The sequence below is a fragment of the Aquarana catesbeiana genome, linkage group LG01 (genome assembly GCF_042186555.1).
Source record: "Aquarana catesbeiana isolate 2022-GZ linkage group LG01, ASM4218655v1, whole genome shotgun sequence".
Taxonomy (NCBI): Eukaryota; Metazoa; Chordata; class Amphibia; order Anura; family Ranidae; genus Aquarana; species Aquarana catesbeiana.
Window position 1 is genome coordinate 132,431,436 of NC_133324.1, and position 72,089 is coordinate 132,503,524.

The following is a 72,089-nucleotide window of genomic DNA, read 5'->3' on the forward strand; positions in this document are numbered from 1 at the left end:
CGCGTCCCCCAAAAATAAAACCATGTCGTCAGCATACAGGGCTACTCTCTCCTCCAGCATGCCTATCCTAAGCCCCTTAATATGAGGCGATGTACGGAGAGCCTCTGCAACTGGCTCTATAGCTAGAGCAAATAGAGCCGGAGAAAGAGGGCAGCCCTGTCTAGTTCCCCGAAACAGTTGAAATGGAGTTGAGAGTCTGGAGCCCAAACGAATCGATGAGATGGGACACCTATAGATCACCTGCAACCATGATATAAACCGTAGTGGAAAACCCATTCGACGTAGAGTCTCCCACAAAAAGGGCCACTCCACAGTGTCGAATGCCTTTTCTATATCTAGTAGGGCAATAGCTCTGGTACCGGAGTTATTGTGTTGGGCATGAATATTGGTAAAGAGTCTCCTAAGATTAACGTCGGTTGACCTTTTAGGCATAAATCCTGTTTGATCAGAGTCAATAACCGAAGGTAATAATGGATATAGACGGGTAGCCAGCAGTTTGGTTAAGATTTTCAGGTCATTATTCAATAGGGCTATTGGCCTATATGAGGCACATAGCTCTGGGTCCTTAAGGTCCTTATGGATCAAAGTAAGATAGGCCTGGTGCATTGAAAGGGGCAGATCACCCTTGGATAGGCAGAGGGTGTATAATTGGGCCAGGATGGGTGCCAAAAATGCTGCATGTGCCCTATAAAATTCTATAGGAAGACCATCCGGCCCTGGCGCCTTGCCCAAAGGGAAGGACCGTATAATTTTTAAAACCTCTAAGGCCGAAATAGGGCGTACCAACGATTCTCGTTCCTCATTCGACAGCCAGCCAAGTGCTAGTGGATCTAAAAGGTTTTGCAACATCTCTGGCTGGAAGTCGGGGGGAAGAGCAGAGGTATAAAGAGTTTGGTAAAAGGCTTTAAACATTTGTAAGATTTCTACCTGAGAGGTCACCTTATCCCCAGTTGAAGACCGCAGGCCCGAAACCACTGTGGATGGATATTCATGCTGTGCCAACATGGCCAGGAAACGACCATTCTTGTCCCCCTGTTCAAATAGTCGCTGTCTACCTTTATGCATATCCAATCTTGTAACTTCCGTTAAATGTAAATTTAGTGAACTGCGGGCGGCATTTAATGCGTCAAAATGAGCTTCTGTAGGATCTGTACTATAGATTAATGTTTGATCCTCTACCATCTGTTGTAACCTGTAAGATCCCGGCCCTGCTGTTTCTTGACACTAGCGATAATAGAGATATATTGCCCTCTTGTATAGGCCTTGAAGGTGTCCCAGACCGTCTGTGGGGTCGAGGAGCCTTCATTAAGTTCCCAAAACTCAACTAGTCTGGGTGGGATAGTGTCAGCCACCTCAGGGTGGGAAATCCACTGTGCCCCCAGCCTCCACAGGGCCGCATCTCGGCGTGCAGGCGAGCGAAGCTCGATTACCAGTGGGCTATGATCGGACAACCCACTGGGTAGGTATTTAGCCCCTATTACATCCGTCAACAGGATTGAATTAGAGAAGGCTAGGTCAATCCGTGAGGCAGTCCTATGTGAGGCCGAAAAGCATGAGTATGCCCTAATAGCCGGGTGTTTCCATCTCCATATCTCCTGTAGCCCCATTGCCTGTGCCCATATAGATAGTTCAGAGCTATAGTTTTTTGATGGGACTGGTCTGTCCAAATCTGGGGAGATAGTAGAGTTGAAATCCCCCATCACCAGCAATTTCGCTGGATAAAAAGGAGCTGCTTTTTCCAAAACCTTATATAATAAATCATGTGTAAAAGGTGGAGGAATATAAACATTTATGATTATATATCGCTGAGACCAGTGTGAAAACACCACCATTGCAAACTTGCCCTGGGGGTCCGTGCACACGTCCTCAATAACACAGGGGAATTTCTTGTGTATTAGGATTGAGACCCCTCTAGCATAAGAGGAGTAAGTCGCATGGATGGCCCTCTGAATCCAGGGTTTTTTTAGAGTTAAAACCTTGCTGCCTGTGAGGTGGGTTTCCTGTAGGAGAATAAAATGTGGAGAGTGGGTTTTTAGATATCTCATCAACAGTGCCCGTTTAAATTTAGAATTAAGACCTCTCACATTCCATGAAAGGACCGAAAAGGTTTCAGCTAAGGAAGTGGCCATATAGGTTTAGGAAGCCATGGCCAAGTAAAATGACTAGGGGAACACCATTTGGGGTAACTCACAAGCAGCAAGATTTTTACAATATACCATGTACCAGCAATGTTAATTTTTAAGGCAATTTTTGAAACAAGCTTATACAAACCATGACAAAGACCAACATAAAACAACAAAAAAATATATATACCCAAGCACGAAGTGCTTATCCGACTAAGTCCCATCTCCTCTCAAAAAACAAAAAAAGGAGGAGGAGAGTTGGGATTAGTTTTCTCCCAAAAAAAAAAAAAAAAAAAAAAAAAAAAAAAAAAAAAAAAAAGAACACACACGCAAGCTGCAACTGTATTGCAACTATATTGCAGATATACCCCTAAAAGGGGATATCGTACTACTACTACTATTTGTTCAGGCACCCTATGGCCGAACAAATATATAAAAAAGGAAAAAAGGAAAAACCTATCCAATACCTATCCAAAAAAAAAAAAAAAAAAAAAAAAAAGGGGACGGGATGGGGAGAAAAGGGCAGGAGGGGGAAGGAAAAAAAAAAAAAAAAAAAAAGAAGAGAAAAAAAGGAGACAAGAAAGGAAGCAACAGAGAGTAATTGAGGTGGGGTTGGGTTCTAATTTTCTAACTCTTGGCTCTTAGTGTAAGAGATATAGTCCAAGTCCAAGTCCAAGTCCAAAGGGCTGAGCATTCCAACTCCAAATAAAGTACATTTATCTAAGCATTCATTAGGAGACCACAGAATAGCAAGAAAATTTTAGACACTATAGGGGTGCACTATAATGGACTATAGTAGACTATAGTAGACTATAGTAGTAAGGATGGTACAAAAAAAAACAAAAAAAACACATGCGTCACCCACGGCCATCTAACCAGGATATAGCGGCCTCCGGATTGGTGAAAAAGAATGTTCGGTCCCCGTCTGCAACTCGAAGCTTGCTGGGATATAATAAGCTAAATTTAAGACCTTTATCCCTTAGGCGTCTTCTGACCTCTGTAAAGGCCCGGCGTCGCTGCTGGACTTCAGGGGAGTAATCAGGAAACAACATGATTTTTGCATTATTAAACCGCAGTTCTTGTTTATCTCTAGCTGCAGCTAATATCTTATCTCTGTCTCTGAAATTCAAAAGTCTCAATAAAAGAGGCCTGGGAGGATTACCAGGGGCTGGAGGGGTTGGTGGAATCCTATGCGCCCTCTCTACCACGAATGTAGGGGGCATAGCAGGTAAGTCCAACAATGATATAAGAAAGGATTCCACAAACTCAGCTGGTTTATTACCTTCTGTTTTTTCCGGTAGGCCTACGATCCTTAGATTGTTTCTCCTCATGCGATTTTCTGTGTCTATCGACTTATCTTGTAGGGCTTTTACCTGCAGCTGCAAAGCGCGAAGGTTCCTGGAGTCTGCACTGGTAACGTCCTCCAGTTGTGAGATCCGACTCTCAGCCTCTACGAAGCGGGATCTAAATTTGTCCATATCATGCCGAATTAAGCTGATATCTGAAGCCAAATGGTCTATTTTAACCATCACCTTTTCATTTCCAGCTTTAATTGCTGCCAGCAGCTCAGCATGGGAGGCCGCGTGAGAGGCTACAGGTGGAGACGGATCAGGGAGCGTCTGCGTGCTAACTGACATGTTTGGTATGGGAAGCCTCGGAGGTAATATCGCGGCGGCGGCAGCAGGCACAACAACAGCAGCAGGCTTAGCAGGCTTAACAGAGCCAAGAGCAGCAGCAGCAGAGGCAGCAGAGGCGGCAGGGGTGGTGGTGGAGACCGCAGGCACTGTGGAGGACCGGAGCCTACCCGGAGATATGGTGGGACCTCGCGGTGCACCGAAAGCCTTTTTCTTTCCCAGGGTGCCTGTATACGAACGGATCTGGTGAGAATCGGAACTGAGAGTCGCTGGAAGTCAGAGAGTCAGCCCGGCCAGTGCCAGAGAAATTTCAGGATGAATGGTTGGAGCGGAGCTCAGCCCGCACACGTCCTCTCACTCACTCACTCTCTCTCACATCCCCACAGTCGACGCCCACCATCCCCCCACCTAAGTACCACCCCACGGGTGGTACTTAGGTGGTCAGGCTCTCAATCAGCGCCGATGCAGAGCACTGAGAGATCACTCTGGGAGGCCAACTCCCGAGTCCCGGATCGTCCTGTACATCTTCCCCCCTGCCCGGCCAATAAGTTTGCTTCTTCTCTTGGCCAATTGCGCTCCTCCCGCTTCCTGATTGGCTGGGAGGAGAAGCAGGAAGACAATAGCGAATACTAATTCACTATTGTCACACAACTGGGTGGGCTCTGCGCCCCGAGCCCACCCTTTTTGAAGCCAATTAGAGCCTCAGCTCCAATCATGCAGTTACATGAAAAACACATGTACATGCATTTTTGGTGGGGTTTTATGTTTAACAACCAGTCTCCTCCTACAGAAAAAAAAAGCATGACACACAAAATTGGATCAAAATGTGCATAAAACTGGGCAAAAACATGCTACAAAAACGCACTAAAAAAATCACATGATTTAGCAGAAGTGGTAGTGTGAACCTAGGCTTAAGCCAGCCGTACATGGATTGAAATCTGGTCAGTTCAGCAGGAACCAGCCAAATTTCGATCCATGCATGGGCAGGCTGATTGTACCCAAGTCAATCGATCATACAGCCAGCAATTTTCACACACCGCTACTGCCAGCTAGCAGTAACCAGGGCCGGCACTCCCGCTAGGTGAACTTGGCAGCTGCCTAGGGGGCGCAGCCATGGCCACTGACTTCCCCTCTAGCCTGGCCAGGAAAAACGAGGGGCTGAAGAATGTCCGGCGGGCACAACTGAGGAGGTGGAGGAGGACAGTGGGAAGCCAGACGAGGTGGGCACAGCTGAGGAGGCGGAGGAGGACAGTGGGGAGCCGGACGAGGTGGGCACAGCTGATGAAGAGGACAGTGGGGAGCTGGATGAGGTGGACACAGCTGAGGAGACGGAGGAGGACAGTGGGGAGTCGGATGAGGTGGGTACAGCTGAGGAGGCGGAGGAGGACAGTGGGGAGCCAGACGAAGGAGGCACAGCTGAGGAGGCAGGCACCGTACTATCCTGCCTGGTGAGTCTGCTCTGTCTGACCCTGTTCCCTGTTTTAGTCACCCACGCCCTGGGCAAGACTTGCACCAACCCCCCCACCCGCCGGGCCGGGGGGGTGTATGTCAGTCTTGCCTAGGGCACGAAATAGTCAAGCACCAGCCCTGGCAGTAACCATTGTATTCTGCCGACTGGAAATGTTGCCCACGTCCCCCATCAGTCAGTGTTGATGGGGGAATCAAGTGGTTTTCTTTCCTTCAACCCATGAGTCCGGAACTTTGCCAACACCCACAGCTAGTTCAGATGTGCTTATTTCTGGAAGAGTCATGGTCCCACAATTATACTTTTTTTTTTTGTAGAGTTACTCTTTTCTGAAATTATTTTGGGATTATGTTATGTGTCCAGTACATATGCAGTAGTGCTGAATCTTATTTTAATATTTCGGTGACTGTATTTTGAGCACAGTGTAAAGCCAGGGAATTAGCTGTTCTACAGTAATGTAAGCTTTTTTCCAGTTTGTCACTTATCATCCAGTAAAAAAATATGGAAGCGTTTTATCAAGCTCAGACATTCATCCCAACGTCTTTGGCCTTTGGTTTCAGCTTGGTGACTATTGCTTATCCTCAACCTAAAAATACACAGTCCAGTAATATGAAATTCTCTTTAGAGATTAGTATCTGAGAAAGTTGATGAAAAATTACATGAAAAATTGCTAGAAAAGTTATTTCCGTAATTGATTTGAGCAGAGTATGTGTTCTGCTATAAATAGTCAGAATAGTTTGTTCTGTGGAAAGTGATGAGGTTTTATTTATCACACTGCAGCATGCCTATTTCACAATGATTGATGTCCTTTACTGAACATGAGTCATGAGCTATAGTACTATTTTATCACCTTTTACAATGTAAACATAAATTTAAAAGCATCATCAGATATTTCTATATAAATGCCTTAAACTCTCAGGCACTGATGCAAGAATAAGCAAATTGCAGTTTCTATTGTAAACCATTTTTAGGGATGCTGTATTTTGATGATGCCAGATTAAAATTGCTATTTATTTTGTAATTAAAAATCAACACAAGTACATTATAGACTGTGACCTATGGTTTATCTGCTCTTATGCCGCGTACACACGGGCGGACTTTTCGACCGGACTGGTCCGACAAACTTTCCAGCGGACTTTCGACGGACTTTTGACGGACTTCCGATGGACTTTCTAACGAAAGGACTTGCCTACACATGATCACACCAAAGTCCGATGGATTCGTATGTGATGACGTACACCGGACTAAAAAGTAGCCAATAGCTGCCCTAGCGTCGGTTTTTGTCCGTCGGACTAGCATACAGACAAGCGGATTTCTGGGTCCGGCGGAGTTACTACGTAAAGATTTGAAGCTTGATCCAAATCTAAAGTCTGTCAGATTTGCGACTGGAAAAGTCAGCTGAAGGTCCGGTGAAGCCCACAGACGATCGGATTGTCTGCCAGATTTGGTCCGTCGGCGTCCGTCAGACCAGTCCGGTCGAAAAGCCCAACCGTGTGTATGCCCCATTACAGGGCCACCTTCAGCATATAGATGTGTATCAAGAAGAGTCATGGGTCACTTTGTACATTCCAGTCTCCCTACACTGCTCCACTATGGCAACCAAAGGGCTATTTTCCTAAGACATTCAAAATATTAAGTAACATCTTAGAGGTGCTGAGCAGAGATGAGAGTCAGCGCTAGAGATGGATGCTAGATTACCAATGTCACCACAGCTCATGCCATTTGGTAATCACATGTTTCATGTGACATTGGAAGATTGCCCATTATCCAAATATCCCATCTTACCTGTGATCCAGCTTACCCACCTCCTGCAGGAGTAGGTGTTCTCTCTCAATTTTAACCCCGCCACTCCCCCAACTATTTAAAATCCCAGCTCAAAGATACAAGCTGCAGAAAGGAGGTATTGTGTCTTTTGCTAGATACACTATATTACCAAAAGGATTGGGACACTTGCATTTACACGCACATGAACTTTAATGGCATCCCAGTCTTAGTCCGTAGGGTTCAATATTGAGTTGGCCCACACTTTGAAGCTTTAACTCGCTCATCCATGTCTTTAAGGACCTTGCTTTGTGCACTGGTTAAAATCAATTGATAGAGGGGGGATTATGGTGTGGCGTTGTTGTTCAGGAGTTGGGCTTGGCTACTTAGTTCCAGTGAGGGGAACTCTTAAGGCGTCAGCATACCAAGACATTTTGGACAATTTCATGCAACCAACTTTGTGGGAACAGTTTGGGGATGGCCCCTTCCTGGTACAACATGACTGCACACCAGTGCACAAAGCAAGGTCCATAAAGACATGGATGAGTGAGTCTGGGGTGGAGGAACTTGATTGGCCTGCACAGAGTCCTGACCTTGACCCGATAGAACACCTTTGGGGTAAATTAGAGCGGAGACTGCAAGCCAGGCCTTCTCATCCATATTGGTGCCTGACCTCACAAATACACTTCTGGAAGAATGGTCAAACATTCACATAGACACACTCCTAAACCTTGTGGACAGCCTTCTCAGAAGAATTGAAGCTGTTATAGCTGCAAAGGGTAGGCCAACTCAATATTGAACCCTACGGACTATGACTGGGATGCCATTAAAGTTCATGTGCATGTAAAGGCAGGCATGCCAATACTTTTGGTAATATAGTGTATTTTGGCTTCTGTCAGGTAGGCAGTTTAAATAGTTGAAAAGAGTAATTTGTCAGATAGAATCTGGAGCAGCTGTGCAGTGTTCTTTGATTGGATGAAGTGGAGAGTATGACATCGCTGCCCCACCTCTCCAGCTTATCCAATCAGAGAACACTTTGCATTCATTCAGAAAATGCAAAGCATTCTCTGAATAGTGCCTGTGCTGAGCGGCCAACCTCCTTTATTCAGAATGCTTCAGGTCAGCTGCTCAGCACAGGACCCGGAAACAAGTGGACATCACTGGAATAGCGGTATCTACTTCAATGATTTCCAGTTTCCAGGGGGGTCAGCCAGGATTGGTATATACTGTACATAGTTATGTGTAAATATGTAAAAAATATACCATACCTGCAACTGATTTTTAAACTTTGAATATTAAAGATAGAAATTAATTGGTTGCCATGCACAGCTGCTCCAGATTCTGTCTGATAAATTACTCTCTACATGTACTGCTTACCTCCGCATGGGACCCAGTAACAAGTGGAGATCACTGGAGTATCATACTTCAGTGATTTCCAGCTTCCAGGGGCATCAGCCACTTATGATATGTACATACAACTGTAGTTACATTGGTCCAAGCTGGACCATTATAACTATGTACTACCTGTTCTGTGCACTGGTTTTCCACAGAGCAGAGAACACACAGAGCCGTGGCTTGGTCCTGCCTGCTCTCTCTCCTCATTGGCTCACTGGCTGTGATTGACAGCAGCAGGAGCCAATAGGGAGGGAGAATCCCTGGAGAGCAAAGGCTCTTGTGCACATCGCTGAATCACATCAGACTCAGGTGAGTATAAGGGAAGGGGCTGGGGGGGGCTGCTGCACACAGAAGGTTTTTTACCTTCATGCATAGAATGCATGGTAAAAAACCTTGAGCCTTTAGAACCACTTTAAGGGCAGATAACAATACTTCACTATTTCTTTCCTTCAAAACTGTCTCAGGCTTTGTACTACTGCACTGCTATTTTGCAGAGGAGCTGACAATCTATTACATCTCTGAAATCATTGACTATAACTATGTAGAAGAATAAAAAACAGAAACTCATTTGCTGATTATAGGGCATAGAAAACATTTATCAGAAGGGAGCATCCTGTGCTGCATGTACTCTGAAAGCTAGAATGTGGAACGCTCCTTTAAGAACACAGTAGTGTCCATCGGTAATGAACCATTATTCATTCTAAATGGTGTCTATCTTCATTTTTTGTAAACAACTTGAAACCTGGGGCCATTTAAGGATACATAGTCTAAAATGTTCTCTCCATAGTTCAGTTAATCCACATAGTGAAATAAGAGAAGAGTACCAAATCCAGAATTTGATCTCTGATAAGGAAAAACAGTACAGAGCTTTTGTTTTATATACATACATTTGTTTCCTGTGTAAAGCAGATGAGAGTTTGCATACCTCCCAACATTTTGAGATGGGAATGAGGAACACCTACCAGCAAATGTATGTAGGCATGGAACACGCCTCCTGTCACACCCCCTTAAAGGAGAATTAACCCAAGAAAAAGGCTTATTAAATCCACAAGGGCTTTTTTTCCCCTTTATATTGGCTTTTAAAATGTACAAATGCAGCAATTTAGAATTTGTAAGAAAGGTTTAGTACTGGGAAACACTTTTTAAAAGATAAAAAGTGCATTTTATATACAGTTATATGGATCAGACCAAAATGAGGGACAAATGAGGAGGAAAGAGGGACAGAGGGACATTGCTCCAAATCAGGGACAGTCCCTCGAAATCAGGGACAGTTGGGAGCTATGGAATTCGTGTCAGAGAAAAAAGGGAACATTAACGTACATAATATCAATTTATGTGCACTGTGCATGTTACAAATTATATCACAGCAGATGTTCAGCCTTCATATGTGAGCTGGGAGAACGGACTGCCTTTGGAGTGAACTGCATTGTATGCAATCCTGGTTTGTTTTCCCAAGCAAGGGATGCTGTGTTTCTACCCTTGAGGAACATTACCTCCAAAGCAGAAAATCCAAAAAACAGATTTCAGGTAGTTTTCGACAATTACACATTTTTATGAGTTACCGTACTTTTAAAACCAGGCTCTACAGTAAAGCAAAAGAGAAGAACACAGCCTTTCTGTAAGTTGGACACACACTCTACAATTTGTTTGTACTATCTCCTTTATATTATGCAAAAACGATGTATTTTATCCTTAATTTTTGCCCAACAATGTGTAGGGATGTGCTGCCCTCTACTGTCAGCTGCTAGTATCATACTGTAATGTAAAATTATGTACGTCACTTCCTGAGGGTTGTTGGGAAAAGATCCTGCAAAGAGGTAGTGAAGAAAGATGGTTATTGTTATATGCTGACTGCAGTAGTTCTAAGCATCCAATTACTTTGTTTAGATTACTGGTTAATTCTAGGGATGGGCAAGTGGTTCGGGCCGAGCATGAGTTCGCCCCCCAAACATCGCCCGTTCAGGTTTTCACTGAACACCCAAATTTATGGTGCGCTCGGAGGGATTTTCGCCCCCGCCGAGTGCACAGTCATTAGGTTGTTAAGGGCAGCTTGGTCTCGGTGCTGGGGGCACACAATATTGATATAAAATATGCTGCATATTTATGGCACCACTTCCGTGATGCTGTGTATATGTATAATACTGCCGGGAACAGGTTAATTGTATATAAATATATAAACACACAAACACATGATTGGGGTTGATATTCACTTAGTTTAACATCAAGCTAACATGATTGACTGAATATTCAAAGTGAACACAGCTTCAATTACTGGTAATTCACTTATTCTAAGAGCATATTCTTCCAAGCTAGTAAATCAGCCTCAATATTTCAGTCTATGAAATTGCCCAATATATATAAAATATACGGGTAAATTTAAACATAATGCACATGTAATCATGCAGATTTCTAGTACTCATTAAGAATACAATAATGAAGTGATTGATGTATGCATAAATCCCATTATTCACACCTCTGGTTGCTTCTATTATGCCATTAAATTTGTCTTTTTTTTGTAGCAATCACACATCTCTGAAAGTGAATGGTGCTATTTTTACAATCTAGGTTAAATTAAATGAATGAATACACATATGTTTTATTTGCAGTGGAATTTTAAGTAAACTGGTCCAACCCGAATAGAAAATATGTATTTTTCAATGGAAGAAGTTTAGCACACGGCGGGCAAAGAGCCTATTAATTTAAATGGCTGCTGTACCCATGAGAAATGCTGGTAAAAAAAAAGTTTCTGCCCTTTTTAAAAAAAAATCATGCTGAACTGATTGTGGAACTATGTGATTTGGTGCGCGTGAAAACATGCTGTGTTTTCCAATGTGTGGGGGTGCCATTAAGAATTATTGGCACCCCTGAGCATCTGCTAAAGAGCAGTGTGCATTGCCTGCGGGTCCGGAAGTAGAGTTGCCACCTCATCCCTTTAAACCCAAACACATATTGATTACACAGGTTCTGTGGCTGATTAAGGTGGTAATTAAACTCACTTGGTGCCTTATCTGCACTAAATTAGTCTCATGCCGCATACACACAGTCGGAATTTCTGACAACAAATGTTCGATGTGAGCTTGTTGTCGGAAAATCCGACCGCGTGTAGGCTCCATCGGACATTTGCTGTCGGAATTTCCAACAACAAATGTTTGAGAGCTGGTTCTCAAATTTTCCGACAACAAAAGGAAAATTCCAAGCGTGTGTACAAAATTCCACACATGCTCGGAATCAAGCAGAAGAGCTGCACTGGCTATTAAACTTAATTTTTCTCGGCTTGTTGTACGTCTTGTATGTCACCACGTTCTTGACGTTCGGAATTTCCGACATTTGTGTGACCGTGTGTATGCAAGACAAGTTTGAGCCAACATCCGTCGGAAAAAAATCCACGGTTTTGTTGTCGGAATGTCCGATCGTGTGTACGCGGCAACAGAACCAGTGTAATTCATATGTATTCGGGTTTAAAGGGATAAGGTGGCAACCCTATCTGGAACATATACGGTTTTGTGAGCACTTCTAACCTGCACAAGTGTAAACCTAGACAACGCAACTACTGGATTGTTCTGCCCCATTCAGTGGTGACCCACCCTTAACTGGACAACCCACCAACACACCTGTAGTGTTACAAAAATTATTTATTCAGGCCAAGACAAGGGCTGTAAAAAGAAGTTTATTTAAAACAGTCACAGCAATAGCTCAATATCCAGCACAGGAACAAACTACAAAAAGACAGGATCTATGACTTTTGTTCCCACTTCGCGCTTACACATGAGATTACTGAGCCTTGAAGTGTAGCAGCAGAAACGGGACAAAATGATGAGATTTAGCCCAAATGAAAGACATTGGATCTCAGAGAGAGCAGAGAAGATATAGGTTAAAGCAAAGGGTGTTTGGTAGGATACATAGGACTCTTTTACACAGTGGGCATTTTAAAGACTGCAAACAGATCTAGAAGGATTAATATATACTTTAGTTGGAGCTATTTGTGTGAAGTAATGAGACAGTAACATACTGTATAACTGTAGCTTAGCGTAACTTCATGATCTGAATCCTAGTGACACATACAGTATCTCACAAAAGTGAGTACACCAACTTTGTGGGAACAGTTTTGGGATGGCCCCTTCCTGTTCAAATATGACTGCACACCAGTGCACAAAACAAGGTCCATAAAGACATGGATGAGCGAGTTTAGGGTGGAGGAACTTGACTGGCCTGTTCTGACCTCAACCCAATAGAACATCTCTGACATGAATTCGAGTGGAGATTTGAGCCTGGTCTTCTGGAAGAATGGTCAAACATTCCCATAGACACACTCCTAAACCTTGTGGACGGCCTTCCCAGAAGAAGCTGTTATAGCTGTAAAGGGTGGACCAACTCAATATTGAACCCTATGGACTAAGACCGAGATGCCATTAAAGTTAATATGCGTGTAAAGGCAGGCGTCAGCTTGTTCTGTTGAAAAACAACACACTTACTGGCAGGATCGCCAGGTGAAAATAAAAGAAAGAAAACCTAAAGAAGAAAATGCATGCAGCCTCCACATCTCAGAATTGTTAAGCTGCAATATAATAAATGTTTGCATTCAGGTTTAATACAGCTTTTAGACTGAAATCATGACCCTAGTATACACCTGCTGTGACTTTAGATCACTTAAGAGAATATTTCTCTATCACAATGGCATCCTCTTAATACAGACGATAAGTACATTTGTACGTATCCAAAGGTCCCCACTTGGTTCTCTAATGCTTCCCAAAGTTTTTACAAAACTCTACTTTGCCTATTTTTCTTAATTCCGCTTTAAGGGAAAATTTTCTGTTACTGTTTCTCAGGTAATTAACAATTTCCCAAACAATAATTTATTGAGAAAAGATGACAGAGGTAATTAATGGAACATCTACATTATTTCCTGATGCTGTAATCATTCTCCCACAGGGAGCACTTTAATGGCACTGATATAATTGCAAATGACAATGTGCAAGAAGGCATTAATAATGATAATAGTAATTAATTACACAGGAAAAAAGCTTGTTCCTGCCAAACGAATATAGTAAGTGAATAAACTCTCAGGTAGATAAAAATATACAGATTTAGACTGACAGCAATGCAGAAATCCACATTCCTGGGCTTGTTTAGTAAGGTCATAGAAAAAATGATGAGGTGCAAAGTTCTGTATCCTCCAACAATGAATCAGAATTTTCCTTGAACATTTACAGTGATGGATGATTGCTAAGTGGTTGCTGTAGTATACATTGTACATATTGTTGCAGCTGTGTACATTATTTTATACTTAAACCAGAAGAAATACAGTGCTCTTGCTCTTAGATGTTACATTTTGTCCTTGTAGTACAAGTTTGTCAATTGAAGTGGAACTCTAGGCAGATATTAGATATTTTATTTTAAAGTAATCGCTTGCCTACCAGGGCAATTTGATACATTTTTCACATACATATTAAAATCTGCATTTTTGCTAAAAAAAATATTTAGAACCCCAAAACATTATATATTTTGTGAAGGCACAGGCCCTGGGGAATAAACTGGTGTCTGTTGCAATTTTTTATCACACGATATTTGCGCAGCTGTTTATCAAAAGCAAATTTTCAGGAAGAAATACGGTTAAATTAACTTTAGCGCACACAAATACAATATAATTGATAATATATAAAATGTGATGTTGTGTCGAGTAAATAGATACCAAACATGCCAAGATTTAAAACTGTGCATGCCTGTGAAGTGGCGACTAAATTACCTAAAATTTTCTATAGACGATGCTATAAAACCTTTCCAGTTTATCAGTTTATAACTGAACTTGAGCTATGGGGCTAGAATTATTGTTTCCTCACTCTGACGTTCACGAAGATACCTCACATATGTGGTGCAATCACCATTTACATATGCATGCAAGACCTACATTTACGTTTGCGTTAGCATGTGAGCACGGGGGAAAGGGGATGTTTTATTTAATTTTTCTTTAAAAATTTTTTTCATTTAATTATTTAATTTAAAATTGCATAGACAAGAGGTGAACAAGCCCCTTGTGGTAGCTTAGGGCAGTGACAGACAGGTATTCTTTATGGAGTCATCAGTAGTCTATTATACCCCTGATGTCTCCCCTGCCCTCCAAGGCATCTAATCAAGCACAAATCTGTTTGATCAGCTGCTTCCCTGGCTGTAATGACCAAGAAAAGACAGAAAGTGAAGACATTCTTCTCAATTCTGGCTTCATTTGTCACAGAGGAATATGTTCCTCCATCCCCTCTGTGGGCAGCTGACCCAACTGCTTAACACGGTCCTGGGATCCCCGGTGGAAGGCTGCGGGATGTGCGGGGAAGGCTCTGCATCGCTGCAAAAATGATCGGGTATATCACTTTTACAGGAAAGCCGCTGCCGCAGCAGCCATGCTCCTGGTATAACTGTTTGCTTCCCTGGATATGTATGCTGGGCAGCAAGTGATTAAATAGAAACAGTGTTAAGTACCTCCATTTGACTTGGAATAAATCTCTTGGGCAAGGAGAAGCAGCACGAGGAGTCACTAGGTGGGGATGTGGAGAAAATGTGTAAGTGAAAGTGAAACTGCAGCAAAAAGATCAGATCCACTCCCCTGCTAGGCAGGACTGTACTGTGTGACAAACCTCAGAACTACAGTGCCTTGAAAAAACTATTCATACCCCTTGAAATTTTCCACATTTTGTTATGATCCAACCAAAAACGTAAATGTATTTTATTGGGATTTTATGTGATGAACTAACACAAAGTGGCACATAGCTGTGAAGTAAAAGGAAAATTATAAATGGTTTTCCAAATTATTTACAAATAAATATGTGGAAAGTGTGACGTGCATTTGTATTCAGCCCCCTTTACTCTTTTACATAGTTACATAGTTGGTAAGGTTGAATAAAGACACCAGTCCATCCAGTTCAACCAATGTGGGTGTGGGTATTTATGTCAATATCAGTTCCCATCCCTGTATATTGTGTTCACTAAGATGCCCATCTAAGTCTATATCATGTTGTGAAGTTATTGCCTTGCTTAGTTTTGCATCATCAGAAAACACTGAGATTGAGCTATTCATGCAGATCTTTTATATCATTTACAAATACATTAAACAGACAGTGCTGCTCTCTGCATCATTGAACACCACCCATTGTTGCAAAGAGGATAGGAAGACAAGGACTATGCATATCACATGACTGGAGGACACTGGAGGATTCACTTTGTGCTTGGTCTCTGCTATGTTCAATGAAGGCATTTTACATGCTTTAGCTATGGTCTGTTTCATAGCTGTCAGGTATAAATACCTGAACACTTCTGAGGGTAGCGAAAGGGGGTCCCCACCCCCTCCCGCTGCCGCTGCCTTTCCCGGGCTCTCCCGTCCAATATCGGAGCCCGGGAGCAATGTGCCCAGCACCGACGGCTGCACTACACAGGCGTAGAGGAACTGACGTTGTTCCCCCTCTCTGTGACCCCAAAAACTGGAAGTGATGAGGATTTTGTCACTTTCAGTTTTGGCTCTTTGTTTACCTGGCAGTTACATAGTTGTGGTTTGTTGTCATAGTTGTGTATGTAGTGGTCGTTCAGGCGCTTATCTAATAGTTTTTTGAAACTATCGATGCTCCCTGCTGAAACCACTGCCTGTGGAAGGGAATTACACATGCTAACCAATCTTTCAGTAAAGAACCCTCTACACAGTTTAAGGTTAAACCGCTTTTCTTCTAGTTATAGTGAATGGTCGCATGTCCTATTAAATTCCCTTTTGCAGAAAAGTTTTATCCCTATTGTGGGGTCACCAGTACAATATTTGTACATTGAAATCATATCCCCTCTCAAATGTCTCCTCTCCAGAGAGAATAAGTTCAGTGCTCATAACCTTTCCTCATTAATAAGGTCCTCCAGTCCCTTTATTAGTTTTGTTGCCCTTCTCTGTACTCGCTCCATTTCCAGTACATCCTTCCTGAGGACTGGTGCCCAGAACTGGACAGCATACTCTAGGTGCGGCTGGACCAGAGTCTTGTAGAGCGGGAGAATTATTGTTTTATCTCTGGAGTTGATCCCCTTTTTAATCCATGCCAACTCCCAGGTCCTTTTCCATCCTAGATTCCCCCAGAGGTTCTCCCCCTAGTGAGTAGATTGCATTCATATGTTTGCCACCCAAATAAACTATTTTAAAATTTTCTACATTAAACCTCATTTGCCATGTAGTTGCCCACCCCATTCATTTGTCCAGATCTTCTTGCAAGGTTTCCACATCCTGCGGAGAAGTTATTGTCCTGCTTAGCTCAGTATTGTCCGCAAATACAGAGATTGGGCTGTTTATCCCATCCTCCAGGTCGTTTATGAATACATTAAATAGGATTGGTCCCAGTACAGAACCCTGGGGGACCCCACTACTCACGGTTCTCATTACTAAAATCATGTATATAGTCCCATCCCCTCCAAGAGCTTGCATACTATTGATGTTAGGCTAACTGGTCTGTAATTCCCAGGAATGTATTTTGGGCCCCTTTTTAAATATTGGTGCTACATTGGCTTTTCTCCAATCATCTGGTACCATTCCAGTCAGTTAGCTCAGTATCGTCCGCAAATACAGAGATTGGGCTGTTTATCCCATCCTCCAGGTTATTTATGAATACATTAAGTAGGATTGGTCACCTGGACAGAACCCTGGGGGACCCCACTTTCCACTCTGGACCATTCTGAGTACTCCCCACTTATCACCACCCTCTGAACTTGCCCTTGTAGCCAGTTTTCAATCCATGTACTCACCCTATGGTTCATGCCAATGGACCTTACTTTGTACAGTAAACGTTTATGGGGAACTGTATCAAATGTTTTTGCAAAATTAAGATACACCACGTTTACGGGTCTTCCTTTATCTAGATGGCAGCTCACTTCCTCATAGAAGGTTAATAGATTGGTTTGGTAAGAACAATTCTTCATGAATCCATGCTGATTACTGCTAATGATACCATTGTCATTACTAAAATCTTGTATATAGTCCCTTATTATCCCCTCCAAGAGCTTGCATACAATTGATGTTAGGCTAACTGGTCTGTATTTCCCAGGGATGTATCTTGGCCCTTTTTAAAATATTGGTGCTACACTTGCCTTTCTCCAATCAGCTGGTACCATTCCAGTCAGTAGACTGTTCGTAAAAATTAGGAACAATGGTCTGGCAATTACTTGACTGAGTTCCTTAAAGTGATTGTAAAGCTTCATGTTTTTTTTTTTAAATAACAAACATATCATACTTACCTCCACTGTGCAGTTCGTTTTGCACAATGTGACCCCGATCATCCTCTTCTGGGGTCCGTCGATGGCTCCTCCTCACATCAGATAACCCCCTAGGAGAAGCATTCTCCTGGGGGTTTACCTTGTGGGTGCACTCTCGAGTCCAACATTTGCGTCCATAGACACCCGTGTCATTGGATTTGATTGACAGATGCAGGAGCCAATGGCTGCACTGCTATCAATCTATCCAATCAAGAGCTGGGACCCCGTGCAGAGAGGGAGAGCGCATCTCCACTGAGGGGATGAAGGGGCTTAGGTAAGTAAAACGGGGGGCTGGGGGGGCGGTCACTGCCAGAAGTTTTTTCACCTCAATGCATAGGATGCATTAAGGTGAAAAAACACAAGGGTTTACAACCCCTTTAAGGACCCTCGAGTGCAAGCCGTCCCGGTGACTTATTAATGTTAAGTTTTTCAAGTCTAATTTTGTCCTCTGTTAGCGATGAGGGTGCTTTCTGTGACGTGTCTTGAGGATAAACAATGCAGTTTTGGTTACTGAAGCCCCCCGATTCCCTCGTGAAGACTGAGAAGAAGAATACATTCAAGAATGTTTGTTCTTGGTTAAACCCAAGAACAAACATTTAAAGTGGTTCTAAAGTCTAAAAGTTTTTTTCACTATCTTTCCTAGCCCCTTCATCCATAAACACTTACCTTGCTCCTGTTACCTCTCCGGTGCTGTCCCAGCTGCAGCACCGCTCATTTCAATTTCTGCTTTCACAGGAGACACTATAGGTAGCAGGAGCCAAAAGCTCCTGCTGCTGTCAGTCAAACTCCTGTGTGGATGAAGCGAGGGCATGGCTTACAGACATTGTGTGGATGCACACCGCCCTACTCAGGAGCCTGCATGCACAGATAGTGCTTTCTGTGCAATATTATTGCACAGAGCAGGTAAGTGTGACCTCTTTTTTTAATAAGAAAAAAATGGACATTAGTGTCACTTTAACATATTGTATTTTAATAGACCTTAGATGTGGTGGCTGCATAGTTTTCAAGCATTGTTTCTTTTATTTTCATCTGGTGATTCTTTTTTCTGTTTTGGTTACTGAAGCCCCCAATTTCCTCGTGAAGACTGAGGAGAAGAATAAATTCAATACCTTCGCCATCTCTCCATCCTTAGTAACCAGATTCCCTTCATCATTCTTTATGGGACCAATATGATCTGACCTCCCTTTCTTGCTATTTATGTACTTAAAGTGGAGTTCCATCCTAAAATGGAACTTCCACTTTTTGGATTCCTCCCCCCCTCCGGTGTCACATTTGGCACCTTTCAGAGGGGAGGAAGGAGCAGATACCTGTGTAATAAGGTATTTGCTCCCACTTCCTGGCATAGCTCACCACAGCGCTTGTGGTGATCTATGCCACTTCCGGCACCTACCCCGTCCTCCCCCGCTGAATTCTGGGAGACACACAGGTCCCAGAACACAGCAGGGACCTGAGAGGACGCGCAGCGCGACTCGCGCATGCGCAGTAGGGAACCAGGAAGTGAAACCGCACGGCTTCACTTCCTTATTCCCTTACCGAGGATGGCGGCGGCAGCAGCCGAAAACCGAAGGATGGATCGGCTTCGGCTGCCGACATCACAGGCTCCCTGGACAGGTAAGTGTCCATATATTAAAAGTCAGCAGCTGCAATATTTGTAGCTGCTGGCTTTTAATATTTTTTTTTTCAGCGGACCTCCTCCTTAAAAAATTTCTTGAGATTTTTTTTACTCTCCTCCGCTTTGTGCCTTTGGTATTCTATCTTAGCCGCCCTGATTGCAGCCTTACATTTCTTGTTGCATTCTTTGTAGTTGGAATGCTGATGATGATCCCTCAGTCTTGTATTTTTTTTAAGGACTTCTCCTTTGCTTTTATATGCATTTGTACCTTGGAGTTAAGCCACCCAGGACTTTTATAGCTCCCTTAGTAATGTCATCTCTCACATTCACTTGCACATAATTTTTGATAAACAGGCATACTCCTCCCCCTTTTTTACCCTCTCTATCCCTGCGATATAGTGAATACCCTTGAATGGTTGCCAGCCAATCGAACCAGAGCTGTCGAACCAAATATCTGTAATACCTGCAAAATCTAAATCCTCCTTGTACAACAGTAGTTCTAGTTCTCCCATCTTGTCCGCCAGACTCCTGGCATTGGTGAACATGCCACTTAGTTTAGACCAGTCGCATACTATCTCCTTATTGGGTACTCTGGGGTTGCAAATAGGACTTGTTACTGTACATGTACTTACCTCGGGTTTAGGTGCTTAGTGGCCAGGAAAGCAGCCGATTAGACCGATCTGTGTCTGATCGACTGCATTAGAGGCCAGAGGAGAGTTATAAGGTCTTATAGACCCCAGCTCTCTCCATAAAGAGAACCTGTCATGGACCATGCTGTAGCAAGGGTTGTTGCTCATCCCTTGTGATAGATATAAAGTATACCAAAAAAAATTAAAGGGACTGTTTAAAAAAAGTTTTAGATAAAATAAATAATAATTTTTAGAAATTCAAGCGCCCCCTGTCCTACCGTGCTTACACGCAAATGTGAATGCATACCTAAGTCCCACATGCATATATAAACGGTATTCGCACCACACTTGTGTGCTATCATCACGAATGTCAAAGCAAGAGCAATAATACTAGTGCCAGACCTCCTGTGTATCTCCAGACTGATAACCTGTAAAGGCCTTTAAAGCATCGCATATGGAGGATTTTAAAGAGGAACTGCAGTCTGCTCACATAATTTGTAATAAAAACATCTTTCCCATTCTGAAGCTTCCCTCCAACCACTTTGCATATTATTTTATATATACTGTGATTCTGTACTTGCCAAATATGCTGCAGAAATCTCCCTCTACTAAGTCTGGTTGCAACCATTTTAACTTTGGGCAGCTGAGGCTGCTGCTTGTTCACTTCCTGGAATTTCACAGACACACAGAGGCACACCTCCAGCTCGGCAGCTCTCATTGGCCCTCTTATGACTCACCCCCCTCTCTTCTTGGAAAACTCTCACGAGAGTGAGAGAGAGAGAGCTGTGCGTGATGTCATAAGCCTAGGCTAATGACCAGACAAGAAACAGGAAGTGGGCTATATAAAGTAGAGGTATTTACTGGCAGAAAAAAAAATGTTTTATTATCCAAAGTTAAAACAACAAGGGCAGAAGATTTAATAGATGGAAAGATGAAAAATGATTGAAGTTCCGCTTTAAGTACCGTAGCTTGGCACAATTCCATGGGCGTACGCAATTTTGAAGCATGGCATGCATATTTATTTATTTGGCCTAATATCATCTATTATATTTTAACAACAATTGGGTATTATATTGTGTTTGTGTCCAATAAAATTAATTAAATTAACTGTACAAATACCGCGTGTCATAAAAAATTGCAACAACCATCATTTTACTCTCTCGGCGGGCCTCAGATAAAAAAAAATATAGAATGTTTGGGGGTTCTAAGTAATTTTCTAGCAAAACAAAGAAGTAGGGAATTGGTTAAAAATTAAAATAAAAACAAGACTTAGGTTTTAGGGACACATATAAACAATACATTCCGTTTTTTATTCAGTGTGTCGGCCCTTACATTATTAGATTGGCAGTAGATCCAAAGGAGATTGTGCAATCAGCTTGTATATGGTCGGCCTATAGACTAGAAAGCTTCACTATATATACATTTTTTACTTTTGAGTTTAGGTACCCTTGAAGTTACAGAAAATGTAATAATTCTTATTGTTTGTCCCTCATTTTGGTCTGATGTGCTAAATCCCTGTAATGTCTGGGGAGGGGGGAGTGGAGTGTTAGATCTACTAGCAGATTTAGATACACTAACAAATTAAAACCAACCTCCATCTCACACTGCAGTTACATAAGCAGTTACAGTAATATTTTAGTTTTCTTTTGGGATAAAGGTTTTACCTACACAGATAAAAGCTGATCATTGTAAGCACTCCTGTCAAAGGTAAATGGCTTGTCTCATACCTGTAACTTCTACATCTGCAGGACAGCTTGTTCTGTTGAGAAACAACAGAATTACTGGCAGGATCACTAGGTGAAAATAAAGGAAGGAAAGCCAGTTGCACACGGGTGTAATAATTTACTGATGCTTACTCAGGAACTTGTTGACAGAAAGTCTGTAAGTAAAAAAACTGTGTATAAAGACCTGAGTAATGTTGCGTATAGGCGAGTAAAGGTGCGTAAGCGTATAGATGAATAAAATTCTTCTTCATTGCCAGTATTGTAATATACACATTTATAGTCGCGTAAAAATGCTTATAGACGAGCAAATATGCGAATGCGAGAAAATTACTGCACTCAAATGTAAAGTGTTCTATTTTTGTTTTACTGCTATGTACTCAACACTGTATTAGGCCCCTTTCATACTGGTGGAGTCCGACAGCAGATCCGCCTACTCAGCAAGGCATCTCTCCACTGATGTCCACTGAGCGGGTGGATGACAGATCCATGTCCACTCTACATCAGGATTGAACACAACATACTGTCCTCTATGGGCTGCCACATGGAAACGAACCGCCTGTCCGTTTCCATCTGACTGTCATCTTATCCGATCCGCCGGACAGATGGCGAAATGGATCGCCCATCCGTCTGTTTTTAGTGGACAGGATTGGATTGGATGTTGGATGCTCCATAGAAAGCAATGGATGGCCTGATCCGGTCCACCTAAAAAACTGACAGGCGGATCTGATTGGTCCATCAGTGTGAAAAGTGCCTTACTGATCTTGACTCAGCTGTGTGCATGGTTCCATAGACGTGTCTGCATCCCAACGTTTTTTACTCCAGTATGCAAGAGGCCTATAAAAGAAAACTAATGCAACCATTACATCTAAGAATTGATATGCTGCAATATAATAAATATTTGCTTTTGGGTTTAATACTGTTTCAACCAATTATTTTTTGTGTATTTATTCTCTGTGTAACAGGGGTGTGGAAAGGGTGTCATTTGCCCACATACTTTTTACTAATAGATGTCTATCTATTCCATCTCAGAAAGTTAGGAGGTACTGTAATGCCGCGTACACACAATAGGATTTTCCGACAACAAAATCCATGGATTTTTTTCGACGGATGTTGGTTCAAACTTGTCTTGCATACACACGGTCACACAAATGTTGTCGGAAATTCCGAATGTCAAGAACGCGGTGATGTACAACACGTACGACGAGCCGAGAAAAATGAAGTTCAATAGCCAGTGCGGCTCTTCTGCTTGATTCCGAGCATGAGTGGAACTTTGTGCGTCGAAATTGTGTACACACGATCGGAATTTACAACGGATTTTGTTGTCGGAAAATTTGAGATCCAGATCTCAAATTTTGTGTGACAGAAATTACGATGGAAAATGTCCGATGGAGCCTACACACGGTCAGAATTTCCGACAACAAGCTCCCATCGAACATTTTCCATCGGAAAATCCGACCGTGTGTACGGGGCATTAGAATATTTATTTTTTGGAATTCTGTCTCATGAATGTGATCTGCATTACAATAAATATATAGAAGGCCAAATATGTATGCTGCAATTGCTGAGCCAATTCTGAAAATGCTGACTACCTGGCCAGCATCTCATTCTATGTTTTAAGATTGAATGATCTGGACAAGCATGTAGAAGCTGAAGTCCAAGCAAAATCAGAAATTCTGCACTGCGTCCATATTCCAGGTCACTAACTAAGAAAGTACTGAAGCTGGAAGAATTACATGACAACAGTGGCAGTCTATATATTATGCTTGCTACAGTTTTTCTTTAAATGTTTATTTATAAAATAAGTGTACAATATAAATCGTAAAAACACATAAAATCAATTTAAAAGCAAATCAGAAATTGAATAAAATCTTCCCCAAAGCCATTATAATTTCCCTTTAAGATGTGGCTATAAATAGCCTGTGGAAGTTGTAGTTATTTATTCCATCATAGTTACAATGCTGAGTCATTTGTGCTTATCTTAACCCATTGATTCTATTTACAATGTGAAGCATACCCAACCACCTGTCTCATATTCTATAGAGTAGGATGAGATTAATCATTGCACTGATGGAGCATCACCTATGTTTATCATGACCAATGGGAATTGACTCCCAGGGGTTCTCTTTTCTAAAATTAACTCTATCATTACTGGAGAAAGTACTTGTGTTTTGATATCTTTACACACATTCCTAATTATGGAAATAGGGTTTTATTCTTGATTTCTGCATTTACAATGTTTTATGCAATTTTAATACACTATATTACCAAAAGTATTGGGACACCTGCCTTTACACGCACATGAACTTTAATGGCATCCCAGTCCATAGGGTTCAATATTGAGTTGGCCCACCCTTTGCAGCTATAACAGCTTCAACTCTTCTGGGAAGGCTGTCCACAAGGTTTAGGAGTGTATATATGAGAATGTTTGACCATTCTTCCAGAAGCGCATTGGTGAGGTGGACGAGAAGGCCTGGTTCGCAGTCTCTGCTCTAATTCATCAAAAACGTGTTCTATCTGGTTGAGGTAAGGACTCTGTGCAGGCCAGTCAAGTTCCTCCACCCTTAACCTGCTCATCCATGTCTTTATGGACCTTGCTTTGTGCACTGGTGCGCAGACATGTTGGAACAAGAAGGGGTCATCCCCAAACTGTTCCCACAAAGTTGGGAGCATGAAATTGTCCAAAATGTCTTGGTATGCTGACAGCTTTAGAGTTCCCATCACTGGAACTAAGAGGCCAACCCCAACCCCTGAAAAACAACCCCAAACCATAACCCCCTCCACCAAATGATTTGGACCAGTGCAAAAAGCAAGGTCCATAAAGACATGGATGAGCGAGGTTGGGGTGAAGGAACTTGACTGGCCTTCACAGAGTCCTGACCTCAACCTAATAGAACACCTTTGGGATGAATTAGGGCAGAGACTGCAAGCCAGGCCTTCTCATCCACATCAGTGCCTGAACTCACCAATGCACTTCTGGAAGAATGGTCAAACATTTCCATAGACACACTCCTAAACCTTGTGGACAGCCTTCCCAGAGGAGTTGAAGCTGTTGTAGCTGCAAAGGGTGGGCCAACTCAATATTGAACCCTACGGACTAAGACTGGAATGCCATTAAAGTTCATGTGTGTGTAAGGGCAGGCACCCCAATAATTTTGGTAATTTAGTGTATTTCCTGTTCTGTAAAGTAGCTTATAAAGTAGTGTAATTTTATTGCAATGGTGACCTGTGTGGTACGCTTTATTGTTTCAAGGGACAGTCACAGAACTGACTAAAAGACAAGAAGACAGAATTAGGGATATGCAAGATACACTAGAAGCATAGTAAAGATGAGCATGGAGACAAACGGGAACCATAATTACATAACACCTAACATTTAACCTAAAAGTGCAGTCATGGGTCCTTTATGTTGTCTTCTAGTGCTGGTGGTGGACTGCTACTTCTTCTTGTTCATGTAAAGAAGGTCCCGGAGCAGAGAGGAGCAGGGGATCAGCGCAGGGACAGCATGACCTGTGTGGACTGCACAGTCAGGCTGTTTGTGCTGGTCACTTTCCCCTTTAAGGATAAGGGAGGGGCTGGAGCCGAGGAGGAGGCAGAAGGAAATGTAGAGAGGAGAAGGGGGGATGTGACGTCAGTGGAGAGCGGCGGGGAGGAAGATTCCCACCCACCCTCCCTGAGGTTATGGCAATAAGGGACGTTGGTTGTAGTGTGGCAGTGGTTTGGGTCTGTGAGGAGGAGGAGATTGATGGTATGGAGAGTTTACACGGTTGGTACCCATATATAATATGGGCTGTTTAGAGTTTACATGGTTGGTACCCATATATAATATGGGCTGTTTTTATGTACCTTCCGGTTACGAGGGGTTAACCAGGAAGGGGAAAAGTTTGGTCACTGAGAGGTTGGGTACTGTCTCACAGTCTGGGGTTAGCGACTGGAGGCCTTAAAAAGTTTAAGAGTTCCTATGCAGTGACCTGTGGGTGGATTCCCCTCCTAGACTCCAATAATTCCGTAAAGTTATTTAAAAGTTATTTAAAAGTTATTTACAAAAATGTTATTTATTGGTTTTATATTTTATTAATAAAAGGCCGACAAGGCCATTTACTCCACCACCTTGTCGTGTCATTTGTGGGAGGTATTAGAGGTTGATGGTTAAGGGGTAGCTTCTAGGACTGAAGTTTAGTCCTTCACAGGTCATGAGTGAGCACCATTCTTTGCACCTGACACTTATTGGCATGTGCCTACTGTGCCTACTGTGCCTAAAGGTAAATCCAGCCCTGGGAACAGGTATATGGAAACTAAGACCCCTTTCACACTGAGGCGCTTTGCAGGCGCTATAGCGTTAAAAATAGTGCCTGCAAAGCACCCTGAAACAGCGGCTCCATTCACTCCAGTGTGAAAGCCCAAGCCCAGCAACTTCTTTGGAGCACATTAGGAGCGGTGAACTCACCGCTCCTAAAGCGCCCCTGTTATTGAAATCAATGGGCAGCGCCGCTGAACCGCCGGCAAAGTGCCACTGTAACCCTTTTTCAGGCCCCTAGCAGGGGTTAAAAGCACCCCGCTAGCGTCCAAATAGCGCCGCAAAAATGACAGTAAAGTGCCTCTAAAAATATCGCTGTTTTACCGCCAACGCCCGGGGCGGCTCAGTGTGAAAGGGCTCTAAAGCTGCATGTAGGATAATTACTTGTAATACGTTTTAAAACAAACCTGTCCTCAAAAACAAATAAACCAGTAGTATCATAGAATAGTAATAGTGTGTTTAAATGACAGTCCAGCGAGTTCTTGTGGTCCCAAATGGTGCAAACTTTATTCTACACCCTTTATCCCATAATGCAATAAAAACCAGGTGTAAGAGCATACTGTACAGCAGCAGCCCCTTGTAAAAGTGTAAACACTTACCTCCCTGGGGAAAAACTGAGGCAAACCCACACTTCAGGTGTACCAGATAACGTGTCTCCCTCTAGGTGCTGTGGTTCCTCCTGTAGGATTCGGTGGAAAGGGACGATAGCAACAAGCGGAGCACACTATATGCGACATGCTCAGAAGTGCTACATAGAAGCACCCTGCTGGAACTTTTCAAGAGTTTTTTAATGCAAAGCCTACCAGAGAAGTGCATTGCATGGTGGAATTTGGATAAAAACAGAACTGACATGGCTTGCCACATGGCTTTTAAATAAAAGTACAGACTTTGACAACGCCATGCTTATCACATTTAGTTAAAGCCCAACCTCAATCCAAAATGTTTATATTTTTGTTTTGGATAGAGTGGAGAATGAATACAACCTTTGTAGGGTTTTTACTGCTATTAGTGTCCCCATTGGGAAGATTGTCCTTCCATGGGGAGTAAGAACAGCCAAATGTAAAGGGGAACTCTGCAGATTCAACTGTAAAGGGGTGTTTTACAGATTCAGATGTAAAGGGGAACTCCGCAGATTTAGATGTAAAGACAAACTCTGTGCATTCAGATGTAAAGGGAAACTCTGCAGATTTCGATGTAAAGGGGAACTCTGTGGATTCAGATGTAAAAGGGAACTCTTTGGGCTCTGATGTAAGAGGGAATTCTTGTGATTAAAGCGGAGTTCCACACAAAAATGGAACTTCCGCTTTTCGGAACCCTCCCCCCCCTCCGGTGTCACATTTGGCACCTTTCAGGGGGGAAGGGGGTGCAGATACCTGTCTAAGACAGGTATTTGCACCCTCTTCCGGCATAGACTCCCATGGGAGTCTATGCCTCTTCCTGTCCCTCCGCGCTGTCTCCTGGGAAACACACAGCTCCCAGGAGATAGCGGGGACCAGTTACGCATGCGACTCGCGCATGTGCTGTAGGGAACCGGGAAGTGAAGCCGCAACGCTTCACTTCCTGATTCCCTCACCCAGGATGGCGGCAGCAGCTGCTGAGAACCGAGCGGGTTCTCGGCGTCGCCTGCCGACATCGCTGGACCCTGGGACAGGTAAGTGGCCATTTATTAAAAGTCAGCATCTGCAGTATTTGTAGCTGCTGGCTTTTAATATTTTTTTTTTTTTTGGAGGTTTAGGTGGACCCCCGCTTTAAATTCATATGATTATAATTGTTATTTAATCACAAAATATATGTATACTGCAAACAATTTTTTTTTCCGTGCGCCATAAAGTGTTCAGGTTACATAGTAGGTGAGATTGAAAAAAGACATAAGTCCATCAAGTCCAACCTATGTGTGTCATATATGTCAGTATTACATTGTATATCCCTGTATGTTGTGGAACCCTTTACGTAGTTTAAGGTTAAACCTCTTTTATTCTAATTTTAATGAGTGGTCACCTGTCTTGTTAAACTCCCATCCGCAAAAAAGTTTTACCCCAATTGTGGGGTCACCAGTACGGTATTTGTAAATTGAAATCATATCCCCTCTCAAGCGTCTCTTCTCCAGAGAGAATAAGCTCAGTGCTCTTTGTCACTTTGTTGCCCTTCTTTGTACTCGCTCCATTTCCAGTACTTCCTTCCTGAGGACTGGTGCCCAGAACTGGACAGCATACTCTAGGTGCGGCCAGACCAGAGTCTTGTAGAGCGGGAGAATTATCGTTTTATCTCTGGAGTTGATCCCCTTTTTAATGCATGCCAATATTCTGTTTGGTTTGTTAGCAGCAGCTTGGCATTGCATGCCTTGTTGAGTCTATCATCTACTAGGACCCCCAGGTCCTTTTCCATCCTAGATTCCCCCAGAGGTTTTCCCCCCAGTGTATAGATTGCGTTCATATTTTTGCCCCCCAAATGCATTATTTAAAATTTTTCTACATTAAACATCATTTGCCATGTAGTTGCCCACCCCATTCATTTGTTCAGATCTTTTTGCAAGGTTTCCACACCCTGCGGATAAGTTATTGCCCTGCTTAGCTTAGTATCATTTGCAAATACAGAGATTGAACTGTTTACCCCATCCTCCAGGTCGTTTATGAACAAATTAAATAGGATTGGTCCCAGCACAGAACCCTGGGGGACCCCACTACTCACGGTTCTCATTACTAAAATCCCTTATCATCCCCTCCAAGAGCTTGCATACTATTGATGTTAGGCTAACGGGTCTGTAATTCCCAGGAATGTATTTTGGGCCCCTTTTGAAATATTGGTGCTACATTGGCTTTTCTTCAATCAGCTGGTACCATTCCAGTCAGAAGACTGTCAGTAAAAATTAAGAACAATGGTCTGGCAATTACTTGACTGAGTTCCCTAAGTACCCTCAGGTGCAAGCCACCTGGTCCCAGTGATTTATTAATGTTAAGTTTCCCAAATCTAATTTTAATTCTGTCCTCTGTTAACCATGGAGGTGCTTCCTGTGATGTTTCACGAGGATAAACACTGCGGTTTTGGTTACTGATGCCCCCAATTCCCTCATGAAGACCGAGGAGAAGAATAAATTCAATACCTTCGCCATCTCACCATCCTTTGTAACCAGATGACCTTCCTCATTCTTCATGGGGCCAATATGGGCTGTCCTCCCTTTTTTACTGTTTACATACTTAAAGAATTTCTTGGGATTTATTTATCTTTCCTCGGCTATGTGTCTTTTGTGTTCTATCTTAGCCACCCTAATTGTACCCTTACATTTCTTGTTGCATTCCTTAAAAAGTCTGAATGCTGATGATGATCCCTCAACCTCGTATTTTTTGAAGGCCTTCTCCTTTGCACTGATATGCATTTTTACTTTGGACTTAAGCCATCCAGGACTTTTGTTTGCTCTTTTACATTTATTATCCAATGGAATGCATTGGCTAATGCCCTTATTTAATATGCTCTTAAAGCAAACCCATCTCTCCTCTGTGTATTTTGTTCCTAAGATTTTATCCCAATTTATGCCTTCTAGCAAGGTTTGTAGTTTAGGAAAGTTGGCTCTTTTGAAACTCAGTGTCTTTGTATTCTCCATATGTTTCCTATTTGTGCGATTTATACTGAAGCCAATTGACCTGTGATCGCTGTTTCCTAAATTGCCCCGTATTTCCACATCCGTGATCAGATCTGTATTGTTGGTAATCAGTAGATCCAGTAAAGCTTTATTTCTAGTTGGAAATCTACCATCTACCATCTTAACCATGAAATTGTCCTGCAAAACATTTAGGAACTGGCGAGCCTTATGCCCCGTACACACGGTCGGATTTTCCGATGGACAATGTCCGATCGGAGCGTGTTGTCGGAAATTCCGACCGTGTGTGGGCGCCATCGGACATTTTCCATCGGATTTTCCGACACACAAAGTTGGACAGCAGGAGATAAAATTTTCCGACAACAAAATCCGATCGCGTCAATTCCGACCGTGTGTGGCCTGTTCCGACGCACAAAGTGCCACGCATGCTCAGAAGAAATTCCGACACGGGACAGCTCGTTCTGGTAAACTTAGCGTTCGCAATGGATACAGCACTTTCGTCACGCTGCAATGTTCAAAATGGTTTAATACAGCGCACTCTCTTCTTCTTTAGAATGTGACAAGAATTAAGTCGTTTTGCTGCTTGTATTCACACACACTTCTCACAAACTTTTATTTGTGTTGTTTTAGTGGGATTCCCTCAATATATTGTTATTAGTTGTCACATCTGACAGTTTTATATATATATTTTTTTTTTTATTTTGGATTTTAAGCCTTTTTTTTTATTTAATGTTTGGATTTTTTCCAAGGCTGATCTTTGTTCAATGTTATTTTTATTTTTACTCCAGAATATTTTTGGGTGTGTTTTGTGTGTCAGGTTACCCCAACACCATTGATATCTTTTATTATTTAATCTCAAGGAGATTGTTTGTTGTTGGTGTCCCTTGTTCATTTCACATTGTATATTTGAAATGTACCTGAGTCCTCACAAACCAACTGTCCTATTTGAAGTAAAACACATAGGAGAGTAGAATTCAAAACAAAAATCCTTTATTAAGGGATCAGAACCAAACAAAGAGGAAGGCAACACTGGATCAACAAGAGAAATTAGCGAAGCCTGGGACCCCCACGGCAGACATCAATTCTTCAACATCAAAATTGGTGGCCTGAGGAGTCCATATGTAAGGGAGGGCAGTCTGGTCCGGGATTCACAGAGTCTTGGATAGCAGCAGATGACATCTGTGTCCGCAGGCTGTGGTACCACAAGAGGCTGCATTTTTTGGCCTACCAGACTGGATCCAGGGTCCTCACTGTCTGGTCTTCCTTTCACACTTCCTTCCGGGCTGTGGCTGTGCAGTTGGAGATGTGGCAGGAGGAGGAGTAGGACCTGGAGGAGGAGTAGGACCTGCAGGAGGAGGAGGAGGACCATCCCAAAGCTGTGTGTGAGGTGTAATTTGGCCCCTCACACCTTTCGCCAGAGCCTCAGATATGAGGGCCTCACACATGGCTTTTTGGCCCTCCTCCATCCTCTGCATTTTATAGGCAATGAATGCAGCATTGTTCTCCTGCCTGGTGTGTGGTGCTCCCAGGACCTCTGTAGCCCTCCAAAAGAATCTGATAGCCGCCTCCTCTAGGGCACTCCTCCTACTGCCACTTTCTGTTTCCAGGGGGGGTGGAGGGACCTGCAGATCAGCCAGCCGGCTCGGCCCGGCCACCTCCTGGCTGAGACTTCCCTGTGTATGAAAAAGGGACATAGTTGTAATGTTTTGCATCATCAATCACAATCCTTAATTAGTACTCCCAACTAACATATAGTTCACATCATTGATTGGACAAGCAGAAATATTTCGAGGAATGCTATACCTGGCTCAATCTGGGCTCCTCCACATGTGGCCTGGAAGGCCCAGGTTGGGCGTCAGAAGCCTCAGCCGGGGGGGAAGGAAGCGTGGAAGGAAGACTGGAGAGGGATGGCCTGGGTTCAGTCTGGCCTGCCAGAAAGTGCAGCCTGTCGTAGTACAACATCCTGGGGACATAGATGTCACCTGCTGCTCCAGATCTCTGCGAATCAAGGACTTTATTGCGCTCCCTCAGATATGTGCTCCTCAGGCCACCAATGAAAATCTTTAAAAAAGTGATGTCTGCCGTGGGGATCACCTGCTTCACAATTTCACACAATTGCTCCAGTGCTGCCTTCCTCTTTGCTTGGTTCTTGTAATGGGGGTGTTTAATCTCCCACAGACAGGGCAGCTCCCTTAGCATCTCTATGAAGACTGAAATGAAGTCCTTATCTTTCAGTACCATATCCATGTTCACTGCAAGACACAACACAAGACAAAGCCTAATGTCACACAAAACTCTCCTAATCTTGTTACAATATAGGCCTCAATCTAGAAGCAGTATAGGCACAAGTTTGTCTCTTACCTTCGTTCTTACGATCGCCGCGTCCAATGCTCCTTCCTCCGCTCACAGATCAAACGTAATACGCACGCGTGTTACGCTTTATATACACTGCGCATGCGTGTAACTCCGCCTGCCCCTGACGTTCTTTCTAGTGTATTCCCCGCCCCTTTTCGTTCGGCGCAGTGGGTGAAGAGCATGATGGCGGACATACAGCAGGTGCGGGCTAATTGTAGCAACGAGGAGGAGGAGGAGGAAAGCCCAGATCCAGGCACGTCCCGATCCAGAAGGAGACGTTTTAAGGCCACAAATATGTCGTTTGGGGAGATGTTGGAGATGGTCGACATCATGAGGAAGTCCGACTATGACGGAAAATATGGGCCTTACCCCAACCCGAACATCCGAAAGGCCAAGATCATGGCGAAAGTGGTCAGGAGTCTAGAGCGGAATTTCGGGGTACGAAGGTCTAAAGATCAGCTCGGGAAGCGGTGGACGGACCTGAAGTTGAGAGAGCCAGAGCAGTACCGAAAGATCCGGAGAGTGCTGCAAAAAAGTAAGTAGTTGTGCTGTGTTCCTATTCTTTCTGTCTTTATTACGTTCGTTCTGCTCCATATGCTTTTATTAGTTGTAACGTTTCAAAAGGTCAACTTTAATGTTCATGGGCACATTATTCGTTCATAACAAACATTTTTCTTTTGGCCTCTAGAACACCATTGTTTAGGCCATATGCATTTTCACACATTTTTGGGGGCCTACTTGGATGCCAAATATTTGTTTGTGTAGATGGGTTTGTTACTAGAATGAAATGCAAACTAGATTGTGTGTAAGGAGAGGACACTCAGCAGCTGTTTTCACATCTGGACACTGGAGCACTAGTGTGGGACACAAGAACACCATTTTTATTAGGGGGGGCCACACAGGTGCTCCAGTGTATACTATAGGGGGGGCTACATCTGTGAAGCTTGTACCAAACAGGTAAAGTATTGCAGCTTGACAAAGGGCAATAAAAAATATACATCTTGGAACTCTGCTAAAATAGACAATTGTACCCCACTTCCGAGCAATGTTTCCTATTTCTAGTTCTGCCATCAAATATCTGTGTGCTAAGTATACCATTTTTGTTTTACATAGGGGAGAAAAGACTCGGACACCCCTCATCCCAGGAGACCAGAGACCCCCCCCCCCCCTCTGGAAGAAGGGGAAATACCCCCAACCCAAGCGGAGCAGGAGGAAGAAGAGGACGTGGTGGAGATTGACACCACAACAGGTGAGTGTCTGCGACCGCAGGCTCAGGTAAAAGAGATGGATGGTGGCAGATTTTTGAGACCTTTTTTTTTGTTCTTTATCTCTTTTTAGGTGATCGTGATCCAGAACGCTTTACATCTGAAAGTGCCCAGATACTGATCGGGGAGATCATGGGGTGTAATCTCCAATTGCAAAACATCCAGCAACAAATCAGTGATGTTATTAAAAAAAATAATAACATCATTGATGTTTTGGGGCGAATTTAAACCCCACAAAATCACCTGTTTTATCGTACCAAAATTTTTTAAATGTTTAGAAAAGCCAAATTTGGAGGATGCACACAGTGTGCCAACATGTGCTATCTGCCATCACAGGATATCAATGGACACGTTTTGGGGGTGCAACCCCTTCCTCAATTATAAAGTAGCGATGAGGAAGGGCTTGCTCCCCCAAAACACGTCCCTTGATCCCCCCTGATGGCAGATAGCACATGTGGACATTCGTAAATTGGTGTGCATCTTCCAAATTTGGCTTTTCCAGGGGTGATTTCCCCCCATCTGAACGCTATATCAAACCCAGTTCCTAAATACTGATGTCTGATATAGCCTTCAGGTTTTACCTAATGTGAACTTTGTAAGTTCAAGTTTTTTGGCTTTCTTGTTGGTTTAACACAGGCCTGTTTTATCTGAAATGGATATTTTGATTTTTCATAATGCTACTGCAAACATTGTTATACAACAAACATGTTGGTTTGTTTTAAAAACCTTTGGGAAATGCACATGTGATTGTGCAGGTATAAAAAAGTGCCTTACTCAAGAATGTGTGGATTATTGTCTCAACACTACAACACTTTTGGGGTGATGTAATTGCTGTTTTATGCAAAAATGGGGGTTATTTCCTAAGGGCAAATCCTCTTTGCACTACAAGTGCAGGTTCAGTGCAGTTGCAAGTGCACTTGTAGTGAAATGTGTTTTTGCATTTAGGAAGTACCAGCCAACACTGTTTTTTATAAGGTTACCCAATCACAAAATTTTAACAGAAAAATACGAATGGCGCCCATGGGACTTTAAATGAGGTGAAAATGGTGATCAGAGGGTAAACAAATGTAGAGGTACAAGTATTTTATTGAAAACAACAGTATAATCCATAATAGGACATGAGCATGGGTGAACAGGTTCATAAAACAGCAACATCGCATAGTAATCCTAAAACATAGCCATAATATAATAGTAATACATGTAATACAGGTATGCATAGTACATCTCTAACCCGACGCGTTTCGCGAGCTTTCCTCGCTTCATCAGGGGCTGATGTGCATAACTGCTGTCTGTAAAAACAGATAGAAGTAATTAGAGTATCGGTTATGATTGGTTAGAAGCAAGAAGCCAGAACCGATCATCCCATACTTACTAATGAGACCAAGGCTACTGACAAAATTTTCTGCACTCAACACATTTCTGTCAGGGTCAGCTAAAACAAACACAAGCAGTAAATGTCCACAAAGAATTTCTTTTGGTTGTTTTTTATTTGAAAAAGGTGTCACAGATTGTCTGGCATATTGATAGCCCCCCTACCTGCAAAGAACTCCAGGTAGCGTAACCGGACATCACGGGCATTCAGGGAGGGCAAGCCAGGACGGCCACTTTCAAGCGCCGTCAGTGTTGATGGATTAGGGATTCCGGCCTCAGGCCCAACTGAGCCAGCATAGTTGGCTGAATGTTTTCTTAAAAAATTATGGAGAACACAGCAGGCAAGTATTATATGGTTCAGTTTATACTCCGCCATATGGATGGGTGTCAGAAATAATCGGAACCGGCTGGCCAGGATTCCAAATGTGTTCTCCACCACTCTTCGGGCTCTGGCCAGCCGGTAATTAAAAACCCTCTGTTCCGGGGTGAGGGTCCTCATCGGGAATGGCCGCATCAGGTGGTCCCCCAGCGCAAATGCTTCATCAGCAACAAACACAAATGGGAGACCTTCAACATTGTCCTCTGGAGGTGGCAAGTCCAAGCTGCCATTCTGGAGACGCCTGTAGAACTCCGTCTGGGCGATCACTCCACCATCGGACATCCGGCCATTCTTCCCCACGTCCACATACAAGAACTCGTAATTAGCCAACACCACCGCCAACATCACTATACTATTAAACCCCTTGTAATTATAATAGTACGACCCCGAGTTGGGTGGTGGTTTCCCATCAATTGCCCCTCCGCAGTTAGGAAAGTCCCACCGCTGGGCAAAGTGGGAGGCCACAGTCTGCCATTCCTGTGGCGTTGAAGGAAACTGTTGAGGAAAAAAAAATAAACCTTACTATTTTGTCACAGAAACATGGCAAGCAGATTAGACACAAACATTATGGGGCAACCTCCAGATAGCATTTACTAAGGGGAATTTAACAAGGCCAAAGTATAAGGTACACCTATCATATTCCCCCTCCCCCCCCTCATGGGCCATTTCTAACATTATAGGGGGGGGAACTCTTGGACAGGTAACCCTCTTCACTTCATTGAGAGATGAATGCCTAAATACAGGGTATTACTTGGAACAGCCCCTCCTTAGTTACACTATTGGCAGACCACTGGACAGGTAAGAAGTGTCATAATACAAAGATATAAATACACACTGTACACATTTGAGGACATTTGAACATTCTGCTATTACCTATCAAGGTAATAATAGGATACAAAAACTTTAAACAGTACCATTGGAAAGTATACAGGCAGGCCCTTGCACTACATGCTTTGGGGAATTCATCCATAAATCTGACCAGTAAAGAGGTGGGTATAGTGTGTATGGGTTTGGCAAAGTCAGCAGATAGATGATTGAGGATAGAGAATTGGGATCAGCTGACTTAGCAGTTGGGGGGAGGGTTAAAAAAAATTTGGGGACACCACAAAAAAAAGCCTCTGGCACTCTGCCTGAATTTAAATCAAAAATAACATTTCCAAACATTTTAGGGGGTGTTTGGGGTAAAGCACTACTATGGAGCTGATAAAATACATTGTTAAGTGACTACATGAGGTGAATATAGGCCAGGAGACACCATGCTGGGGAGGTTATTGAAGGGCAAATATGTATGAAGGACCTAAAATAATAATTATATAAAAATTCAGCATGCATGAGAACAAAGGGGACATTCACAGCATATTACAATCATGGTAATTAGGGAATGAGGGAAGAAATACAATATATTATCAAACATTCAATACAATAAAATGTGATATAAAAGGATAAAAATCTTACCTTCATATACTCCTTCTGCAGGACCTGGATGATGGCAGAACAGGTCTCTGGGATAATGATCCCCAGAGCCTGGGGGGGAGATGCCTGTCGAGAACTTGAGGTCCTGCAGGCTTCTCCCTGTAGCCAAATACCGCAAGGTAGCGACCAACCTCTGCTCCGGAGTGATGGCTTGCCTCATGCAGGTATCCTGCCTGCTAATATAGGGGGTCAGCGAAGCCAACAAACGGTGAAACACGGGGTCCGTCATCCTGAGAAAGTTCCTGAAATCATCAGGATTATTCTCACGGATCTCACGGAGCAAAGGCATGTGACAGAACTGGTCACGCTGAAGCAACCAATTCTTGGTCCATGAACTCCTCCCCACCCTGTTCATGGACTGGACTTGTGTCAAGGTCAGGACCCCAACATCAAGCCCCCGCACAGCACGAACTCTACGAGGAGTACGCATACAAAACATGGCTAGAAAACGGTCGGCTGCTCAGAACGAAGTAACAGAACGCACTGAAGAACAGCAAGGCCTGTGAAGAGCGACCTGAAAAACAGCAACGAGCAGAAAAGATCGCACAGAAAACTCCAATACGAACTGACTGCACGCACTGAAGAGCAGATACAAACCCACAAGCACAAACTGAACGTCAGAAAACGATCTGAAAGCCACGAGTCTGAAAAAGCGCTAATCGTCTCTCACCAAACTTTTACTAACACGAGATTAGCAAAAGGAGCCCAAAGGGTGCCGCGCTTGGTTCTGAACCGGCCTTTTCTAGTCTCGTCGTACGTGGTGTACGTCACCGCGTTCTTGGCGATCGGAAATTCCGACAACTTTGTGCGACCGTGTGTATGCAAAACAAGTTTGAGCCAACATCCGTCGGAAAAAATCAGAGGATTTTGTTGTCGGAATGTCCGAACAAAGTCCGACCGTGTGTACGGGGCATTAGACGATTGCCTGGTTCCCTCCGCCAAGTCTATGTCTGGATAATTAAAATCCCCCATTATGATAACACTTCCCATCCTTGCTGCTAATTCAAATTGTAATAGGTTAAGGGGCCTATAGTATACTCTTTGGAGCTCTACCCATAAGGATTCCACCTCATCCCTAGCTCCCTTTGTGATGTCATCTCTCACATTCACTTGTACGTTATTCTTGATATATAGGCAAACCCCTCCCCCTTTTTACCCTCTCTTTTTTACCCTCTCTATCCCTGCAATAAAGGGTATACCCTTGAATAGTTGCCAGCCAATCATGAGAGGTGTTGAACCAGATTTCTGAAATTCCCACAAAATCCAAATCCTCCTCGTACATCAGTATCTCTAGTTCATCTTGTCCACCAGGCTCCTGGCATTGGTGAACATGCCACGTAGTTTAGACCAGTCGCATACTATCCTCTTTTTGGGTGTTCCGAGATTGCAACTAGGACTTGTTACTATACTTACCTTGGGTTTATGTGCTTTAGTCAACCTACCACTAATGCCCCCAATACTACCCTCTGGAATATGTTCTGTGCTGACTATCTCTACCTCTGGGCCCTCCCCTTGTCGCCTAGTTTATAAACCCCTCTAACTTTTTGGCCATCTTTACTCCCAGCTGATCTGCAACCTCCTCATTTAGGTGCAGTCTGTTCCTTCTATAGTACTCGTGATCGACTGAGAAGTCGGCCCAATCCTCCAGGAACCCAAACTCCTCCTTACTACACCAGCTCCTCAGCCACTTGTTTACTTCCCTAATCTCCCTCTGCCTTTCTGGTGTGGCTCGATGTACCGGTAGTATTGCTGAGAATACTACCTTGGAGGTCCTTTTCCTCAATTTAGCTCCCAAGTCCCTAAAATCGTTCTTTAGGACACTCTATCTGCCTCTGACTTTGTCATTGGTGCCAACGTGCACCATGACAGCTGAGTCTTCCCTAGCCCCTCCCAGTAATCTGTCCGTCAGATCTGTGTTGTGCTGAACCCGAGCACCTGGTAGACAACATGCATTTTGGCATTTCAGGTCTTTGCCCTCTCTGTCCTTCTAAGAATTGAGTCCCCTACCACCAGAATCTGTCTTTCCTTTCCCTACGCCCCCCCCCCCCTCACTGGAGGAGTTCTTCCCCCGGCAGCTAGGGGAGTCCCTTAGCTCCAGCAGTGCTGGTCTCTGACTGCTTTCACCAATGTCACTCAAAGCAGTGTACTTATTCGGATGCTCCAGCCCTGGATCAGCCTTCCTGGCACTTCTCCCTCTACCCTTCCTGCCTGTCACCTATCTACTCTTTTCTAGTGCCTGCACCTCTTTATCTCCACCCGCCTCTGTGCTGGCCCCTGCTGGCACCAGCCGGGTACGTTCCCGGCTCTCCTTTAGTATGGAGGGTCTTCTCAGTGCTGACAGTTGCTTCCCCAGATTCAGAACCTGTGCTTCCAGGGAAACAATGTGCTTACATTTTGCACAGCAGTATTTGCCCTCGATCGGATGATCAAGGAATGCCGCAAGAGGTACACCGAGTCCCAGCTCCACACCCACCGGGCATAGTACTTACTAATTTAATGAGGAGTGGGGATTATACCCTGCCCAAATTGCCTAACAACTAACTTCCTAACACTAATACTCAACAAGACAATACACAGGTACTCAACAAGACAATACACAGGTACTCGCAGACCCACGTGCACTCGCAAATCATTTGCACACACAATACACAAGTATACACAATTACTAACAAACCACACACACTACTCAGACAACATTTAGGTACTCACAATACACAGGTACTACCTGACACTAATACTCAATACAGCCCAGGTGCACTCCCAGCACTGATGTACTTACAATACACAGGTACACACTCACACTACACAGGTACCCTAACCCCTGTTATAACCTCCTGCTTTCAACTCTGGTTTTTAACTCACCACTTAGTCCAGTTCCACTTGGTCTAAGTTCCAGCAACTCAAAGATGAGCAGGCTCAAAATGAGTTCTACAGAAAGTTACATAGGCCTCAAGCACCTGTGACCAATTAACCACTCCCCTTAATTAGTAGGCTGAAGGAAGGAAAGAAAAAAAAGGCTGTTTTAAAAAGTGACAGAAAAAGGTGTTAAAAAGCTGCAAGAAAAAGCCCCAAAAAGAACCTAAAAATGCAACACAGCAATCACCAGCAGTCAAAAGCAAAACTTGTTTGCACTCCACTCAAAATCCCCGCTGTTTAGCTTTCAACCAGCAGGTTTGGCTTGAAGAAAAGGTGGCAACCCTACACAAGATGGCAGGAAGGGGGCCTCCGTGGGACCGTAATTGTAGAGATTTTGTAGAAGCAATGATGAATTGTCAGACGAACCTTGTAAAGAACTTGTTTATTTTCCAGCTAGCAGTGAGCCACGTGTAAACCTTTTTTTTTGTTTCATTTCATAACTTCCTATTTCCTTTTCCCACCCCCAAGTCCTCACACATCTATGTAAGTCTGCAACACATACATATTCTACATCTTTCCCCTTTACAGAAAAGATATGCATATATATAAATGAATTGTAATATAGAACCAACAAGGAGTGCAGCATAGCAAGGAACAATAACAAACTACAATATAAAATGGAAAATGCTGAGTAAGAGTCAGTGTGTGATAAAGTCTTGGAACTTTGGATTGGGTTTACGTACTCTTCCAGATTGAGTAACAACTTGCAAGTCTGGAACCTCTTGCCTGTTGCTGTCATAATTTTGTTGTGGTTGTGTGTTACATAATTTTTTTTTAAGTGTCAATGGCACAGAAGCAGATGACTGTGCTTGGGGTCCTGAAGTGATCATAGCCATCATGTCTACCCCAACACGGGGGTAGACGTGATGCCTACACAGGTGATCAGACACTATAGCTGGCTACTGTGTTCTTCACCTATAGCAGCCCCTTTCCCATAAGGCAAGCAGGCCTACCGGTACTCAGTTGCCCCCAGGACTTATACACAATGCTATAGTGCCTGACCACCATGCCAGGGCAGTCCTGAACTAAGCAAAGCAAACAGGTACTTGTGGTAAGCAGACAGGTAGCGTGGTTCTATGACATTCCAGGTAAAAGGCAGGCAAGTTCAGGGAATAGTCCAAAAATCTGGTCCAAGATCATACATAAGGAAATCCAATCTAGCAGAGCAGGGCAGACATACAGGGAGCTTGATCAGGAATAACACATGTATCACGCTCTATCACAAGCATGCAAATGAGGGTTTAGCTGGCTTATAACAGGTTTGAGTCTCCACCCAGAGACCGACCACATCAATCAGCTAGCAGGTGGACAAAGACATGGAGAATGCCATAGCCAAAACCCGGATGCTGGAATTAGGAGCAGGAGCGCTATACGCTCCTGACAATGGGCAGCGGCAGGACAGTATGATTCAGGTACCTGTAGAAGGTGATGGCGGTTCCTTACATAGGTCTTACCATCAGAATGGACAACATAGCTGTTTGGTTGTCAGGCCTTTCCATGAGCCATGGCCAGTTTGTCAAACCCACAGGTTGTCTCTATCCTTACCACCTGCCCAGGCTCCAGAGGAGAAAGGCATCTGGCCAATTTGTCATGGCTTATCTTTCCTTTTTGCTTGAGTGTAAATAAAGCAGCCTTAATTGATAGGGAATTTCATGTGTGGAGAATATCCGCTTTAATGTCCTGATCACTGCGTTACTGGAAGTGTTTGGGAGGACATCAAATTCCCACCAGCCAGAGTACGAATCTACCAAGACCAGGTAATTCTTGTTTGACCACTCAAATATGTCAGCTGCTGTGATAGACCATGGTCTGTCAGGTATTTGGTGAAGAGTTAAAGGTTCTCTCATTTGGTGCTGTCGTAGAGCATTGCATGGAGCACATCTGGAAACTTTTAATGTCAGTGTATATAGTGGGCCAAAATATGGTTTCATGTGCCCTTCACTTAGTGGAATGAATGCCAGGGTAACCTTGATGGAGCTGTGTCAAGTAGTATTCCTGTGAGGGATTACATATCTCTGATCACGCATGATTAATCCATCATCCACTGTCAATTCATCCCATATAGAGTAGAATTGTCGGATATCATGTGGGATTTCCTTAAAGCACCAAGCCACCCATTGAGAATGATGTTCATGAGGCGCAGACAGGTGGCATCTGCCTGTGTTTCTTGCTTTAGTTTCAGAATCCTTCTGGATGACAACACCCCATTCAGAGCCAACATCATAATCCTCAATAGCTCCAGAGTTATCAGAAGTGGGGAGGTGTACATGTGAAAGAGCATCCGAAACAAACAGTTCACGGTCTCGTTTATAGATTACATTAAGGTGGTAGCATTGAAGCTTTAGCATCATTCACTGGATGCACGCAGATGCTGTGTGCAGGGGTTTTTTCAGTCTGGTTATGAGTGGCTGATGATCCGTCTCCACAGTCACAGGGCGGCCATAGATATAGTCATGGAATTTTACACAGGCAAATACCTCACACATCTATGTAAGTCTGCAACACATACATATTCTACAGTAATAAAGGGCCCCACAATGAGAGTAAACAGCCTTGTGCTTGCAGGGAAGCGGGGATCAGGGGGCCTTTCATGGTTTCTTGCACCAGGGCCCTAAATGTTCTAGTTAGGCCTCTGATCTAAAGGAATTACAGTGGTATTAAACCCAAAACCAAAATGTAATATATTGCAGCTTACCAAACATTAGATGTGTTGGCTGCATTTGTTTTCTTCTTTTAAGCTCCCCCCCCCCCTCTGTTTTTATAATGTGATCTGGCCAGTAACTTCTGAATTAGAGCGCCTAAACTCTAGATGAAGGAGCACAGGGGGCACCTTTGGAGAGCATCATTGTCAGTTGGGAGGAGGGTTAGATGATGTTAGATGTACTAGCAGATTTAGATACTAACAAATTGAAGCTGAACTCTAGTTCACACTGCACTTACAGCAACAGTTTTTTTTTTTCTTTTGGGATAAAGGTTTTAGGTGAATAAATAAAAGCTGACCATTGTATGCATCCCTGTCAGTAGTAAATGGTTTGCCTCAACCCTGTAATTGCTACATCTGCAGAACAGCTTGTTCTGTTGAAAAACAAACTGGCCACATCACTGGGTGAAAATATAGGAAACAAAGCCTGAAAAAGAAAATGAATGCAACCATCACATCTAAGAACTGGTAAGCTGCAACATAATAAATGTTTGCTTTTGGGTTTAATACCGCTTTAACACCTTAGTGAAGGCTCAGTGAAGAAGGGCCAACCAAATGAAAATTGCCACGACCAATGGTAGAGCACCGATGATCAACATGTTCATAATCACAACTAAATGGAAAACATTTTCACCTCAAAAGCTATAACCTACAATTATTCAAGAGGAGGACCAACCAACCATCCACACAGGTGGAATACACACTACCCAAGTGGGAGAAAAGTAGGCCAACAACTAATGTGGTTAACAAAAAGAAATGTTTACTGAGCCAAGTCCCCAGATAAACAGATCCCTAAGAGGAAAAATGAACAGCCATAGTGGGGTTGATTTACTAAAATAGCAGTGTGCAAAATATGCTGCAGTTGTGCATGATAGAACCATAATGCCTCGTACACACGATCGGATTGTTCGCCAACAAAACTGTGGAATTTTGTCCGAAGGGCGTTGGCCAAAACTTGTCTTGCATACACACGGCCACACAATTGTTGGCCAACAATTACGAACGTAGAGATGTACTAGACGTACTACGTGGTTTTTCAGCTCTTTAGCGCCACCCTTTGGGCTCCTTCTGCTAATTTCGTGTTAGTAGAAGTTTGGTGAGTGATGATTTGCGCTTTTCTTTTCGCGTTTTTCATCTAGCGCTTTTCAGTTCGCGCTTTTTATTTCATGCTTTTCAGTTAGTTTCTGAATGCCCATTCGTTAACCAGACATGTTGCGGAATCGGAGGAGATAACGTGCTATTTATTATTGGCCTTGGAGTTATTGCTTTGATGTTATTTTTTTGGTTGAATAATGATTTAATTTGGTATATTTTCTATATTTTTGGATGCATAGAATGCACTTTTTGGTTGAGTTCTATTGGCAGATAGCATGTCTAATTTTATTTGTTTTCTTTTTTAATGCACGATAAAAAAAAATTGTGTAGAATAATACTTGGCTATGTGTTTTACTTCAAATGACAGTTTGGGAGTAGGCAGTTACATTTTAAAAAATACAATGTAAAATTGACAAGGGACACCAACATAGTTGTATCTTTGATCTTAAAAACTAGGGGTAACTTGCCCAAATAAAAAAAAAAAAAAAAAAAAAAGCATAATTATATATTCTTGATATCACTAGAAAAAAAGTCTTTTAAAATTAGTTTGCAATAACTCCATCAGTATCAGCAGCAAAGCAGCTTCATTATCATCCCATTAAAGAAGAAGAGAATATGCGCTGCATTTGGAGATTTCATAATTAAGCCACGTCACGAATGTTAATTCTCCATTACAAACGTTAGTTTACCAGACCGACCGCTTCTGGCTCCTCCTTGCTTCCGAGCATGCGTGTTTGTACTTTTGTCCAACGGACTTGTCTACACACGCTCAGAATTTCCGACGACACACATTTGCCCGCGGAAAATGTGAAAATCTGCTAGCCAACATTTGTTGCCGGAAAGTCCAACAACAATTGTCCAATGGAGCATACGCCCGGTTGGATTTACCGCCAACAGCCTGTCATCAAACATTTCCTGTTTGAAAGTTTGATCGTGTGTACACGGCTTAAAGTGGGAGTCCGGCGACCAATCTTTTTTTTTTTTTTTAGGTCATTGAGACACTTTGCTAATCCCAAAATAATACTCACAGTTTGGGTGTGATATTTCCGCCTCTGTCTGTTTTCGTACTGAAGAATAAATTAAAAATGTGATGCTGGCTGTTTCCATCTTGCTTGTGGGCATGTGAAGCCCACAAGCATTGATTTCCGGGATGCGGTGAATGCTGTTCATTCACAGCTTGTTCACAAGCATGATCATTGTTCCCGCACTGAATCTTGGGAAGCCTGACACTAAGCTCCCAGGAGACAGTGCGGCGCTGGGGAAAGGCAATAAACACGCCTACTCCCAGGGGAGGAGAGACAGGAAGTACCACAATAAAGTACAATATAAAGGTAATTATAGCGATAAAAAAAAAATTTCGTGCGGCATTTGAACATCTATGCAATTAACTGAAGGGGGTAAGATTAAGTTAAAAATTTGAGTGGAACCCCGCTTTAAGGATGATAAACAATCCTTCCAACCATCACCCATAGGTATTACAGTGATGTGGCAGCCACACTGCAACCCTCCTAACCAGAATTAAATATATCATTCTATAAAGCAACCAACCCACCCCTGTAGAGAGCAGAATACTCCACAGAGGAGCAGGGAATCCAAATAAACTTTCTCAAGAAACTGAAGCAAAGTCACAGAAGAGGATCTATCCTACCCTAGCCCACTTACACTAGCCCCCTAATCCATGTGCCTGGCCCCTAATCTACATGCAGGGCGCCGGACGCATGGATTTCAATGGGTTTTTTTTTGTATTAAGCACATGATTAGAGCCTGAGGCTCTAATTCATTTCAAAAAAGGGTGGGCTCGGGGCACAGAGCACCGCGCCCTGAGTGCACCCAGTTGTGTGACATTAGCAAATTAATATTTGCTATTGTCTGCCTGCTTCTCCTCCCAGCCAATCAGGAAGGGGGTCCTAAGACCCGATTGGCCAAGAGGAGAAGCAACCATTTTGGCTGCCAAGGAGGAAGCCGCTGAGGAGGAGATGCAGGGGAAAGCTGAAGCTGAACCGACCTAGATGGGGTAAGTGCACGGTTGGTGGGCGGAGGAGCGACCAACGGGGGGGGGGGGGGGTGTTTGGTTTACAGAGCAAGGGGGGTGTGTTTGATGGATGGATGGCCTGACCGGGGGGTGGTGGATTGTTTTGTTTTCCACCCCCCTCCCAAAGAAAGGATCACCAGCCACCACTGCTTAGCACAGACAACAGTGTGCCTCCAAGGGAGTACAGGAGCTTCCAGTGATAAATGCTTCCTAGCAGGGAAAAACAGGAGAGACACTCAAGGCAGAACCGTTAATGTAAAAAGGAGGGATATTTAGAAGAAGGGGTCAGAAAGATATAACCTTGACTCTAGGCAAAAGTGTGGTCATGCATTACACGTTTAAAACTGTCCAGTGTAGGGAGTATGTCACCCAGTCTGTTGCAAGGGGACATCTTTCCAATAGGGGAGTCCTTCCAGACTGGGGGTAAGGACCATCTCCACCCTTGCCAGCAAATAGTGTCCAAGACTTTTTTGGTTTTAAGAGATCAGCTTGGTGCCTTGTCCAAATTTCAGACTCTAATTCAGAGGGAGAGACAAAAAAGGACAAAAGAGGCCAATGTAATACCACAAATAATCTCACAAACCCCAGTTTAGTGTTTATTCATATCAAGAATAGGATTCCAGGCGACAGAAACCTTGGCTTGCATGAAATGTCAAATTCTAGGAAACTGTCTCTCCTTGGGGGAGGTCTCCTGAGTGTTCCACAATAGGTATGCCAGGAAAAGACATGAGGGTGGACATAACGATCAGTATTTTGAGAAAAATCCAGAACTGATGGAAGACAATAAAAAGTTTCAAGTCCTTACCATAGAAGGGAGCAGGAGTAATTGATTCATTGTGGCCTAGTAGGTTAAAAGGTCCCTCAGGAGTGAGATACGAGCACCACAGGGTCTGCAAACATCTGTGATGGAAAAAGACTATTCTGCAGGGAGGAGTGAAAGTTCAAGTGGGAAACCATTCTTAAGGACAGACTGCTATCACAATAGGAATCAGAGATCATAGGTTGTGGACAGTGTAAGGAGATTCAAGGGTCTAGAGTGGAAGCTACAGGGGGAAGCCTGGATGCCCACAATGCAAGGAGATAAAGTACCAGGATAAAAAAACAGACCTCCACTTGCTAAAGGTTAGAAACAATTCCTTGTTAATTTATGAAATTTTCTTAAAGTGGAGCTCCACCCAAAAGGGGAAGCCTAGTTTGTTTGCTTCCTCCCCCCTTCCGCTACCACATTTTGCACCTTTCGGGGGGGGGGGGATACCTGTCAAAACCAGGTACCCGCTCCCACTTCCGGGTAAGATCGCAGCAGTCGTTGTGTGACGATCTTCCCCACTCCCCCCCCCCGCTGTCTTCTGGGAGACTTCCTGTTTTCCTTAGTGAAGATGCCGGCACCTGCACCCCGAGCTGTTGGATGGGTTGGCTTGAGGTGCCAACATTGCGGGATCCCTGGACAGGTAAGTGTCCTTATATTAAAAGTCAACAGCTACATTATTTGTAGCTGCTGACTTTTAATTTTTTTTCCCCAGGCTGGAACAGCTTTAAATACAGTATCTTCAGGAGTAGACTGTGAGTACTCATAATCTGAATCAGAAGTAACGGGAGCTTTAGGCACACATCTGAAGTAGAACTCACAAAACACAATGAGGTAGATATACTAAAACTGGTGCACACAGAATCTGATGCAGCTGTGCATGGTAGCCAGCCAACTTTGGCAATAATACCTGGAAGCTGATTGCACCAGATTTGGCACTGTCCAGTTTTAGTACATACCCCCCAATGTGTAGTGCACTCTGCTGGTGTCTGATTGACAACTGACAGTGGTAAATTAGAAGCTGGTTCATGCAGTACTTTTCAGCGACTACAGAAGATCATATGGGGTGTACCATTGGGGAAGGATAGGGGTCACCCTACAAACAGAGCCTAAGACTGCCCTGACTGGACAAATAGACTAGACACTAGGCTGGACACTGGAACCCTGTTGAAATTACCTAAATTTGAACTGAGGGTGGCCCCACAAGCAACACCCTGTTTTCCAAAAGTTGATTGGTAAATTATTGGCCGAACATTGACTGAATCCATACAAATGCAGTCACTATTCGGCAGGGCCGGCATCTGCTGAAGCCGCAACTGCCTCAAAACAATGGAGAGTCCTCCATTAGGCTGTTAATATGAATACGTGTTAATATGAGACATAGATAGACAAGTATGTCCCTGAGAATTATTCAAGTTTAGAAATTTCCAGGCTGTAGTACTACAAACTACTTATTAGAGAGACCCTTTTCTGACAGAACTACAAGGGTAGCCATTCTTGACTTTTTTTTTTTAAATGGTTACCTGGCTGTCATGCTGATCTTTTGACTTTATTACCTTTTGTATCAATTCAACATTAATTCTGAACCATTAAACAAGTAAAGTCAATGCACCCAGCATGCATATTAGTTCTGAGCCAGTGAAGCCATCACTACTAGAAGCTTGTTGAAAGCCTGCTAGCAGCTTGTTTAAAGTGACAGCCAGCCCTCCTGTTAGGATCTGTGTTCAACATTTACAAACTGGAGTTCAATGGTACTTTAGAAGCTTCAACAAAGCTTGTTGCAATGCTCTACAAATACTTTGTAAAATCTTGCTTTTCACACTGCTCTTAAAGAAACTAAAGCCCTTTTAATGACATTAACAATTGCACTGACACTATGGTAGAGGTTTACTAAAACTGGCGCACTCAAAATCTGGTGCAGCTGTGCATGGTAGCCAATCAGCTTCTAACTTCAGCTTGTTCAATTAAACTTTGACAATAAAACCTGGAAGCTGATTGGTTTCTATGCAGAGTTGCACCAGATTTTGCACTCTCCAGTTTTAGTAAATAAACCCCTATATATAGTACCTTTTTATCCTTCCAAAAACACAATGACACTAAGAGGTTTATTTACTAAAGCTAGAGAGTGCAAAATTAGTCACATTTCTGCATAGAAACCAATCAGCTTCTAACCTCAGCTTGTTCAATTAAGCTTTCGCAAAAAAAAAAAAAAAAAAAATGGAAGCTGATTGGTTTCTATGCAGAACTGTGACTAATTTTGCACTCTCTAGCTTTAGTAAATAAACCCCTAACTGACATTTATATGCACACTCACTAAACTAGATCAAGCCCTGATCTAGCTAACCTTTCTTTCTTTTTTTTTTTTTCAACAGACTTGTATTTATTATTATTTTTGTTTTGTTTTTACAGACTTCTCCTCTAGCGAGGAGGAAAAGACGAAATGGCGTTGATTTACTAAAACTGGAGAGTGCAAAATCTGGTGCAGCTGTGACTGGTAGCCAATCAGCTTCTAACTTCAGCTTGTGCAATTAAGCTTTGATGAAAAAAAAAAAATAGAAGCTAATTGGTTTCTATGCAGAGCACAACATATTTTGCACTCTCCAGTTTTAGTAAATTAACCCCAATGCTTTTCTTACTCTTCACAGAGGAGAAACAACACTGGGGTGGGTCTTCACAGTAGTGATGCCTGTGATTGGCTAATCACAGTGGTCTCATGATTGGAAGCTGGTTCTCTCGACTCCTAATCGTTAGAACAAGACCCAGAGCTGTCAGTAACAGCATAATTAGGCATGCTTACAGCAAAAACACAGGAGCACATGTATTTAATGTCCACACAGTTGTAAAGGGGTTAATCATGCATTTTATGTTTTAATTACAAAGACAAAAGCACCATTATTTAATGTTTATTGCTGAAAAATTAATGCCATAGAACAAGATATTTTTACAACATTGATGCTCTTCTGTGTTACAGGCTGACGATCGCTTCCTGCAGGATTCATCACAGTAACTCCCGAATCACCTCTATTTCCCCTTCTTCCGTAGCTGTTCCTCGAAGAAGTCATTGCAGGCAACAGTCAGAGCTGCCACCAGCACCACAAATTCATTGAAGTCAACTTCATTATCCTTATTGGAGTCCAGATCATTCATGATCTTGTCAACCAGCTGGGGGTCCTTCTGGCACTGGAAATTGAAATGGAGGATTAAAATGGCAAAAATGATTTGTGTGTAATCTACTTGTAGAAAGTTTAGTTTGAATGCATTGAAGTGTGATGTTAAGGTGGAGTGAAGTGACAATAAACATCCAATTATGTACTGGGGAATTAAAAATTTAGAATTTTTGCCTAACTTAACATTTTAGTAAATAAAGCTCATAGTGTGATGATAATGGGAACCCTAGATTATTAGCTTCATCAGTTATATATTGCCAGTATTAGCATTCAAGTAAAAGACTGGCTTCCCTCCAAACTTTTTGCTTGTCATAAACTGTCAGCATTTTGCACATATACTTGGGAGCCAATAATGACTGAGGGCTAGTTTCCACTTGCTTCAAAACAAGGCTTCAGACACGTTTTGTTAAAGCTCTCTGTATGCCAGTCAAAGCCACTGTTACTAAATAAAATGGTTAGCTTACAGTCCTGTTTACACCTTGCTTTTGTTTGGTGCTTCGATTAGGCTTCAATGAGGCTTCGGTGGGGCTTCGATGAGGCTTTGGTGGAGCTTTGATGAGGCTTTGGTGGAGCTTCGGTGAGGCTTTGGTGGGGCTTCGATGAGGCTTTGGTGGAGCTTTGATGAGGCTTTGGGGGAGCTTCGGTGAGGCTTCGGTGGGGCTTCGATGAGGCTTTGGTGGGGCATCAGTGAGGCTTCGATGAGGCTTTGGTGGGGCATCGGTGAGGCTTCGATGAGGCTTTGGTGGGGCTACGGTGAGGCTTCAGTGGGGCTTCAAGCGAGTGTTGCCATAGACTTCTATGGAGGGTTTGAAGACGCTTTGAAGCACCACTGAAGCTGCATGGGGTGTAATTTTTGAAGCGAAGCCGAAGCAAAGCAAATCAAAAGCAAGGTGTAAACAGGACTGTAAGCTAACCATTTTATTTAGTGACAGGGGCTTTGATTGGAATCAGAGAACTTTTACATAGCCTGTCTGAAGACATGTTTTGAAGCAAGTGTAAACTAGCCGTTAATGTGTGTTGAAGCCGAAGCAAGTGTAAATGAGCCCTTACAGAGGCACAAGTAATGACATATTCTTTCAACGTATTAAATTGGTAGAAAGGAAATCAGTATTGAGCCGCACTCTGTCATTCTGTAATGCTTCCTCAACTTCATTGAAAACAAGAGGACAGAAACACTACCCAAGCTGTCGTCTTCTAAAACGAGTATGTAATACGAGCATTACAGCCTGGCGGAGTGTGGCCTGATATTGTTTTTTTTCTACTGGCTTATGGGAGCTTTTTTTACAGAGCTGTGCAGTGGGAGAGTGGAGATGTTCTGGAAGGGAGTTTCTTTTTAAGTCACTATTATTGGGTTCTGACATCTCTGTTTTCCATTGAACTATGCTTATTTAAAGAAACTATGCCTACACATCTGTGTATTCAAAAAGCACAGTCCATGACGCCACCAATATCCAGTCTTAGCTAACCCCTTACCCTCCCTACTAGGGAATGTTCCTTTCCTTTGCCCCTCATATGAAAGCAGTTAAAATGCCACTCCAGCTCCTGTTTTAGAATACTAATCCCATTGTAAATCCCCATTGTTTTTTTTTTTTAACACTATGGGCACTGGGGAATCATTGCAGCAATACACACACCCTGTATGACTATATATATATATATATATATATATATATCGGTACTAGGCTGCTATGTCAAAACACAAATAAACAATGTAGTACAAAAGATAAATTTAAAACACTTCTAAGTACAGATCTAAAGAAAAACCAACAAAAGTTGTATAATCCTATATAAACGGCTCCCCTTGCTGTGTTTGCTTTCTATGTCAAATTCAAAATAAAGTGTTTTCAGAAGCCAATTCATTTGTGGCTCCAATCAATTCATGTCAATGCTTAGTAATGAACGAGCAGATAGTGGGAATGACTCATAAGTATTATGTCTGGAGAAAAAACATGAGCCATGCGCAGCGAGTAATGGAAAGTTCTATTTCAAAATTGATAGCTGTGCTATTGTTTAGTTAAATGGAAGCAGAACGTTACAAGGAAGGCACAGTGGATTTTGTAGTTAGCTGATTGCCCTCTGGGCTACTGTGCTTCAGTGAGGTCACTTGACCATCAATGAGGTCAGAGCCTTAACCCTCTGGGAATAACTACTGCAAGAAAATATCATTGACAGCTTGGCTTCCCAGGAGGCTCTGAAGCAGCTGTAGCATATATCAGGTGATAGAAATGGCTAAGTCAGTATAATTCTTTACCACTTTCTATATTTACAGACAAAACTGTAAAAAGTACTTAAGACCAAACTAAACCCAGGCCTCCTAAATACACATACAGCATGCAATGTACCAAGTGCTGTAACCCATAACAAGTAAATTGGAATTCCTCTATTTGTTTATCGGGTGTCAGTAAATTGAAATCGAATTGATTTGCTATAGGCTATTTGTTATTGCACTTCACCATTGTTCTTTGTAATGCCCCACAGCATTGTTTAAAGCCTTATAGAATGACAAGTTATAGATGAAATTGATCCCCGTACAATATTTTAATGGGGTGGAAGCAGTTAATAGTCTATTCTTTGAGGTCTTGGAATAAATTTGAATGTGGTTTCAGCATCTTGTGAAGTGACAGCAGAGCAAATGAAAATAAACTGCCCTATGCAAAGTTTGTCTCGTTAGGATCAAACACTAAGGACAGGATATAGCACAATCTGTGACATCTGTATTGTGGCATAATAAAAAAAAATGTATTTAAACAGTGGCTGCTAACTGCCAAAAATGTTACTTTTCCAGTGTAAAATACATACAATGACACACAACAAAAAAAACATGTAAAATCAAATACATATAATAATCTAAAGCCATGGATTTAAAACTGTTACTGAACTGTGGGGTTGATTTACTAAAACTGGAGAGTACAAAATCTGGTCAGCTCTGCATACAAACCAATCAGCTTCCAGTTTTATTTTTTTATTTTTGTCAAAGCTTAATTGAACAAGCTGAAGTTAGAATCTGATTGACTACCATGCACAGTTGCATCAAATTTTGCACTCTTCAGTTTTAGTAAATCAACCCCTTAGAATCCCAGCATTCTGCCTATCTGGAGTTTATTGGCAGCTTCTATATTTCATCCCATAACAGAGAGCATATTAATTAAATAACATTTTTTTTTTAAATGTTAGGTAACTTCCAGAGCCCAGGTTATGATAAAGCTCCTCAAATAAAATTATTTATATTGGTGACTTTCCGTTTTGATAAACTTTTTTTATTTTTTCAATCGAAATGGGTTTTGCAATTGACCTAACATTCCCTTATCTGACCAGAGAAGCACTTTTCATTTTTGTAAATACATTGGTGAATAAAAAGGTAGTGCAAATTTTTCATCTATCAGTGAAGATCTGATATCCAACAAACTTTGCCTTTTATTGTTAAAACTGTCACAATCAGTTGATTCAATTTTGTTAACCATCACTTTATCTCTCTCGATTTTCTTTCCCTTATATTCCCTTAAATAATGATTTAGTAAGTTCTAAAAAAAGTTGTCAGCAAAAGTTTTAAACTAAAAACTTTTGCTATGGTAGCCACTTTATTTTCTCTATAATTCTTCCCTGAACAACATGTGCGCGCCTCATACTTACAGCAAGGAAGTCTGTCAGTTCGCTCTGCAAGAGCTGCTTCAGTTCCCCTTTGTTCAGCTTGTACTTATCACCCTCCTTGCCTGAGTAATGGTGAAAGATTCGGATCATGGTATCCATTGCACCTTCCAACTGGGTAGGCATTTTCGCGATGAATGTCTAAAAGGGCGCAATAAAAAATATTGATGTTTATCCTTTTTTTTTTTTTTTTTTGCATAAATATCAAGATTTTTCTATAGCATTAAATGATAAAAAAAAAAAAAATAATAATAATACTAGTGTCAAAGCAATAACCACTCTAAATCAAATAGAAGCACATTTCTCTGTGAGGCTACAGTACAGTTGCTTCTTCAAGGAAGTGGGCAAGTCCGAAGGTCCTGATGGAAAGAATATAAAACAGCTTCATACCTGTGTGGTCACAAACAAATGGAGCCAGATCAATTATAAAGACAGCCCAGCAGCTGGGTTATTTATACATAATGCCCCAGCATAGCACATGTATTCCCAAAATGCAAAATCTGCTTCGGCACCAATGAATACAGGTGAGCATCCTGCGTCATTCATAGCAACAGGTGGATTGGCTGCTGGCTTTCATTTTCCTCATTTCATATGCCTCAGTTTTGTATAACCTCATACTAAAGCATACCTGTGACTACCTGTAGCACCCAGGTAGGAGGAGCCCCGCCACCTCTACACATCTGTTCATTAAAGCAGGTAGGAAATGAAGGCAATTAGTTGCTAAGATACTAGGGCAGAGGAAAATGTCCAAAAATAAACCAGAGGAAGAAGGGAATATATATTATGCTATCTAAATGACAGCGTTTCCCTCTAGGGTGGAGATATGCATTGTCAGTAAATGCAAATAACTGCATAAAAAAGGATAACATTTTAATTTATCACTTGGTGAAAATGCAACAAATATAACAAGCCAGTCTCTGTTTTGCAACTGTTATTAAGCAAAAATAATCTGTGCCTTCTGTGATAAGAATTTTAATTTTTGGTGTATAAAATAAATGCGGAATACAATATTATTAAGGCTAAGGTCATTTGTAAGGCTGGGTTCACATTGTTATGAAGTGGTATCGCATGAAAACACACGTTATGGAAGATGTCAAATCTAAGATACTCTGGATGCTCACAAACGGAAAATTGACTGCCAAACTTACCGACATCATGGGGTTGATTTACTAAAGGCAAATCCACTTTGCACTACAAGTGCACTTGGAAGTGCAGTCACTGTAGATCTGATGGGAAGATCTTAAATGAGGGGAATCTCTGCCGGTTTCTATCATCCAATCATGTGCAAGCTAAAATGCTGTTTTTTATTTTCCTTGCATGTCCCCCTCAGATCTACACTCTCAAGTGCACTTGTAGCACAAAGTGGATTTGCCTTTAGTAAATAAACCCCACGGATCTCAAATGTATGCCTGCAGACTTCAATCTCATCCTTCTAGACCTGTGAGTAGCCACTCAATTTCTCTTAAATTGACAGGTCATCATCTAATCTTCTGCAATGCTCTTCCCTACCATCAGACCCTGTCCCCTCTCTTCTTATCTATCCCCCCCTCTCTTCTTTTACTCTCTTTACTCAATCCCCTTTCTCTTTTAATTGCACACCAATCATCGTTAAGCTTGGGCCCTGAGCCCCAGACCGGTGCGACTTCTCATGCAATTTGACGGGTCCAAATTGCATGACAAGTTGCACCCTATTGTCGGCAATGGAACTGTTCAAATCGGTGCATTGCCAACTTTGTGGTGCCACACCAATTTGAAAAAGATGTTCCTGCATTAATTATGCCGATTTTAGGTGCGACTTGCATAGACATCTGTGCATGAAGTTGCACAGATATCAGCCAAGTCACTCCTGAAGTTGCACTGATATGCAGCTTTGAAATCGTGATATTTCAAAGTTATATTTGGTGTGAATGGGGGCTGAAGTCACATACTGACCAAATTGCCTCTATTATCTTGTCTACATCCGCTACTTTTTGACCTGTACTATACCACTGGCCTGCATGCTTTTTACACCCACTGGGGTTGATTTACTAAAAGCAAATAGACTGTTCACTTTGAAAACTGCAGTTGCACTCTGCAGGTGCAGTTGCTCCACAGCTGAGGTAAAGCTTCACTTTGCAAAAAATACCCAATCATGTGCAAGGAAAAAAAAAAACAGCATTTTTGCTTGCACATGATTGGATGATGGAAGTCAGCAGAGCTTCTGCTTATTTACTAAGTTCTGGAGCAACTGCTCTTACAGAGTGCAACTGCCCTTTGCAAAGTGCACAGTCTATTTGCCTTTAATAAGCAACCCCTATGTATCTTAATCTGGACTGTAGTGTCCTACCTTCCTTAATTTTTAATGGCACTTTAATGCACCTACATTGTAGTGTACAGCAAAGTATGGTAATGCACTACTATGTGTTGTGGTGCACTACATTGCAATAATAATGAATGCATTTTTTTGTTGTGTTAGGCAGCTGTTCAAATTAATAGGCTGCCTAAATGCAACTTACAATAACGTACATACATTAAGGAACTGCAACAGTGTGAATCCAGCCTTAATACAATGCGCATTACTGCACTGCATAATGCATGTGCGTTAATGCAAAACAACAGAATGAACCTGGCCTTAATGTACTTTTTATGAAATGCAACCTTTGTAATTAACTTATTTTGACATAGTAGAAGCCTCTTGCCATTTGCTCAGCAACAGCACTCAGACTGGAAGAGGAAGGAGCAGGACTGTGATTCAATCAGGTTTGCAGTATCCAAATGTGCTGACATGGAACATGCTGATAATGGAGAAAGCAGAGATAATGGAGTAAGCATAGGGATGACTTCAGCAATCTGCTGCTGTTTTTCACCATCTAGTAAGGAAGTTGGGCAAGTGTAAGAGGTGTCATTGCTGTGTAAAACTGAGGAATCGATAGGCAAAAATACAAATCCTTTGGCAGACTCCTAATATTTATTTCTTCTCTGTATTTAGCGATTTGCCTAAAATTTGGTTTTAAGTGCAGGGTGACTTTTTTAAGGATTAGTTACGTGTAGATAAAATTATCTCCTAAGCCTCATTCACACAAATATCATAACCCTGATACTTATTTCTCATGCCTACCAAATTCTTCCCAGATGCTGAGGCTGAAAGCATGAGATCATTAGCTCAATGCATGTGCTGAGCAAAGACACCACTTTTCCTGGTTTACCCGATGGCTTGAACCCTGTGGTGCTTTGCATTTTCTTGGCTGCCTTATGCAGGATCAATTGTTAGCAAGATGTTTGACTTTTAGGTATAGTGTGGCTTGGAAGCCAAATGCACTTGTATTTTAGCCTTTATACATATAAATTATTATTATTATTATATAGGATTTATATAGCTCCGACAGTTTACGCAGCGCTTTACAACATTAGGGCAGACAGTACAATTACAATACAATTCAATACAGGAGGAATCAGAGCCCTGCTCGTTAGAGCTTACAATCTAGGAGGGAGGGTCAAGTTATACAAGAGGGTAATAGCTGTGGGGGATGATCTAATGGAGAAAATAGTGCAGTTGTTAGATGGAGGCAGGATAGGCTTCTCCGAAGAGGAAGGTCGTCAGGGATCGCCTAAAAGTGGATACATTTGGAGACCTTCTGCCAAATTGGGGTAGCGAATTCCAGTGGATGGGCGAGGCTCGGGAGAAGTCCTGGAAGCACATATGGGAGGAGGTGATGAGGGAGCTAGAGAGCAGGAGATCTTGGGAGGAACGGAGAGGGCAATTAGGTTGGTATTTTTAGACTAGGCTAGTGATGTAGCTGGGGGCAGAGTTGTGGATGGCTTTGGAACTTATTGTTAGTATTTTGAATTTAATTCGTTGAGCGAGTGGCAGCCAATGGAGGGATTGGCAGAGAGGGGTAGCAGACACTGAGCGGTTTATAAGGTGGATGAGTCTGGCAGCAGAATTCGTGATGGACTGAAGGGGGGATAGTCTATTTAAAGGTAAGCCAATGAGGAGGGAGTTGCAGTAGTCAAGGCGAGAGATAACCAGGGAGTGAATCAGAAGCTTTGTGGTTTCATTGGTTAGAAATGCGAGATTGCTTTTTTTCTGGTTATTCTGAACTGAATGTCCATGGATAAACTGGGGTTCTATGTACCAAGTAATCATGCCAGTTAACTTTACTTCTATGGTCTCATGCACACAGCCATGTTAAAGTAAAACTAAAAGCAAGACTTTTTTTTTGGAGAGAGTAAAAGAGGTTTATAACCACTGTTATTTTTTGCCACTGTGTCCCATTGAGAAGATTTCCTTTCACTTGCTGTCCCATAGCCAAAACAGGAAGTGAGAGGCAGTGGCAGCTGGTGAAGTTTGACTCGATGGACTTGTGTCTTTTTTCAACCTCACCTACTATGTAACTATGTAACTAAGTTTTAGGATAGTGGGGCACTAGACCCCGCCTTTCCTTTTTGACCCATCCTACTTCTCATAAGCCCCACCCCTTATATAATCCACCCACTCTGTCCCCTGTATTCCACTTGCTTCCATCCATAGTGTCAGGAGTATATAGCTCAGCATCACAGGACAGAATATATAGCTCAGCCTCACAGATCAGAGTATAGCGGTATACATCATCTGCCCTGTATACAGCTAGCTATATACACCCACCTTCCTTCTTGCATATAGAGACCTTCCTCCATCATCACTGACTGCAGATATACATCAGCTGTCCTGTATACAGCTATATATATACAGTAACAGGAAAGATGATTTCTGCAGTCAGTGATGATAGAGGAAGGTCTCTATATACAGGAAGGAAGAAGGTGGGTGTATATAGTTGTATACACTACACACGACAGAAGTACTCACAATTTGTGTATATTATCTGTGTACTGTATACACACATCCAGGAAGACTGACAAGTGACACCTTCTGATTGACCCCCAGCAGTCAGTACATGGCAGAAATCCCCAAAATGTATTTGCATCCAGCGAGACATGATGTGGCAGTGGCACACTCACTGACACCCTGATGCTCCAGTCCAGGCGCGCGATCACTCAGTCATCTGCCCTGGTCTGGGCCCAGTCTGTACTAAGTGGAGAATGACTGAGAAGTGAGTACCGGGCTGCAGCTGTCAGAGTAGAGAGAGAGACTGAGTGAAGAGTGAAGACTGAGCCTGATTTCCATCAGGAAAATCAGGAATGTTGTTTTTTTTTAATTTTTGGAGCAGCTGGCTCCAGCAAAATGGCGGCCAGCTCCGCCGCTCGATCTTCCCCCTAGTGTTCAGTGGAGAGAGGAAGGGGGCTTGATCTGTGCAGCCAATGAATCGGCTTCTTTAGCTGCACGGCCCCTCCCCCCTCCACTGAACACACGGCGCCGTCGTGCCTTGCCGAAAAGTTCCCCAGCTCGGCTATTTCCGCCGGCTCGTACTGCGCAGGCGCAGTGCCTGCGCAGTACAGGGGGTCCTTACTTGCCGAGGGGAACTTTCTCGGCAGAACACCGGCCACTCCTGGATGAGGGGAGGGTCTGCACTGAGGGGGGCTGCACTGAGAAGGGGGGATCTGCACTAATAAAGGGGGGGCTGCACTGAGGGGGGCTGCACTAATTGAGGGGGGTCTGCACTAATAGAGGGGGGGCTGCACTGAGGGGGGGTCTGCACTAATAGAGGGGGGCTGCACTGAGGGGGGGTCTGCACTAATAGAGGGGGGCTGCACTGAGGGGGGCTGCACAAATTGAGGGGGGTCTGCACTAAAATAGAGGGGGGGCTGCACTAATAGAGGGGGGGTCTGCACTGATGGAGGGGGTCTGCACTGAGGGGGTCTGCACTGATGGAGGGGGTCTGCACTGATGGAGGGGGTCTGCACTGAGGGGGTCTGCACTGATGGAGGCACGCCCATTTAGCCACGCCCACTATTTCACGTAAGCCATGCTCATTTTTCGCCGCACTTGTATTTTTTGCGTAGCCATGCCTACAAACAAATGCCCCGCCCCCGTTAGCTGGAATGACAGAGGCGCCGCTCAGGCCTTCCTTAATCCACAACGCACAGTCCACAGCACAGTGGGTGGTGGCTGGGAAACCGGAAGTGACACCGCGGTGCCACAAAAAGCACTGCCCACTGTCCTCAGGTCCTTGCCAATCAAAAACAGCACAGGAGCCAAAGGGACAAATCATTGTAGAGTGGGGGTGTTTGCGGGCGCCCGTGCGCCACCTATTGACGGGCCGCCACTGGGAGGAAATCCCTCCAAAGTGAGGGAATCCTGGTGTTTCACCAGGACTAGTTTCCCCATTGCAAGATTTCCTTTCCATTACTGTTCAGGGAACAACCAAAATTTGGGGATTTTTTTTGTTTTTTTTGTCTTAATGATAAATAAGACAAATAAAGACAGGGGATCTCCCTAATGAGGGACACGGGCAGCAATAAAAACCTGACCTGGTATTCTAATCCATCTCCACTTTATCCAAAACTAAAGTTATACTTTAAAAGCATCTGAAATCATAGACATGCACCTGTTTATGCCCATACAAGCTGAGATGTGTACATTATGTGCCTGTGCATCTGATCACAAACAGGAGACATTTATGGAGCAAAGTAGCAATTTATGATGCAAATCAGGCTGCCTCTCACTTAGCACAGTCTCTGTAATAGGTTTAGAGTGTATTTGCAACCCCTATATCTGAATTCCTGGGCAGTCAACTACAATAGGTTTGCAAAGTACAAAGCAGCCAAGAGAGGATATCAAAACCTAACCTATAATCTTAAAATAAATCTCTCCCACAATCTGTCCTATGACTCGTTGTACAACAGAACAGATATATGTTTCCTATTAATGTTTACATCTCACACTAAATGGGTCATTCATGCAGTGGTGGCACAGGAGCAGAATGACCTCAGCCTTCAGTCATTGCGAATGAGTGAAGAGCAAGGTCATCCTGTGACTGCACCGCATGAATGACTCATTCCGGAGGAAATGTAAACAGTGATGTGTATTTGGTGGTACAAATGCAGAATGACCTCAACCTTCAAGCATTTAGAATGACTGATGGCTGAGGTCTGACGCTGCTGCTTGATATTTACAGTGGCAGTGGCGCACAGGGTCCATTTATGCTATATGCATGAGCCCAGTGTACAATACGGCCAATTTAAACAATGAATGCAAGTTTTTCTAGTTTTGGTTTATGCAGCTAAATGTTATGGCCTAAAAGCAATAGTGTGAATGGACCCATAGCATAGAATTGCTGTATTCGGATCCATATTCGTCCAAGATGTTTGGAACAACCAGCCTGCCAAGTTCCTTCAAAGAGAGGTCACACCAAACATTGATTTGATTTGGATTTCTCTTTTGATGATTTTTTATTTACTCATTTTGTTAATTGATAAAAATAAACTATTAAAACTTTTATTTCTAAAACCTTTCTTAACCAGTCCCAGACCGCCCTATAGCAGATTTACTGCTAGGGTGGCCCTCCTGTGCAGGATCACACACACACATATATATATATATATATATATATATATATATATATATATATATATATGTGATTCTGCACTTTTGTCTGCATGGGGCGTGCACGTGCCGCCGGCAGGCCGCTTCTGCTGTGATTTATCACAGCAGAAGACTATCTGTGGGTGCTGGGCACTGGATGTCCACTGGATGTAAACAACAAATTGTCGGGTTTTTTTTGTTTATAGCACAAAAAATAAAAACGCAGTGGTAATATCAAATACCACCAAAAGAAAGCTCTATTTGTGGGAAAAAATGACATACATTATATTTGGGTACAACGTTGCGTGACCGTGTAAGTTGGCAATTGAATGTAACGCAGTGCCGTATAGCAAAGGGGCGTAAATCTTCCGGAGGTGAAGTGGTTTTCATTTACAGCCTTTTTTCACACCTGCCTAAAACTTTGATACAGTACTGTATAATAACTGAAAACTGTTCCAGCTTTGTTTGTAGAGGCAAGTGTTTGATGTAGCAGTTTGAAGGGGGAAGATTTCATAGGCTCTATATTCTTTGGGGAATGGTAACAATTACCACCACTATGGTAAGGAACAAAATGATAATTAGCAGGATAAAAGGATTTGACTGCTGTAAACCTAAATCTGATTGTTATTTCTGACTGCCCTTTCTACATCACCGCTCTTTATACTGCCATACTAGATAAGATCACAAATGTTTTATGTGAAGTAAAGAACTGAACATCCTTTCTGATGTTAGGTAAAAGACTGAACTGCAGGCTATTGAAAGCCTTTTGCCTGAAGCTGAAGCATGTTCATGATATCGTGATGTGATATTTCTTTTATTTTTATTTTTTATCAGATGCATGTTGCATAAACATTTAAAACAGAATGTCAGACTTAAAGTAAACCTATGATGAGACAAATATGGGGGCGGCCATAGCCGACCTCATTCTAAAAACACTAGTTGCTGACCTGCTTGCAACAACACCTTCTGAATCACCAATCCAAGTATTCAGGTTGGTGAAACAGTACAGAAGTCGGAACTTCTTATTTACATACTTGTTCTGGGTCAAAGACATGGGTCAACATGACAGCCAGGAAACCAACATGCTCTAAAAGCTAGGTCAATGCAGACCAAACAAACCTGCCCCCCACAGGAGACGGACGGTGGCAATCAGTGCCCCCCCTCCGCTGGAGACGGACAACGGCGATCAGTGGCCTTACCTTAGGACGCCAATGCTGCTCCTCGCTCCAGCTTGCCGAGGTAAGAGCTGTTGCCGTTGCATCTACTCCCAGCTGAACAGGAAGTGGGTCCTGAGACCCAATTGGCCGGGAGTCCTAAGACTCCCTGGCCAATCAGGTCTCAGGGCCTGCTTCCTGATTGACCACAACTGGGTGGGCTCAGGGTGCACCCTTTTTGAAGCCAATTAGAGCCTCAGGCTCTACTCTTGTGCTTAAAAAAAAATAAAACCCATTGAAATCCATGCGTCTGGCACCCTGCATGTAGATTAGGGGCCAGGTGCATGGATTAGTGGGCAGTGCCCCTGGGCCCCATATGGACGGGCCGCCACTGGCCAGTTTTTTTCTGTCCTGCAGGCTTACGGGGGGCTGGACTGTGGCCAGTGGGAATAGAAAATGCTCCAGCATCAGTGCGAGTAAATAATGGGAGTAAAAAAAAAATAATATACTGTAGTACCTGTGGTCAGTAAGAGAAGGAATTATGCCCCATCAATGTCACTAGTGGGAAGAATAACACCCCATAATTGGTGTCAGTGAACGATGAATAGTGTTCCAGATGCCAGATAGAAGCAAGCAAAGGGCTTCATCCACTTTGGAGACCACTGATGCAGACTATAAGGGCTCATTTACACCAGTGGCCACGTGATACAGCAGCTGCTGGAGTGCGCTGTGAAGGGAGTGGTGCGGATAAATTGTAACAAAGCATCAAACTTTCTTTTTTCTTCTTTTTTCAACTTTACTGAAATGTCACAAAATGGCATTTAATTTATTTGTATGCACTGCAAAGGGCTGAGATGCGGTGTATTTCATTACACCACGTTGTGCTACATAAAAATTGAAAGCATGTCCTACTTTTTTCAGCACGCACCACTGCAACTCAGTGCCTTGTCTATGCGTTGGGCAAGGCTGCAGAGCCCAACACATATGGTGTGATTGGTTTTATACTCACTAATCCAATTATATCACATGATATTAAAAATGATATTTATCTAAAGTGTTCAAAATGTACTGATTGACTGAATCCTAAGTTGTCTAAACTTTGGCTTCCCAAATGACCCTTTACTACTGTAGGAAATAGGACACTGTTAAGAGTAAAGAGATCTTGGCATTCAAATAGTTAACACCTGGACTGGAATAGTAAATCTTGGCTTAATTCCCACTACAATCAACATGATTAATCACTGTATTCCCCAGTCAACTTCATACTAAAATAGATGAGAATCTTATGGGATTATCAATGGAACACAACTAAGAGCAATGTGGTCTAACACCATGAATACAAGCACTTTTAGTGAATACGCCCACCACAAATAATGTAGAAATCGCTTTCTAAAATACTAAGATTATCTGACATTTTTCACAAGAGTGTAAAAGAGAATATGGAGGTTCTGTCATTGTCTTATATAACTGCAAGCCACATACAGTGTCTTGAAAAAGTATTCATACCCCTTGTTACAACCAAGAACGTAAATGTATTTTATTGGGATTTTATTTGAGACAGACCAACACAAAGTGGAACATAATTGTAATGGAAAATGATAAATGGTTTTCAACATTTTTTACAATTAAATATGTGAAAAGTGTGGTGTGCATTTGTATTCAGCCCACCCTGAGTCAATACTTTGTAGAACCACCTTTCGCTGCAATTACAGCTGCAAGTCTTTTTGGGATGTCTCTACCAGCTTTTCACATCTAAAGAGTGACATTTTTGCCCATTCTTCTTTGCAAAATAGCTCTGTCAGATTGGATGGAGAGCGTCTGTGAGCAGCAATTTTGAAGTCTTGCCACAGATTCTCAATTGGATTTAGGTCTGGTCTCTAACACATGAATATGCTTTGATCTAAACCATTCCATTGTAGCTCTGGCTGTATGTTTAGGGTCGTTGCCCTGATGAAAGGTGAACCTTGGCCCCAGTCTAAAGTCTTTGGAGACTCTAACAGGTTTTCTTCTAAGATTGCCCTGTATTTGGCTCCATCCATCCATCTTCCCATCAACTATGACCAGCTTCCCTGTCCCCGCTGAAGAAAAGCATCCCACAACATGATGCTGCCACCACCACGTTTCACAGTGGGGATGGTGTGTTCTAGGTGATGTGCAGTGTTAGTTTTCCACCACACATAGCGTTTCGCTTTTAGGCCAAAAAGTAAAATTTTGGTCTCATCTGACCAGAGTACCTTCTTCCACATATTTGCTGTGTCCTCCACATGGCTTCTTGCAAACTGCAAATGGGACTTCTTATGGCTTTCCTTCAACAATGGCTTTCTTCTTGCCACTATTCCATAAAGGCAGATTTGTGGAGTGCACGTCTAATAGTTGTCATGTGGACAGATTCTCCCACCTGAGCTGTGGATCTCTGCAGCTCCTACAGAATTATCATGGGCCTCTTGGCTGCTTCTCTGATTAATGCTCACCTTGCCCGGCCTGTCAGTTTAGGTGGACAGCCATGTCTTGGTAGGTTTGCAGTTGCGCCATACTCTTTCAAATTTCGGGATGATGGATTGAACAGTGCTCCGTGAGATGTTCAAAGCTTGGGATATTTTTGTATAACCTAATCCTGCCATAAACTTCTCCACAACTTTATCCTTGACCTGTCTGGTGTGTTCCTTGGCATTCATGATGCTCTTTGCTCACTAAGTTTCTCTAACAAACCTTGAAGGGCTTCACAGAACAACTGTATTTATACTGAGAATAAATTACACACAGATGGACTCTTTTTACTAATTAGGTCTTTTCTGAAAGTAATTGGTTCCACTAGATTGTAGTTAGGGGTATCAGAGTAAAGGGGCCTTTTTTGCAAAAGGGTGAAAATTGAACAGATGCAAAAGTGTAAATATCCAAATTTCTCAAAAAATCTGAAGGTTTTCATTTTTCCATTACAGCTTTCAGAATTTGTGAAAGACCCCCAAAACCATATATTTTCTGAAAGCATATGACCCTTAGAATAAAAAGAAGGTGCTACTGATTTTTTAGACCCCGCAGTATTTGCGCAAATGTTTATTGAACCAATATATTCACAAAAAATACACTAACACCATTAACCTCCCTGGCGGTATGATTATTTCTGATTTTTGATGCTGAAAGCGGTACAATTATTTTGCACGGAAATTTGGTGTTTTATATTATAGGCCTGTAATTCTTAGGAATAACTCACTTAAATCTGTTCAAACAAGAGTCTAGTAGACATCCCGGGTATGATAAAGTTTGAAAAAAGAAATAAAAAATTATAATATAATAAATAACTATAAATAATTATAAGAAATAATAATATAATAATAATAAAAAATTATTCAATAATGTAATCAAATCAAAAACACTGAAATTTGCTCAGTTGCAGAATTGTCGCTGTCATTACTTTTAGTGTTTGATGACGAATTTCCCCACAAATCACTATCGCTCAATTCTGCAAGTGATTCTAATTTATTATCGCTGTTTTCTAGCTGGTCTAAAAGCACTTTTGACGTAAAGGGACACTTTTTGGTTGCTATGGACAATCACCAGTTTCAAGGCATAAAGAATAGTATTTATAATATAAAACTGCATGCAGGACACTGGGCAGACCAGTAGGGACAAAGGGGATGTGTAATTATTTGATACAGTACTGTAATCTTACAGATCACAGTATACTGTATCTATACTGTGTTTTTTACTTTTTGAATTTGGCTCAGAACTCTGTCCCCGTGCGTCGCAACGATCGCAGGGAACGGAGCTCGGCACTGTGAATTGAGTGAGACACGGCGGCTCACAGATCACAGTGGGGAGACATCGCAGGATCTAGGGGACAAGGTAAGTACCTTTGCCTGGATCCTGCGATGCAATCCCGAGTCTGGCTTGGGGTTACCGCTTTTGGTACTGAAAATCTACCCCGAGCCAGACTCGGGAATACCACCAGGGGGGTTAATAGCAGATAAAAACACAGCTAATTTTACAAAATTCCTGCAAAATCCCTACTAAATTTAAAAGCATAACCTGTATGGAGTTAATAAATAACAAATATTTGTACATTTTAAATTGCGCCTTTTTGCAAAATAGTGAAAATCGAACGTACCCAAAAAATTCTCTAAAAATCTGGAGGTTTTCATTTTTCACTTACAGCTTTCAGAATTTGAAAAGACCCCTCAAACTAGACATTTTCTAAAAGCATATGGCAGTAGAATAAAAAAAAGTGCTACTGATTTTTTGGGCCCCGCAATAATTGCGCAAATGTTCATCATATTGCTATTTTCTCTAAAAATGCACTAAAATCATTAATATTGCACATAAACACAACATAACTTACAAAATTCCTGCTAAATTAGTACTAAAACCTCATACACATGTGGCATACTAAAGTGTATGCTCATGGGGGGCCATGTTTATCTGCACAGGGATGCTCAGGTGTTCCATGCATCCCTGTACAGGCAGTCCCATTTATGTCAATTGGGATGCAATGGCTGCAGAGGCATAGCTGCTGTTCCCAATCTGACATCCATATGGGTGTGGGTACATGACCCCGAACGCAGGCAGTGTGAGCTCAGGGACATGTATGCAGACCTACATGGATGTAAAATTAATTGGGAGCAACGGCTCTGTTCGTGCAGGTGCTACATCCCAAATAACAGCAATGGGACACAGAACATCTGTGCATCCCTGTAAAGGTACGCTGTGTATGTCCTGTGTGAACAAGGCCTTAGGCCCCTTTCACACAAGCACACCGATCGGGTCTACCTGTCCATTTTTCAGGTGGGCCCAACCGGACCACCCATTGTTCTCTATGGAGAGACTGATGTAAATGGACACGTGTCCGTTTTCACCCGCCTGTATCTGATCCAGTTTGCTAAAAAAGGACGGATGGGGATTCCATTCCCCATCCATCTAGCGAGCTGATGCAGAGGGGACACGGGCCTGTCACCTGCCTGCTCAGCGGGGATCAGCAGACAGATCCCCCGGTGAGCAGGCAGATCTGCTTTTTCAGAGTCCCTCCATGTGAAAAGGGTCTTTCCAGGAGCGGCTGGTCCATTAGGGGCGCTGGGGCGCCGTTCCCCTGCAGGGCACCGGACTCATATGCTTGTATGGGTTTTTTTTTTTCAAGCCACATGATTAGAGCCTGAGGCTCTAATTGGCTTGAAAAAGGTTGGGCTCGGGCGCATAGCATTGCACCCCGAACCCACCCACTTGTGACAATAGCAAATTAATTTTCGCTATCGTCTTCCGGTTTCTCCTCCTGGCCAATCAACCAATGGATCGGGTTGGCCGGGAGGAGAATTATCCGTGGAGGGGTGAGTGCGGGGGGGGCTGTCACCGTGGAGGGGTGAGTGCGGGCAAGCCTGGGGGGGTTTACTATGTTTGACCCCTTTCACACTGGAGGCATTTTTCAGGCGCTTTAGCATTAAGAATAGCGCCTGTAAAGCGCCTGGAAAAAAGCCTTATCTGCAATCACAGCATGAAAACTCGAGTGCTTTCACACTGGGGCGCTGCACTGGCAGGACGTCAAAAAAAGTCCTGCAAGCAGCTTCTTTGAGGTGCTTCAGGAAATCAATGGGCAGCGCTGCCTAAGCTCCTGCGAAGCGCCTACAAAGCGCCTGCTGCACTTTTAACCCTTTTTTCAGCTATTAGTGGGGGTTAAAAGCGCCCCACTAGTGCCTGAAAAGCGCCACAAAAAACGACGGCAAAGCACAGCTAAAACTAGCATCGCTTTACCGCCGACGCCCGGGCGCTGCCAGTGTGAGAGAGCTCTTTGTGTTTTTTGTTTTTTTTATTTTACCATACAAATTTTTTTTTCTTAAAGTCATTTTATTTGTTTTTTTTTTTTTTTTGGGGGGGGTGGGGTGGATCTTTGGTTAGATATCAGAGGTCTAAACAGACCCCCATATCTCTTTTTTTGAGACAGAGAAAGGGACTGAAGATAGTCCCTTTTCTCTGTATCACTTTACTTGAATAAATGAGAATCTGTATAGAGATTCCATTCATTCAGAAAATGACAGTCTGATACATTGTAACACTCGCGGTTACAATATATCAGCTGTCAGTGTCAGTGGGCACATAGCAGCGATCAGTGATGATTGCTGCATGTGCCCTCTCTTCTACACGGGAGAGCTTAGTAAACACATGGTTACTAAAGCCCCCCAAGCCCCAACTTCACCCTCACCCACACTGAGGTGAGTCTGCTGAACAATTCTGATATAAGCTTATGGTCATTGAAGTGACCATAAGCTTATAGGAGAGGGAGAAATGAGGTCCGTAGGCCGTACTGACCTGGCCACCTGCAGGCACTTCTGTACATCTGTCTGTCCGGTGTATGGACCTGGCACTGAAAGGGTTAAAGTGACTGTAAAGTCAAACAAAAATTCTTTTGTAATATAATAAACATGATATACTTACCTGCTCTGTGCAATGGAATTACACAAGTGGCCCTGATTCTCCTCTTCTTGGTCCCTCACTGGTGCTCCTGCCTCCTTCTCAGTGTGCCACCATAGTAAGCTGATTCCTATCGTGGCACACCTGCGGGCTCGATCCTGCGGGCTAGACACAGACAGTGCGGCTCAGCCCCGCCCCCCACTTTCTCATCACAGGTTTTGACTGATAGTAGGGGGAGCCAGGGGTTTCCACTGCCCCAGCAAAGCCTGTGAAAGCAGGGAGAAAAGACAAGCTGCTGTAGACAGGCACAGCCCTGGATTTAGTGGGTGCATGGGTGAGGGGGGCAATACTGTTACCTAAAGATTTTATTTACCATAATGCAGGCAATGCATTAGGCTGGTTTCAGACACACTGCGGCTGCGGCTCACAGCAGGGGGTCCAGTGCATCCCTGTTCTCCGATTCAGGTGCAATTTAGGTCCGAATGTTTGCCTGAATTTGCACCTGATTTGGAGCCAAAGATGCACAGGACCCTTCCCAAATCTGAACTGTGGCCGCCCTGGAGGTGTATCTATTGAGAACCGGTCACGCTCTCCTATCATGCAAATTGGAAATGGGGAAACCCACATCCAATTTGCATGGGTGTCAACCCAGCCTTAAGGTAAAACGTTTGGGCTTTATAATCACTTACGAGTCATGGGTCACTTTTGTGGGAGTACAGGTGCATAACTTCATGTGTAGGTTCAAGGCATCCCAGCAAGCATGTGCTATAAAAGATTTGAGTATTTTCAATGTTGCCCAAATTAAAGACTGCTACCCTCTGAACAATGTTATTTAAACATTTTTGCTTGGTACATATGCCCAGTGGCAGCGCCAAAGTAAAAAAGCTTGCCTTAACATAGGGCAGAAAAAAATTACAAGATTTGGCTCCCATAAACTTCAATGGGATTCGAGTGCTATGTTCAGCAATTGCAGATTTCAGGTTGAGTTTGAGGCTCATTTAGAAGGTCTTTGCAGTTTTTGTATAATAAGAACAAGGAATTGAGGTTCACTTAATAACTATGTCTATTAAATGCCATCTGACAAAACAAATTCTTTAGTTTGATTTTGAATTCAATAATGCAGGAAATCCAGTTTAAATATATACTTTTTAAATTATCCAGAGATTATCCTGAACCCTCAGCTTTAAGATTAACAGTTCACCTCAATTATCCAGTCATGTGCTGTCCTGCTTTTTTAAAAAACATTTCCTCTGCACATGAGCATTCAAAGTGGTTCTAAAAGCAGACATTTTTTTGCCTAAATGCATTCTCTGCATTAGGGCTAAAAAACCTTCTACAAGCAGCTCCCCCTTTATACTTACCTGAGCCTGATCTCGATTCAGCAATGTGCACAAGAGTAGAGGCTCTCTCTCTTCTCATTGGCTCAGACACTGCTGTCAATCACAGCCAATGAGGAGGGAGTGGGGGGCGTGGCCAAGTCACACTCTGTGTCTTATTTACACACAGACCCAGCTCTGGAGCGAGCACAGATCAAACTGCTTGCTATGGGGGCACTCAGCAGGGGGGGGGGGCTCAGCCCAGAGCACTGGCAGAGGACCCAAGAAGAGGAGGATCAGGGCTGTTCAGTGCAAAACCAAACTATATAGTTTGCTATTTAAAAAAAAAATTTAAAGTTTGCTTTTAGAATCATTTTTAAAATGTAAATGAACCTCTTATTTGCACACCAGAATCTGTTCTGTTCTGAGAATGTTTGCAGAATTTGGATATTAGTGATGTTTAACTACTTCCCATCTGGGCCAAATCTGGCACTTCACTACTACATGTAAAAATCATAATTTTTTGCTAGAAAATTACTTAAATTACTCAGAACCCAAAAACACTATATATGTTTTTTAGCAGAGATCTTAGGGAATAAAATGGTGGTCTTTGAAACTTTTTATGTCACACGGTATTTGCGCAGCAATTTTTTTAAACGCATTTTTTTTGGAAAAAGAACAGTCTCATGAATTAAAGAAAAAACAAAAAACTAAAGTTAGCCCAATTTGTTTTTACAATGTGAAAGATGATGTTACGCCGAGTTAATAGATACCTCATGTCATGCTTGAAAATTGCGCACACTCGTGGAATGGCGCCAAAATTTGGTACTTAAAAATCTCCATAGGCAATGTTTTAAAAAATGTTATAGGTTACCTGTTTAGCGTTACAGAGAAGTTCTTGGGATATAATTGTTTCTCTCGCTCTAACGAACGCAGCGATACATCACATGTGTGGATTGAACAACTCTGTTTACATATGTGGGTGCGACGTACATATGCATTCGCTTCTGCGTGCAAGCTCGGGGGAAAGGGGGCGCTTTAAAAAAAAAAAAATGATTATTGTTTATTTTATTTTCATGTTTTTAAATTTTTTTTACACTTTCCCTTGTTCACTTTTATTCCTATTACAAGGAATGTAAACATCCCTTGTAATATGAATAGTGCATGACAGGTCCTCTTTATGGAAAGATGTGGGGTCAAAAAGACCTCACATCTCTCCTCCAGGCTGGAAAGTCTGAGATAAAAAAAAAAAACAATCTCGGCTTTCCAGACGAGTACATGGCAGCATTTACAACTATAAAGTGCAAAATATTATACGTAGCGCTGCTCCAATAAAATGTATCAAACAATATATCAAACAATGCATATATTAAGTGCCTGTGCAAATATATATATATATATATATATATATATATATATATATATATATGTATAGTGCGATCGTATGAACTATATAGTCCATTCATATATACGGTGTGCTGAACATGTGCAACTTTTTCTGGTGACAAACTCTTTTTCTGGTCCCTACTCACCAACAGTAATCTTTCAAATCGGCAGGTATATCCTGTATGTAGATTAAATTTATCACCTTCCTGCTCCTCTAGTAATTAAGTTTCCATGGTGTGGACGTATTAGTGGAAAATACCAATGAAGGGAGAAAGATGTATAGCATAATACTGCTAGGTTTATTGTTAAAACCAACTGTCAATACACTTACATCAAAAAGGTTTAAAACTTGCAAAATTTGCCACCTTGGCGTACAAACAAAAGTACATCTTCGCCAGCACACCATGGATCAGCAAACAAAATTGTCCAAAAAAGGTTTTTAATCGAAAACGGTCACATCACAAGGGAGGTGCAACGTTTCGGGGCCGCGCAGGACCCCTTCGTTGCCTGACGAAGGGGTCCTGCGCGGCCCTGAAACGTTGCACCTCCCTTGTGATGTGACCGTTTTTGATTAAAAACCTTTTTGGACAATTTTGTTTGCTGATCCATGGTGTGCTGGCGAAGATGTACTTTTGTTTGATGCTTCCAGAACCCAACTGGTAATCGTTACAGCACCCGTTAATGCTCTATTGCCGTTTGTCTGGGAACGTGTGCAACTGGAATATCGCATTGATTGGCGTACAAACAGCCGTCACTAGGTCTCCTCTGCCTCGTCAGAAGTGGGAGGGGTGAAACGCGTCAGTCAGGGACACACAGAGGAGACTTAGTGACGGTTGTTTGTACGCCAAGGCGGCAAATTTTGCAAGTTTTAAACCTTTTTGATGTAAGTGTATTGACAGTTGGTTTTAACAATAAACCTAGCAGTATTATACTCTCCAAAGTGTAAAGAAGAGGGAGAAGAGCAGAGAGAAGAGGGGGAAGAGCAGGGATTAAAAATCCCCGAACTGTGGACTTGCTGCGAGAGCCATGACAGCTCGGCACTGCTTGAGGTAAGTACAGCGGAGCCTGAGGGAGTGGGGAGGTTGTACAGTGTTGGTTCACCTTACACCTTTAGATTTTTCCTGTACAGGCATACCCCACTTTTAAGTACACAATGGGGTTTATTTACTAAAGCTGGAAAGTGCAAAATCAGGCTCACTTCTGTATAGAAACCAATGACCTTCCAGGTTTTATTACCAAGGCTTAATTTAACAAGCTGGAGTTAGAAGCTCATTGGTTTCTATACAGAAGTGAGCCTGATTTTGCACTTTCCAGCTTTAGTAAATAAACCTCATTGTGTACTTAAAAGTGGGGTATGCCTGTAATGGTGAACTAACCCTTTAAACTTATGGTCTTAGCTGGTAAACCTAGATATAGGCAGTCCATTATGAAATGAATGAGTGGATGGATGGAGGGGGGGATAGACAGACTGATGGATGGATTGATGAATATAGACTGTGACGGTGATAATTTTATTCAGTTCACCTTCACAACCTTTTTCACACAGTAATAAAAGTAAAAAGAGCAATATGCTGGGTATTGTTTGAGCCTATTTTACAAACAGTTGCCTGTGTGATGGATCAGTATTCAGTTGGGATTTCCAGGTTGTTCAGTAATGCCGCGTACACACGGTCGGACTTTTCGTCTACAAAAGTCCAAC

General features: G+C 42.8%; 1 protein-coding gene across 2 annotated transcripts; it reads right to left on the reverse strand.

Moving 5' to 3' along the window:
* Positions 1 to 48,775: 48,775 nt before the first annotated feature.
* On the reverse strand, positions 48,776 to 53,449 carry S100Z (S100 calcium binding protein Z). 2 transcript variants are annotated; one of them, XM_073607030.1, is made up of 3 exons: positions 53,329 to 53,449; positions 52,686 to 52,841; positions 48,776 to 49,068 (listed from the first exon to the last, which is right to left on the reverse strand). In XM_073607030.1, exons 2-3 carry the CDS (start codon positions 52,824 to 52,826, stop codon positions 48,910 to 48,912), a joined length of 300 nt encoding a protein of 99 aa, XP_073463131.1. In that variant the 5' UTR covers positions 52,827 to 52,841; positions 53,329 to 53,449; the 3' UTR covers positions 48,776 to 48,909. The 2 variants fall into 2 exon arrangements, with proteins under 2 accessions (XP_073463131.1, XP_073462396.1); XM_073606295.1 differs by lacking the exon at positions 53,329 to 53,449 and adding an exon at positions 53,091 to 53,300.
* Between the last annotated feature and the right edge of the window lie 18,640 nt (positions 53,450 to 72,089).

Coding starts and splice junctions, on each gene's coding strand:
- S100Z (XM_073607030.1), bottom strand. CDS start 52,826: ATGCCTACCCAGTTGGAAGGTGCAATGGATACCATGATCCGAATCTTT. Junction 49,069..52,685: donor AACTGACAGACTTCCTTGCT/GTAAGTATGAGG, acceptor TTCAATTTCCAG/TGCCAGAAGGACCCCCAGCT.